General features: G+C 59.3%; 4 gene segments (V, D, J or C); all 4 read right to left on the bottom strand.

The window, feature by feature from the left end:
- Positions 1-8,110: 8,110 nt before the first annotated feature.
- Positions 8,111-60,070, bottom strand: LOC105079990 (immunoglobulin alpha-2 heavy chain-like). The segment is given in 4 exon segments: positions 8,111-8,553; positions 8,719-9,045; positions 9,253-9,558; positions 60,040-60,070. Coding segments are annotated over 4 exon segments (1,044 nt in total).
- LOC105080037 (immunoglobulin heavy constant epsilon-like) lies at positions 18,611-22,628 on the bottom strand. The segment is given in 5 exon segments: positions 18,611-19,058; positions 19,129-19,449; positions 19,542-19,865; positions 20,046-20,342; positions 22,523-22,628. Coding segments are annotated over 5 exon segments (1,374 nt in total).
- LOC141578044 (immunoglobulin heavy constant gamma 1-like) lies at positions 34,014-35,631 on the bottom strand (the record flags this gene model as incomplete). The annotated part of the segment is given in 2 exon segments: positions 34,014-35,111; positions 35,491-35,631. Coding segments are annotated over 2 exon segments (225 nt in total), but the record flags the coding sequence as incomplete, so codon positions are not given.
- On the bottom strand, positions 36,918-42,197 carry LOC141577838 (Ig gamma chain C region-like). The segment is given in 7 exon segments: positions 36,918-37,385; positions 37,469-37,798; positions 37,928-37,998; positions 38,240-38,582; positions 40,536-40,651; positions 40,956-41,105; positions 42,112-42,197. Coding segments are annotated over 7 exon segments (1,425 nt in total).
- Positions 60,071-60,476: the final 406 nt, after the last annotated feature.

The following is a 60,476-nucleotide window of genomic DNA, read 5'->3' as shown; positions in this document are numbered from 1 at the left end:
GTGCCCTCCAGGGCCAAGTCTGCCCCGAATGAGTAACCTGGAGAGAAACAGGCCAGCGCCCTCACACCTGCTGGGGGGCGGGGGGTGGTGGGTGAGGCCCTGGGTCACAGCCTGGCCTCGGGCCCAGAGACCCCAGCGATGCAGCCCCCGCCCGCCGTCAACCCTGCCAGCTCAGGTGCGCTTGCTGTCCGGGAAAATAATCAAGAAACGGTCAATAAGCAGAGTAGAAAAGAGTTTTATTTGAGCCAAACTGAGGGCGAACCCGGAGCTCACTTCCCGGTGACTCTGAGGAACTGCTCCAGAGCAGCAGCGTTTCCAGCTCGGCTGTAAGTCTTGTCACAACACAGAACATCAAGGTCAGGGACGCCGTCCTCCAAGGTCCCAGGAAAACCAGACCAGCACGTGCACGCACAGCACGAACAGCCCGGCCCGGCCCCCGGGAGGGGGTCGTCACGGAAGGAGGGCCGGCGCGGGCGTCCCAGGGCGGGAGGCGCTTCCGCTCGGACGTTCTCTGCTTCTGGTCAGTGTGCCCTTTTCAATAATTAAAGTATATGGACAAGGTATGTTTGGGCCACACACAGGCTGTTCTAGCATCAAATTCAAGTTCACCCCTGTGTAAGCCAGAGCGACGCCCCAGACCTCCATGGGTGGGCATCTCTATTCTTAGCACACAGGCTGGACCCCCGGGGAAAGCCCCCAGCAGCCCCCGGCAGGTCCCACCCCCAGATGAGTGCGTGAGACTCAGGCCGGCTCGGGCCCCCTGGTGCCCTCGGCCAGCTTGGATGTGGCACCCAGGGGCCCAGGGCAGAGGGGGAGCAGCAGTGAGGCCACACCGGCCAGGGGCCCAGGACTGGTGTCTGAGGGACACCGACCTGGGCCAGTGCCTGGGTGGTGGCGGCGTCACAGGCCAGTTGGAGGGAGGTGCCTGTGCAGAGCCGGCGCTGGGGGAGGCCTGGGTTTCCGCCGGCCTCAACGAGGGGAACGGGAAAGCGGGAAGCCCTCTGGGCCCCTCGGCTCCAGCCGGCCTTCCCATGGCGGTAGCACAGGCTGCATGGCCGGGAGGAGCCTGGGGCAAGCAGGGGCGCCAGGACTTCCACAGCATCCCTGTGACTCTGAGGACTGACCTGTTATTCTCAACACTGGAGAATAACGGGGTGGCGGTCCTTGTGCCCCGCAAAACCAGGCAGTAGCCAAGGGCGCTGCTCCTTCCAGAAGGTTCCCAGCTGACATGTGAAAGGATGAAAGATGTGGGAGCCAACTTTGAACCCTGAATGAAACGATGGCCCTCACGTCACGTGCCTGCCTCTGCCTGGACGCCAGGTCCCTTCCTCACGTGGCAGCCAGGGACACAAGGTCATAGCAGGCCACACCTCATGTCTGGGCTCAGTCAGAGCAAACCCATCGTCCCCCCAGGCCCCTACCCGGCCCTGTCACCCCCACGTCCCTGCTCCTCCGCCCCCACTCCCCACCTCCCACTGGCTGGGCCACTCTGAGCTGCCCCTGGGCCAGGCCAGGACGAGCCTCAGCCAGACCTCTCCCACGACCTTCGGCCCCACACAGGCCCCGCCAGGGCCCTCCCCACCATCTGGAGGTCAGCCCAGCCCCCCTGTGCTGCTGACCTGGTGGCACCCACCACCATCCTCAGGCTGAGCTGTGCTGGTTCTCCTGCTCTGCTTGTCCCTGGGCACCGGCTCCAGGGGCAGCAGGCCCAGAGCCCCCAGCTGTCGGCCCTTTGAGGGGCACCCCACACCAGCCCTGGGAGGGGCTGGGGTCCCAGTGCCCCAGGGTCCCCTCACCTCCTGCCTCCCTTGACAGTGTCACCCCCCTGGCAGCCCCGGGCTCAGGGCCCAGGCAGGCCTGTGGGTGTCTCCCCGAGGCCTGGAGGCCTGTCCCAGCCAGCACGAGGCGCGAGCCAGTGGGAATCCCAGAGACCTGGGGTGGGTCCCCGAGCTGCTCTGCCCCCACGTGCACACGGCCCCCCGGCTCTGGCCCAGGCCTCACTCGGCCACTCCCTTGTTCCCCTGCACCATCAGTGCAGGGCTGTCTCCAAGCAGAGAGCCCAAGCCACCCCCTCCCCAGGGGGCCCTGAGGCAGAGCAGGGGCTCAGGGCTAGTGAGTGGTGGGGTCGGCGGGCACAGACGCCCGGGCACGTGCTCGGCCCCATAGCCAGGGACCAGGCCGGAGTGGACTCCTTGAGCCCGAGGGCCTGGAGGGAGGAGTGCGTGGGGTGGGGATGGGGCTTGAACCAAAGCCTTGTCCCTTCTCACTACCTCTTTCTGTCTCTTTCTCTGTGCCTCTCTCCCCATCCCCATCTCTCTCCTGCCCCTGTCTCTCGTGTCTTCCCACCTGCTCCCTTGTCTCACCCTGCTTCATCCCTGCCTCTCTGTCTCTGTCCGTCTCTGTCTCTCCCCATCCCTGTGTCTCTTGCCAACCCTGGTGTGGCCTTCCCTTCCTGAGCCCTCGTTGTCCCTGCATGTGGGATGTAGGTCCTGCTATGAGGCCTGTTGGCTTTTCCTGCCCTGGCCCATGGCCCATGGCCCATGGGGGCTGGCTGCTGGGGTCCCAGGGCTGTGCCTGGATCTGGCCCTTGGCTGTGGGACCTGGCACAGGAGAAGAGGAGGAGGGGTAGGCGGGGTGTGGGGCCTGGGGAGTCAATGCCAGACCCTGTAACGCCAGCCTCGCTCCTGGGCCTCGCTCAGCTGGTGTGCTGGCAGCACCCCGATCATCCTGTGGCTGCCGTGTCCCGGTGCCCTGGCCCGAGCTGCGTGGATGTCAGAAAACCCTCTGCAGACCCTGGTGGAACCTGGGCTGACCCTGGGCTGACCCTTGGCTGTGACTGTGAGCTGACTGCGGGCTGACCCTGGATGACCTTGGTTTGACCCTGGCAGACTCAGGCTGACCTTTGCTTAGTCCTGGCTGGCCTTGGGCTCTCTAAGGCCTGACCCTGGTTGACCCTGGCTGGTCCTAGCTGACACTGGCTTATCCGGGTGATCGCAGCTGACCTTGGGAAGATCCTGGCTAACCGCATGCTGATGGGGGCTAGTGTGGGGTGAGGGGCTACAGGGCCTTCTGCAGGCCTCGGGGAATTCATTCGTAACAAAGGGCTCTCTGGGGCTCCGGCCCCCCTTGCCCAGGCCCCAGGCCCATCTGGCCAGCTCTCGGTTTTGGAGCGTGATTCTCAGAACAGCAGTCTGGCTGGGACACCTGTGCTAGGCTATGTTTGCAATGACTCAGCCTCCCCTTAGGGCTATTTTGGGTGTGTCAGCAGGTGATGAGGCTTGTGAAGAAAGAGAAAAACAAGAGAACAAAACACCATTGCCTCTCCTCAACCCTGCCCCCACTCCTGCACTCAAGCCCTCTCCCCCTGGTCGCCCTGTGCCTGGTGACCCTTGTGGATGGGGGTCTGGGGCCGTTTTCTTCCCATGAAGTCAACCTGGCATCTGCAAAGCACTCTGGGTCCTGGAAGGGATTAAGCAGGGTGAGATGACATCCAGTGCCAGACCAAGAGGGTCCCAGGGCCCCTGGGAGGCTCCCTTCCTCCACGTGAGTCAGACTCAGGACCTCTGGGGCGGAAACAGGACTCAGGCTCGAAGATGAAGCAGTGCAGCCAAAGAGCAAGCGCTCGGACTTCAGATAATGGAGAGAACCAGGAGCTGGCCAAGGGAGGGGCGGGGCGGGGTGGCCAGGCCCGGGCCCAGGCCCAGGCCCAGGGCTCAGGCCCAGGACCCGGTGGTCATCAGGCCCAGGGCCCAGGGGTCAGGCCCAGGGCTCAGTGATCAGGCCCAGGGCCCAGGGTTCAGGCCCAGGGCTCAGTGATCAGGCCCAAACTCAGTGATCAGGCCCAGGGCCCAGGGATCAGGCCCAGGGCTCAGTGATCAGGCCCAAGGCCCAGGGATCAGGCCCAGGGCTCAGTGATCAGGCCCAGGGCCCAGGGATCAGGACCAGGGCTCAGTGATCAGGCCCAGGACTCAGTGACCAGGACCAAACTCAGTGATCAGGCCCAGGGCCAAGGGATCAGGACCAGGGCTCAGTGATCAGGCCCAGGGCCCAGGGTTCAGGCCCAGGGCTCAGTGATCAGGCCCAGGACTCAGTGACCAGGACCAAACTCAGTGATCAGGCCCAGGGCCAAGGGATCAGGACCAGGGCTCAGTGATCAGGCCCAGGGCCCAGGGATCAGGCCCAGGACCCGGTGATCAGGCCCAGGGCCCAGGGATCAGGCCCAGGACCCGGTGATCAGGCCCAGGGCCCAGGGGTCAGGACCAGGGCTCAGTGATCAGACCCAGGACTCAGTGACCAGGACCAGGACTCAGTGATTAGACCCAGGACTCAGTGACCCGGACTAGGACTCCGTGATCAGACCCAGGACTCCGTGATCAGGCCCAGGACTCAGTGATCAGACCCAGGACTCAGTGACCAGGACCAGGACTCAGTGATCAGACCCAGGACTCAGTGATCAGAACCAGGTCTCAGTGACCAGGACCAGGACTCAGTGATCAGGCCCAGGACTCAGTGATCAGACCCAGGACTCAGTGATCAGAACCAGGTCTCAGTGACCAGGACCAGGACTCAGTGATCAGGCCCAGGACTCAGTGACCAGGACCAGGACTCAGTGATCAGACCCAGGACTCAGTGACCAGGACCAGGACTCAGTGATCAGACCCAGGACTCAGTGACTAGGTCCAGGACTCAGTGATCAGACCCAGGACTCAGTGATCAGAACCATGTCTCAGTGACCAGGACCAGGACTCAGTGATCAGGCCCAGGACTCAGTGATCAGGCCCAGGACTCAGTGACCAGGACCAGGACTCAGTGATCAGACCCAGGACTCAGTGACCAGGACCAGGACTCCGTGATCAGACCCAGGACTCAGTGATCAGACCCAGGACTCAGTGATCAGGCTCACGGCTCAGTGATCAAGACCAGGGAAGATTGATCAGGATCAGGGCCCAGGGGTCAGGACAGAGACTTTGGTGTCTCTGAAAGGTCGGCATCATAATCTTGTTGGTGAGGTCCAGCTCTTGCTTTGTCCTTCTATTTTTCAGGACCCGCTGGTGGGTTCTAGGCACGTGGGACTGCATCCATGCCTCTTGAGGCCCTGCCTTGGGCCATGAGGTAGGTATCCCCCTCTCCAGAGCCTGCCCATCTCTTTTCCCCTCCCGCTCATTCAGAGTCTGAGAAGTTTTGCTTTTGGGATGGTTTATTGCACCAGGAAGGCCTCTGGGTGTGCAGCTTTTGAGCAGGGCTGAGCTCTGACATCCAGCTGGGCTCTCAGGAGGCGGCTCCAGGCTCCTCCCTGCAAATACAAGAGGGTCAGGGCCTGAGGGGGCTTCTGAGGTGGGTAGGGTCCTTGTCGTCACCCCATCCCCGCCATGGCCAGCTCCCAGGGGATTGAGTGGAGTCCAGCAGCAGGTGCACCCAGTGGGAGCAATGTCCTGGCCTGGCTGGGGCATATTCGTGCTCTGACCCCGGGCCTGCCCATGTCCTAGTGTCTTTGAGGGGACTGCCCCCCTCCAGACTGGGCCGCCAGGCTGGAAGGATAGGCTGTGCTCTGGTGGAGCCAGGCAGTCGCTCCCGTCAGCCCGCTGCTCTGTCCCCTGGCCCCCACCTGTGCCCGGCCGGCCCCGGCTCAGTACTGGGGGCCCTCTCTGCTGCCAGGCGGGCCCCGGACGCTCGTCACAGTCAGCGCCGTGCTGTAGAAGAGACTCAGAAGGAAGAGGGTGAGCAGGGTGATGGTGGTGGGCCACAGACTGGCCTCCGGGCCGTCCTCCTCTGGGCCCTCCTGGAGCAGGTCCAGCACCAGCCAGGGAAGTGGCTTCTGGTGATCTGTAAGACACCCAGGGCCTGTGTGGGTGGCGGCCGAGCCAGCGCCCTCCCCCGCCACCAGCTCTCAGGCTGGGGACACTGGCTGTAGGGGTGCCCGGTCTCAGCTCTGAGGCTGCCTCAGGGGGGACGGGGCAGCAGGTGCCCAGGGAAGGGGCTGGGATCCTTGCAGCTCTTGAGACGCCCACAGGTCTCCTGCTCTGGGGCCTCAGGGCCCCTGAGAGAGACTCGCAGGGCGGGACTGTGGGCACTGTCTTTGCTGCGCCGAGGAAAGCTGAAGCCCGAGGCCTCCAGCGTGCTCCGCAGGCCCTTGGCCTTGGGCTGGCCGAGGCCTGGGCCCTGGGTGGGGCCAGAGGAGACCAGACGTGCCCACCTCAGGGTGCTCCGGACTGAGACGCAGACTTCGGTCTGTGGTTCAGTGTGCCAAGGGCCAGGTGGAGGGACATGTTCGGGGGCCCCTGCTGCTCTCCCAGGAGGTGGCCAATAAGCTATAAGGAGCACCAGAAAGGCCCCAGTGAAGGCCACCAGCACAGGGAGCTCTGCGTTCTTCAGGGTCCCAGGGCATAGACTCCCACGTTAAATGGGATTTGAACCTGCTTGTTATATGCTGACACATCCATTCATTCACCCACCCATCCATCCACCTATCCATTCACTAATCCATCCATTCGTCCACCCATCTGTCCATCCTTCTGTCTATCTGTCCATCCATCTGCCTGTTTGACCATCTGTCCATCCATCTATTTATCCATCTGTCCATCCATCCAACTGTCTGTCCATCCACCCACCTGTCTTTCCATCCATCCATCCATCCACCTGTCTGTCCATCCTTCATCCATCCATCCAACTATCCATCCACCCATCTGTCCACCCGTCTGTCCATTCATCCATCCATCTACCTGTCTGTCCATCCTTTCACCCATTATATGTCCTGTGGTCCATCCACCTATCTCTGTGCTGTCTATCTGCTGGCTCCATCTTCATCTCCTGACTCTTCCTCCCTCCTCATCTCTTTAGAAAGCTCCTCCTTTGGGCTGGTCCTGGTCCCTTGGTGGCTGGACCACATTCTCTATCTCAGCACTTCCCCACTGAACTCATTGCTCCCTCTGTTGCCCTTTGGTGACTGGACCCTTAGAGAAGGGAGCTGTGGCCAGGGTGGGTAGGGGTCCGCACTCCACTTTGGTCCTGGGAGCAAAGAGAGGCAGCCAGAAGGTCAGGTTCCCTGGGGAGGCCCAGCAGGTGTCTGGGACAAGAACAGGGGCCCCTCTGCCCCCTTGTGGGAGCCCTTGTGCCGGGTGTCTCATGGTGGTCATGGGACTGCCCCTCCCTGGGCCTCCCCTTCGGCCAGGAACTCCAAGCAGAGGATGTGGAGGGGTGCTGGGTGGGAGCTGTTTCTTCTGACCCCTTCCCACCCCTGCCCTGACCATCTATGGTTTGGTCCATACTTGGGGGTCAGCAAGGGATGAGAGACTCAAATCCAGGGGCTGGGCAGGGAGTAGGTGCTGCCTGAGAGGGGTCTCTCACACTGACCCCCAGTCTGTACCCAGCCAGGCACATAGGGAGGCCTGCGGCCAGGAGGGGATACCCCCTGGGGCTTGGGCAGGGACTCCTCTTGCCTTCCTGGAGCTAGTCTGGGCTGTGAACTTCCTGCACCTGCAGGTTCTGGACATGTGCACGCATGCGTGCTTGTGAGCGTGAGCACATGTGAGCACACGTGTGCATGTGTGTGTGCACCTCTGTGCATGCGTGCAGAGCAGTGTGGCGCAGGGTGGGGCTGGTCCCCTTTCTGTGCGAGGCAGCGGGGCTGGCCTGCGTGTCTGTGCGTTGTGCCCACAGCGGATGGTCCGGGGGCCCTGGAACCCAGCCCCCCTCCCTCGCCGTTCCTCCCAGGATCCCCTGTGATGGCACCAGCCTCTTCCCCGTCACCAGGCTCCCCTCTTTCCCTCTTAGTGTCTCCAGCTGCCCCTAGAGGCAGTTTCCTGTATTACAAGTGACCAAGTCACCTGCCTGCTGGGAGGACCCACGGGGCTGTGCCTGCCTCTCGCCCCAGCAAGGGCCCGTGTCACCCCCAGCTCGGCCCTAATGGCCCTGCCACACACCCACACTCACGATCACACACTCGCACAAACTCACGGTGTGAAGGCACCTCGGGTGCCTGGTTGGGCGGGAACCCGGGGCCCCTCTCGGAGTTGGGGCAGGGGTGCTCCTTCCTTTCCGGGCCCCGCCCCTCCCCGAGTGCGCAGACCCCCAGGATGGACTGACGGGTGGCCGGAGGGAGGCTCGGGGCTGCTTCAGGCGAGCATGGAGTTTATTCAAAGGGCAGGCAGGTGGGGGCTGCTCAGTAGCAGACGCCTTCCGCCTCCGCCATGACAACGGACACGTTGACGTGGGTGGGTTTACCCGACAGGCGGTCGATGGTCTTCTGGGTGAAGGCCAGGGGCAGGGCCTCATGGCCCACCATGCAGGAGTAGTTGTCTCCCTGCTTCCAGGCCTCGGCCTCCACGCGCAGCAGGCTGGTCACGGCGTAGGTGGTGATGCTCTGTTCGGGCTCGGGCAGGGGCCTCCAGGTCAGGTACTTCTCGCGAGGCAGCTCCTGGTTCCCATGCAGCCATCGCACCAGCACGTCCTTGGGGCTGAAGCCGCGCACAACGCACGTCAGCGTCACCATCTCGTTGAGGGCCAGCTCCTCCGACGGCGGCGGTAGCAGGTGGACCTGGGGCCGGATGGCGTCCTCTGGAGGACGGAGAGCCGGATCAGGAGTTGGCATAGGGAGGAAAGAGCCCCCCCATCCCCTGGGCACCCCGTGCCTCAGTTTCCCCCTGTAAGGTGTGGGCAGGGGCAGCAGGGAAGAGCAGGCTCAGGAGAGCCCAGCTGTCCACTGGTGGGGTTTGGGCCCACCTGAGGATTTGGTGATGGTGGCATATAGCGTGTTCTCGGATTCTGGGTGGGTGGCACTGCAGGAGAAGGTCGTTTTGCTGTTCCACTGCTCGGCACAGCCCGGCAGGACACTGGACACGCTGAAGCAGCCACAAGGGTCACGCTTGGGTGACTGCTGGACAGCGACCTTTCCATCTGACGGAGTCCAGGTGAATTGGGCGCCCTCGGGGTTTCTAAGGCCACTCAGCGTGCACGTGAGGCTGGCATTGGAGCCCAGGAGCAGGTCCTCCAGAGCCGGCGGGTGCAGGGCCAGGCTGGGATTGCAGCACGGGGGCGGGGTTGGGGGAACTTAAAGGAGAGAGAAGCCAGAGCAGTCAGTGAGCTCCTCTGCCCGCCCTCCCCTGTCCTCAGATTCCAGCCCAAGACCCTCTTGGCCGCCCCCCAGGGAACTCTGCCCAGCAGCCCAGTCCTGTCTGAGCTGAGCTCCCACAGGGACACGGTCCAGCACTGGGTCAGTGTGGGATGATGGGAGCCTGCCCCAGCCCACCCTCTGACCTTTGCAGGGCACATTCACTGTCTTGCTGGAGCTGGAGAGGTGCTGCACTTGGCATGTCACAATCTCGCTGTCTGGGCACTGCTCAACTGGCGTGGTCAGCTGGCTGCTCATGGTGTACAGGACCCCGGAGGCAGGCTGCACGGCGGGGAAGTCCATGACGGACACGTTCTGGCCACTGAGGCCCCAGGTCACCTTCAGGGGCGCCGGTGGGAAGAAGCCGTGGACCAGGCAGGCAAGGGCCACCTGCCTAGATGCCTTGTCATAGCTGGGGCCCAGCGGGAAGACGCTGGGGCTGACTGCAGACTCTGAAACACAGGGTGCACTGTGAGGTGGCGGCCCTCGTGCTGACGGGACCCCTGAGACAGCCCTATGAGGACAGGACGATGCCTGCCTTTCCTTTACATTGGAGGAAACTGGCACAGAGAGGGTTAGTGAATGCCCCAAGGTCACACAGCTCGGACGTGGTGCAGCTGGGCTCAGGAGTGGCCACCTGAGTCCAGCTCCACCATTTCTAAATACACTCTTCAGGGCTCTTAGCATGTGGGTCCCCACGGGCGCCTCGGACAAGGCCTCTGGTGCAGGCTGTCCCCAGCTGGGAGTTATTAAACACAGCTCTCCCACTGAGCAGCTGAGCACCGTCAGAGCCTCAGCACCCCTCTGTGCAGTGGGCACAACCAGGCCCTCCTCCCCCAGGGAATGTGGCCAGGAGAGAGGGCAGCTACAAGACAGAGCCGTCTGGGCTTGAAGCTGGCTCTGCAGAGACCAGTTCGGCTGTCCTGGGGCTCACACTGGGGAGGAGAGGGAGCTTAGGCCTCTGGTGTCCCCTCTCCCACTTCCCGGGTCAGGGGCCCACTTCCTGGGCCCCCAGTCCTTGTCCCAGTCCAACCAACTCCCACTCTACTAATTCCACTCCCATCCTCCGAAACTAGCAGTTGACTCCCACGGGCTATGGGGGTCTCGAGGCCCGAAGCCCAGTTCCAATTCAGTCCTTCTGAGATGCCCCTCTGGATAGGCCGGGCTACAGAGGGCAGGGTCTGCCCACCGTCCTTTTGCAAATCCCCTCAGGGCAACTGGTGAAGGGAAGGGAAGCATCACAGATTCGCCCCGAGGCTGCATCGCCCTCATGTGCCTCCAAGAAATACAAGGGGCTGTCAGGCTGGAGACAGGGCTCTGGGGATGATCCACACTCCACACACCGCCTCCTGTTGGCCTCAGGCACCAGCCCAGCCCACCTCAGTTTCACTCGCCCAGCTCAGCTTAGCACAGCTCAGCCCAGCACAGCTCAGCTCAGCTCAGTTCAGCCCAGCGCAGCCCAGCTCAACCCAGTTCAGCCCAGCTCAGACCAGCTTAGCCCAGCTCTGCCCAGCTCAGCTCAGCTCAGCTCAGCCCAGCCCAGCTCAGCCCAGTTGAGCCCAGTTCAGTCCAGCTCAGCCCAGTTCAGCCCAGCTCAGCCCAGTTCAGCTCAGCTCAGCCCAGACCAGTTCAGTCCAGCTCAGCCCAGCTCAGCTCAGCTCAGCTCATCTCAGCACAGCCCAGCTCCACCCAGTTCAGCCCAGCTCAGACCAGCTTAGCCCAGCTCTGCCCAGCTTAGCCCCGCTGAGCCCAGTTCAGACCAGCTTAGCCCAGCTCAGCCCAGCTCAACCCAGCTCAACCCAGCTCAACCCAGTTCAGCCCAGCTCAGCCCATCTTAGCCCCATTGAGCCCAATTCAGACCAGCTCAGCCCCGTTCAGCCCAGTTCAGACCAGCTTATCCCAGCTCAACCCATTTCAGCCTACTTTAGCCCAGTTCTGCCTAGCTCAGCCCAGCTCAGCCCAGTTTAACCCAGTTCAGTCTGGCTCAGTTCAGCCCACTTCAGCCCAGTTCATTCCAGATCAGGCCACAGTAGCCCAGCTTGGCCCTGCTGGGCACAGCATCTCGCTCTGTGGTCTAGGGTCGGTGGTGGCCTGCCTCTCTCCCTCTCTTCTCTCTTTTGGTGCCTGCCCTCCACCCTCCCACCCCAGGAGAGCCCAATGTGGCCTGGCTGAGGAGGAGATGAGGCCTGAACAGCCTCTGGGACCCACCTGCTCAAGGCTGCCGGGGGTCCAACGTGGCTGGGAGAGGCCCAGGCCCCCCTTGGCCATGGGATCCCAGGCTGCAGGCCATCTGCCCACCGCCGCAGTGGAGCTGGAGTGTGGAGAGAGGCCCAGACCCCGGCCAGGCTCTGCCTGCTGGCCGTGGGGTCTCAGCAGGCCCCTGCCCCGCTCTGTGCCACTTGCGCTCTGTCGGGGGAGGCTGATGCTGTGAGGGGCCGGCTGGGGAGGGGCTGCGTGGCCGTGTTTGGCCCCCGGACAGGGTCACTCACTCACTTCCTGTCCCGCCGGTTGTGGCTGCTCGCCTCCACGTCATGTCTGGTCTGTGGTCTGGCTGTGGTGGGCCAGGTGTGTGTGGCCTGGGCTGTGTGACCTCTGGGAACCTGGACCTGGCCTGAGACCACCTGGGTGCAGGGCTGGGTGCCGTGAAGGGGTCGTGGCTCCATGTGACTGCCCACAGGGCTGGGTTGGGGGCTGAGGTACAGGGACACAGAGGCTGAAGTAGGCACCGTCAGGGGCTCAGGGTCCTCAAAGTAGAAACGGCCCCAGAGGTAGAGGTGGAGGGAAGGCAGAGGGGAGGCTGCAGGGGCTCTGAGGGGCAGGCTGGGCAGAGAGACCCCAGCAAGCAGGCCTTGTAGACCTTCAGGTGGGGAGCCTCTCCAGCCTGGCCTTGGCCAGCGGCTGCCCGTCCTCGGCCAGCCCCACGAGGAGCTGGCCCTCAACTGGAGCTGGAGTGGGGCGTGGGGCACCCCTGCTGGGAGCCTGTCTGCCCCCACTCTCTGCGCACGTGCACCCTGCCTGGCCCGCCCTGGTGCTGCTCAGGAGGTTGCTCTGCCTGGGCACACACGGGGCAGTCGGGCCTGATTTGTTCATTCATTTCTTCACACACACAAGGTCCTGGAGCCACACACAGGGATCAACCGTCCCTCCTGGGAAGGACACTGTCAGGGGGAGAGCTGCAGGCCAGCGGGGACACTGGGTGGTGGAGGAGGTTGGCAGTGTCCTGGGGATGGGGTGGGCTCCGGATGGGGGTTGGGGCAGGTGAGGTGGGAGTAGGGAGATGCATGGAGGTGGGAAGCCTGGGTGGTGCTGAGTGGTCAGACACACCCAGGCCTGGTCAAGTGGCCTCTGGGGTTTTCTCATGAACACTGGGATGCCCACAGCATCACCCACGAGTGACATCTCCCAGGTTGCGGGCTCTGGCCCACCCTACGCCCTCGTGAGCACCAGCAGTGCCTGCGTGGTGCATGCCTGGCCCTGAGGATCTGACTTCTTGCTGGCCAGAGAGTGCCTGGGCCCTGAACTCTCTGGGGATCTGAAACCCCAGTGTTCCCCAAAGCCGCCCCTGAGGGAACAGGAGGAACAGACTGGCCTGGTGTGGAGGAAACAGAGGAGGGTGGTGGGGGAGGTGGCGGAGTTGGGGGGCTGCCCTCCTCACAGCCTCCTGGTTCCCCTCAGCCGTCTGTCACCCCGGGCAGCACGGCCCCACCATGGGCACAGAGGCTGCGGAACTCAGGGCAGAAAGAAGAATGTCCCTGTGGACTTGGGGTGGCCTAGAAAATGTAGGTAATGACCATGAACTCTAAACAGAGTAGAGGTTGCTCATCTGATAACATCTTTTATTTCTAATTTTTCAGGGCTTTGTCTCCAATATTACTAATCACATTTTAGCTATGTAAAGACTTTCACTAGCAGATGTAAGTAACTCATGTAGGTTAATATTTAAGTGTGTCTGATAGATTACTTAATATAGTGCAATATTCTTGTCTTGGGGTTTTGCATGACCTGAGGGCCCCAGCAGCTGGGGGAAGGCCTGAGCCCGAGTGTGCTCTGTTGTCAAGACCGACTGGGCGCCTCCGTGCGTCAGGGACTTGCCAAGCGCAAGGGTCCAGTTGGGAGGGAAAGAGCCCAGATGAGTCCTCCCTGAGCTTCTCTGGAAGGAGGAGGGGCCCCGCTTGGCCAAGGCCTGCTGGCTGGATGCATGAGTGTCCTGGGGCTGCCCAACAGCGGATCACGACTGAGTGTGTTAGGACAACAGAAACTCAGTCTCATTCATCTTCTCATTTTTGGTCCAGTTGCCTGAAATCAAGGTGTGGCAGAGCTGAGCTCCCTCCGGGGGCCCCAGCTTCTCGGGCATCACCCCCGTCTCTGCCTCCGTCCTCACACGACCTCCTGCTCTGTGTCTGCGCCTCATAAGGACACTTCTCACTGGATGTCGGGCCCACCCGAACAATCTTGTCCTGAGATCCTTAATCTTGATCACGTCTGCAAAGACCCTTTGTTTGATAAGGCCACATTCACGGGTTGCAGGGCTGAGCACATGGACATAGCCTTTGGAAGGCGCCATTCAGCCCACTATTGGGGCTAATGGAGGAGGGAGAGAGGGCTGGGGGACCCTGAGACGGCAGCGTCTTGCTGCAGGGAGGGTGCGTGCAACGGGGTCGTTGGGTGGGGGGCCAGCTGGCGGGGTGTCACGGTCCTCCTGCCTTCCCTACGGCCCTGCTCTTGGGCCGGTGCCCCCACTTCTGCTGGCCCCTCCAGACGGGGCGGCTGCAGCCCTCCTCCTGGCTTGGGGGAGGTGCATGTCACCCGTGTGTAGCAGTGCCCAGCTCTTAGGGGCCCACGTGAGCCGAGCCCTTGTCATCCTCATTCTGGGTCCGTTTTGGGGGGTCTCCTGATCTGGGGGGCAAGTCAGAGAAGGAAGACCCTCAGCTTAGCCCTGGGGGGGCTCCCAGCTCAGGAGATGTGGAGGGCACCTGGGCCTCGGCTTGCGAGAGCGGTGCAGGCGGGGGAGGTGTAACAGAGGAGAACAAACCTGACTCCATATTGGATCTGTTCCTTTAGTTTTAACCACTGTGCTCTGTTTTCTAGGCTTACTCCCCCTGGCTCTGCACCTTTTGTAAAACAGTGTTGCCTTTAGCCTGAAATAGACAGGAGAGCCTATTCTCGGGGCTCTGACCTTGAAGGATGTTAGCCCTTCTGCACTTATGTAGAGATGGCAAGTTGCAAAATAGAGAATAACCTTTGTTTTGTTGGAGGTTTACAGGGGCACCATGGCCTGGCCCACGTGGACGGCTGCAAGGACAAAGAATTCCTGCAGCAAGAAGTTTGCACAACCAACCACACCCCCTCCCCTGTTTTTTTTTGTATAAAAGGAGCCTGTATTCTGACTGGAACAGGATGGTTCTCCAAGACATTAGCCTGCCACCCTCTCGGTCTGCCGGCTTTCTGAATAAAGTCGCTATTCCTTGCCACAGCACCTCGTCTCCCGTTTTGTCGGCCTGCCGCGTGGCGAGCAGAGCGAGTTTGGACTCCGTAACAGCTGGACTTGCGCCTGGTTTCCTGAGACCGCGTGTGAGTGTGTGCACGTGTGTGTCTACGGGAGTGTGAGTGTGAGTGTGAGTGCAGGGCAGGGCTGCGGCCTCAGCCTTGTCCTGAGGGGCCTGCCTACCGCTCTGATGTTCTATTTAAACCGAACCCTCAGTGTCTCTGGACAAGCCTCAGAGTTGCCCAGGCCCGGGTTTCCACTCCCAGGGCGGCCGGGTCCCCGCAGGCTGCAGAGTCTGTTCAGGGTCCGTGGAAGGCCAGGTCTCCCCGCGCAGATCACGGCTCTCAGAAGGCTCTTGGCCGTGAGTGGGACACCTGGTCGGAATGGTCTGGGCTTTGTGTGCTGGGAGCGAGGCCAAAGGGCCCTGAAGACTGGTCTTCACAGCTCACACAGCCTCGAAAGGGTCGAGGGTCACCAGCCCTCATTTCCTCCGTATTGTATCTTTTCTGGTTATTGAAAACCTTTCTTCCTGAGGCCGGTGTGGCCAGCCCCAGATAGCTCTTGCCTGTTCACGTGTCTCACTCTGTTCATCGGGACGTCTCAGCCGGCCGGCTGGCAGGACGGGGCCCAAGGATTGGCTCGTCTGCGTGAGCTCAGTGGACGGACAGACCGGGGCAGGGACTGGGGTGCCAGGAGGCTGGTGCGGAGCCCCGCCTTGGGGCCTGTGCAGCTGTGCTCCCGTGGCCTCCCACGCCGCTGCAGAGTGAGCGCCTGGGGTTTGCGCACCGTGGGTGGGGCCACTGCTTTCACGTTTGTTTGGGGGGGGCAGTGAGTCTGTGCTGGGGGCCAGGCGCGCAGGTGCGAAGAAGACTGAGCCGGGGGCCTCCGTGGTCACTGAAAGATGCCGAGGCAGGGTCTGGCTGGACCCTGGGGCCCTCAGGGCCCCAGAGCTGTACTCTGCCCCCTTCCCTCTGGCCCTTTGTTCACATCCTAGGGGTAGGGGCCCCCCCACCACATGGGACCACAGGCGGATTTCGCTCAGGTGGCATGGGATTTGTGAAACAGAACTTTACTAAGAAAAGTGATAAGAGAGAGGCCGGACGAGGCCACCGTGGTGGGGGTGGGGGCTGCTGGGCTGAGCTGATTGCTGTGTGGTTCCCGTGGGAAGGTCCTTCTGCTGTGGGGCCCCTCCTCCCACCCCAGGGGCCCTGCCCACAGCCCCAGACAGTCCCATGGCCTCTCCCCAGAAAGGCTTCTCTGCCTTCCTTCTTCTGCAGGCCTGTAGGTGGGGGTGGCCAGCAGGAAGGCTGAGCACAGGACGAAGGCTGGGCATGGGGCCAGGGCACGTGGGCATGGGCACGGGGCAGGTTGGACCGAGCCTGGGAAGTGAGGTCTGGATTGGCTTGGCTGGACTGGGACTCTGGGCTGGACTTGGACACTGGATTGGGCTGGACTGGGACTGAGTCCTAGGTTTGGCTGCGGCCTCTGAGCTTGGCCAGGCCCTCACTGTGTTTTGGGGGTTGTCCACTCAGAATGGGGGGGCCTGAGGAGCCCAGGATGGTCGGGACCATGCCCAGCCCAGCCCAGGTCTCTCTGTGGAGGGTATAGATGCTCCCTGGGACTTGTCCCAAAGTGGGTGGGCATGGGGCTGTGACGGGCCGGCCCCCTTGGCACCTTGGACCTTGGACCTTGGGGCTGAGCTAGAATGTCTGGACGCCCATGTGCTGTCTTCAGGTCCCTGGCTCCGGCCCCTTGGAGGTCTGTCTCTTTCTTCCTCCTGCTCAGTGCAGGTCACACCTGAGGGGGGAGAAACGGGACCGTGCGCCTGATCCCCAGGCCTAGGCTGCTGGCTGCACGATGTTCGTGTAGTCGTGGAAGGCCTGGGGCTTCTCCTGCAGGACGGTGGCCAAGACCCACTTCACCTGGGAGGAGGGCACATGTGAGAGGGGCTCTGCCCCGGGCGTGGAGCCCTCCCCGCTCTGGGCTGCCCCCCACCCTGGAAGAAGGCTTCTCTGCACCCACCTTGCAGAGGGTGACGGTGGCGCCGTAGCTCACGCTGAGCAGGAAGAGGGTGATGAAGATGGAGAGGCTGGTCCAGGTTGCAGCCAGCTCCTCGCTCCCCGCCTCCTCCGCACACATGTCCTCGAGGCCCAGCTCTGTGGGCACCGGCTGGTCAGCCCTCCCTGGCCTCGGGGTCCGATGGGGGAGGACAGGCCTAGCCACCCTTGGGAAGTGGAGAGAACTGGGGCCCTGCATCCTGGTTTCTGATGCCTAGGTCCTGGGCAGCCCCTCCTGTCCGGCCCAGAGCCACTGGCCAGCCCTGGAGGGCTGGGGGCTCAAAGCCCCCAAGTCAGCCAGTGGCTGTGTGGGGGTGGCACTGGTCCCACGTCCTCTCCTGTCCCCTGTCCCCAAGGTGGCTGGTGTTTTCACTCCCACTGTTTCTGATGGCTTTTCTTCTGACTGCTGATCACCCCCATTCAGCCCCCACAGGCCCCTCACCTCAGCTCTGACTCCCTGCCCCATGGCAGGCTGGGGCCCCCAGTCTGAGAGCTCCCCCTCCCAGCCCTTCGCATGGCCCGTGGCTGCCCAGCTCCACTCTCACCAGCCTGGGGACCCCCCCTAAGCACACACAGCTGGCTACCCTGCCTGGAGCCCTCAGGAGGGGGCTCTGAGCGTGGGCCTGGATGGACATTGGGTCATTGGGTCATCACAGTGGGTGCCCTGAGGGCTGGGTCCAGAAGTGTGGATCCTGCCCAGGCTGTGGGACCCCAGAGCTGCCCTCCAGCTCTACTCTGGCCCCACAGCTGCCTGGCCCCCTGGCACCTGCCCTGGAGTCAGGACCCTCCTCCTCCAGCCCGACCTCCGCTCTGGGCTCATCTTCAGGGTGTGGGCTGTGCATGCCCTGCTTCTGTGTGGATATGGGGATACTTGCGTGCTAGGGAATGCATGTGTGTCCGTGTGTGTCCATGTGCTCGTGTGTGTCTGTGTGTGTCTGTGTGCTCAGGTGTGTCTGTGTGTGTATGTCCATGTGTGACCATGTGTGTATCTGTCCATGTGTGTCTGTGTGCATGTCTGTGTGTATATCTGTCCGTGTGTGTCCGCGTGCTTGTGTGTGTCCATGTGTGTATCTGTGTATCTGCCTGTGTGTATGTATCCGTATCTCGTGTGTGTCTGCGTGTGTCTGTGTGTGTCCGTGTGCTTGTGTGTCTGTGTCCACACATATCCATATACATCCACTCACGTATGTCAGTGTGTCTGTCCATACATGTCTGTGTATATCCATCCATGTGTTTCAGTCCATGTGTCAGTGTGTGTCTGTGTGTCCCTCTGTGGGGTGCAGCTGACAAGGAGGGGTTAGCCAGGGGTTATTGAGGCCACCGGAGGAAACCATGTGTGGCCACTGGTGGGCCCAAGGGCCCAGGTGTGACAGGGAAGGGCTTGGGAGCGGCCTGGGTAGAGGGTGGGCCGTGGAAGGCCACTTGTGTGCGTGTGTGAGGTGCGGCACAGGGTGCTGTTGGAGTTGCTGCGTGACTTGGGCGGTGCGGAGCCCTGGCGCCAGTGGGTGTGAGGATGTGAGGGTGTGTGGAGGGCCGGGCAGTGTGCCGATCGATTCAGGGTGGAGTGAGTCTGAGCAGCAAGGTGAGGGCACTGGGTTCCAACCCTTGCCTGATGTGGGGTTCAGAGGGGTGTGAGCTTAGTGCTGTCCCCTTTGTGGGGTTGGCCCATCTGTGCCCAGGAGGTGAGAGTGAGGGACGAGCCCGTGCGGGGTTCTGACTTGGCCCATTTCTCTGCCCAAAGGGTCTGCGTGTGTGCAGCTGGACCTGGGAGTGTAGGGGCTGGGATCTCTGTGGTCCCTTCCCTCAGAGGACCCTTCTGAGCAGGCAAAACCCACAGTGGGGTGGTGGGGAGGGCCCAGATTCATGCCTCAGCCCTGCGCTGGCCCTGTGTTCCCCTTCCCCTGTGCCAAGATGCCCTGCCCCACAACCCCACCAACCCCCAAGAACGGGCACGCCCGGGGCTCTGAGCAGGCACTGGAGTGTTTATTGATGATGGACAGAAGGTCCATCTCAGGAGGAAGGAGCCCTGGGGGCTGGGGAGGGAGCAGGGGAGGGCAGGTGGGCAGGCGTCATTTACCAAGGTCACTGGACACGGATTTCTCGAGGGTCCTGGAGCCGGGCAGTGCCTCGTGGACCACTCGGCAGGTGAACTTGTTCTTCTGCTCCCAGTCAGCCTGGCTGACCACCAGGCGGCTGTAGACGAAGAAGGCGGGGGAAGGGCCGTTGGCCTTGTGGGGCTTTGTGGTGCTGTGCTGGTCCGTCTGAATCAGGGCCTTGTTCCTCAGCCACTGCACCGAGATGTCCTCAGGGAAGAAGTTCTGGGCCAGGCAGGTGAGGGTGAGCTTGTCCTTGGCTGCCCGCTCTTCCTTGCGTGGCGAGAGCACGTAGACCTCGGGGGCTAAACGCTTGCCTGCGGACAGGTGTGGGTCAGCCCAGGCTCCCCTGGGGAGTCCCCTGCCTCCCCTCAGCCCATGGCTCACCGGGGGCCTTGGAGATGGAGCGCAGGATTGACCTGGGCAGGTCTGGGTGGGTCACTTTGCAGTAGTAGGTCTCGCCCTCAATCCAGTCCTGGACGTCCACCAACAGGGTGGATGTGGCAGTGACTGTCTTGTTGAACTGGGTCTTGATGACGAGTGAGTCTGGCTGTGCAGGACCCCTGTTCTCCCTAAACCAGGTCAGATTCATGCCTTCCTTTCTGGCCAGGTCCACCACCAGGCAGGTGATCTTGGGCGACTTGTGGACGTACAGGTCGAGGGGAGTGGGCGGGATCAGGTAGGCGCTCACGCCGCGGGGGTCGGACTCTGCAGTGTGCAGGAGGGGGCTGTGTGAGGTGGAGCCCGCCCTCCGCTCTGAACCCCGAGTGTCTGGGTGTCGGCGTGCGTGAGGGCGGTACCTGTGCACTTGCGGGCATGGTCTTCATAGGTGAAGCCGTTATAGGTGACCTGGCAGGTGTAGGTTTTCTGGGACAGCCACTCCTCCTGCGTGATGTTGAGCTGGCTGTGGGTGGAGGCCAGCTTGCCTTCTGGTCTGTCATTGGCGGTCTGTGGGAACCTGTCTGTGACCGCCTGCCCGTCCTCCAGCCAGGCGACCTGGATTCTGCCTGGCGTGTAGCCGGAGATGAGGCACAGAAGCTGGATGGTGGTGTGGGTGTCACCGTCGGGGTTGCAGGAGGAGTGGAAGAGCTTCACGGAGGGCTCGGGGAAGTCCCTGAAGCACCCTGGGGGCAGAGGCCTCGCTGAGCCCTGTGCCCCGATATCCTGGCCCGGGCCGCGAGCAAGCTGGTGGGTGTTCCCAGAAGTGGAGGCATGGGAGCCCCATCCCCTCCTCCCTGCCCCTCCCACCCAGCCCTCCCCTCCTCCCTCCCGCTGTCTCAGGGGCCAGCCCAGCCCTGGCTCACCAGGGACAACCTTGGTGATGGTGATGTTGGAGTCAGGGTGAGCCACACTGCAGGTGAATTTCTGCTTGGACCACTTGCCCAAGATGGTCACCTGGCTGCTGGTGGTGTAGAGGCTGGACTCCAGGTTTTGGACAGCGGGGAAGGTCCTGGTGCTGCTGTTCAGGGACCCTGTGTCCCAGGTCACGGTCACTGGCCCCGGGAAATAGCCGGTGACCAGGCAGCCTAGTGCCACAGCGGTGACATCGGTGGTGTTTTTGCAACAGGTCAAGGGGAAGACGGCTGGTTTCTGGATGGAGGCTGTGGGGACAGGGCCAGGGTCGGCACTGGGCTCAGGACTGTCACCTGACACATGCCAGGCTCACTGCTGCCCTGGGGGCCTGGGAGTGAGGGCTGCAGGGGGCTGGGGGCTGTCTGGTGCAGGGAGCCCTGGGATTCCCGCTCCAGCCTTCGGGGACAGACGGCTCATTCTGGGCCCTTTCCTCATTTTCTGATTCTTGAGGGACGCCCCCCCCCCCCGAGTCAACTGCTGTGTCCCCACCACAAGCATTACGTCACTAGCCTCAGCCAGGACTCCTGCCCTCAGCCCAGAGTGGCAGGACGTGGGGCTCTTGAGTGGAGGCACCAATCTACTGCCTGAGGTTGAGGGTCAGAGCCCACAGCTCCCTGCCAGGGCCTGAGGACCCAGAGAGACTACCCAGCAGTGACCGGGCTATGCCTCCACCCCCACCTGTAGTGCTCCGCTGGGGATCAGGGGCCCTGCAATGCCCTGGAACCACCGGTCTGTGCCCTCTGCCCCCACCATTGCCCTGGGACACAGGCAGCCCCGGGGATTACCAGGCTGCCTATCCGCTCCACTCGTGGACCCGCACTGGGGATCAAGGACCCTGAGACCCCCCCAGGAGCCGTCAAGCTGTCCCTCTGCCTTCACCCATATACCACATAAGAGCCTGGGGATCCAGAGGCCCCCATTTCCCAGGAACCACCTCCAAAGCCCCTGTGGGAGGTCCCCCTGCCACCCACTGGGCCCCTGCTCCGTGTGGCCTTGGGTCAGCTCTTCGCTCCCTGAGCTGCTCTGCCCTGGCTCCCCCTTCACCCCAATCTTCGCCTGACCAGCCAGGCCCCCCTTGTTCTCTACCCTTCCTGCTAGCCTCCCAGGAGCCTGACACAGGCCCTGTGGCAGAGGACGAAGACCTTGGCCCCTCCCCTCTCTGGGGTGCATGCTTGTCTGTACCCTCCTTGGCCTCAGAGCTCCAGACTTTGGCCCTCCTGGCTCTGCTTCCCCACCCTGCTCTGTCCACCCTGCTCTGTTCTGCCTGTCTCGTCCAGCTGAGCACAGCCCAGGTGACCTCTGTCAGGACAGGTGAGACCAGCAAGACAAGGCAGCTCTGCACACCCAGCCCAGCCCAGCCCAGCCAGCTCTGCCCTTTTCGAGTCAGCTTAGCTAAGACAGCCCACCCTGATCCAGCCTGGCCCAGTCTGGCCCATGATACCCCACTTCAAGCAAAACAACTCATCTTAGCCCAGGCCACACGATGCAGTTCAATTCAGTTCAGTGTAGCTGACTGAGCTTGAAAAGCTGGCCTAGCACCCAAGTCCACCCAGCTGATCGAGCCCAGCCCAGCCCAGCCCAGCTCAGCCCAGCTCAGTCCAATTTTGCCCAACTTTCCCAGTTCAACCCAGCCCAGGTCAGCTCAGCCTGGTTCTGCTCAACCCAGTTCAATTTAGCCCAGCTCAACCCAGTTCAGCCCAGCTCAGCCTGGTTCAGCCCAGTTCAGCTCAACCCAGCCCAGCTCAGCCCATTTCAACACAGTTCAGCCGAGTTCAACTCAACTCAGCTCAGCTCAGCCCAGCTCAGCCCAGTTCATCCCAGTTCACCCCAGTTCAGTCCAGTTCAACTCAAGTCAGCTCAGCTAAGCCCAGTTCAGCCCAGTTCAACTCAACTCAGCTCAACCCGTACCAGCTCAGCTCAGCCCAGCTCAACCAGCCCAGTTTAGCCCAGCTGAACCTAGTTCAACTCATCCTAGCCAGCTCTGCCCAGACTAGCCCAGTGCAGCCCAGCCCAGCCCAGCCCCACCCTCCCACGTAGGCAAGCCCAGCCCAGCCCGGCTCAGCCTAGGAGGGCCCAGACTGCCTGTTTTGCCCTGCTGAGTGTCTGGTTTGGCCTCCTCAGTTGAGCCTGGTTTCTCCCGACAGCCCAGCCCAGTTCGGCTGCACCCAGTCAAGTCAGGTCAGCCTGGCTCAGGTCAGGCCAGCCCAGCCGAGCCGGCCCAGGGTGGGCGAGTTCCGAGCTCTGCTCAGTTGGACCTGCCTGATCACGCCCATCCATCTAAATTCGCCTGGTCCAGGACAGCCCAGCTCAGCCCCACCTGGCCCCGTGGAGGACGGCATTCTCTCTAAGCCCTCTTCACCCAGCCCGTCCAGCCCCTCAGCTCAGCCCAGCCCTGCTGGCTTAGTCTGCCCAGCTCGGCCCAGCTCACCTTGGCTCAGTCCACCAGCCTGGCACAGTCTCACACGGCTGAGGACAGCCCCTCTGAACAGCACGGCCCGGTGGAGGCCAGGACGGTTCATCTCCCTCCACCAGCTCCAACCATTCAAGCCACAGTTGGTCCAGCCTGGTCCTGCCTGGCCTGCCCTCATCAGGCCTGCTCAGGCCAGCTCAGCTCAGGCCACAGGCTGCAGGCTCAGGCCAGCCTGCCGTGTAGTCCCGCACAGGGACTAACCCCTGCTGTTCTCCCCCCAACCTGGGCTGGCGGCCACTGTCCCGGCCGGCTGCAGGCAGGTCCACGCCCAGAGCCCTGTCTGCACCCTGTGTGTGGGCCCTGCCCTGGCTGAGATTCCCAGCTGCTTGCTCTTCTCCAGGCTGGCTTCAGGCAGTGTCTTGCTTCCCTGTGTCCCCATGCAGGGAAGGGACAGCTGAGGGCCAAGCAGTGACCAAGAGGCCTGGTCCACACCAGGGGGCAGTTAAGGCAGCCTCACCTAGCAGGGGCCTGGGCAGCCCACCCTGGCTGCCACTTGGGCCAACCCCAGTGGCCGGGGTACCTGAGGTGCTGGGTTTTCCGTCAGGTGCCTGTGGCTGGCATGGCCCATCTGCAGGCTCCCTGGACAGGCTCCCAGATGAGCTGAGTCATTAGAAACATTGCTGTTATTTTTGCGTCTAGAAAATAGGGCCTGGGGGAGGGAGCTCTGCCCCAGTGCTCTCAGCTAAAAACGGGGTGGGAACCCCCAGGGGCCTTGGCAGCCCTGGAAGTTCCCTTTTCTCTCTCTGTTCTTGGGAAGATGATCGAGTGACAGCAGGGTCTCAGGCTCTGCTCCTCTCTGCCCGGCTCGTGGCCTCTCCCCCTCAGTGCCGTGGGCTGACTCGGAGGGCTGTCGGCATGCACTGTGGTCACACGATGGCCTGGGAAGGGAGGGGCGCAGGCACAGCCACCGCTGCTCCTGAGGCAGCTTCGCTGGGAAGCGGTCTTGGCTTTTTTGTGTGTGAGAAGCCGGGATGGAGGGCAGGGCTTCCTGACCACACACTGTCCTCATGCCTGTGTCCCACCACCCAGAGGAGTGGACCGGGGATGGCCCAGTGGGGGTGGCTCTGGGCGCGAGCGTGGGGGCTGTGGGCTCACCTGGGGACAGGCAGGCTCTGGTCCCCCCTGGCTCCTGGCACCCTGCTGCCTGCGTACTGGCTTCCCAGTCGGACAGTGTCCTGCAGTGACTGGGCCGTGTGGCCCTGAGGGCTGGCAGGGTCCTGTGAGGAGGCTGGATGTGGCTGTGAGCGTGGCCGGTGGCTCAGCAAGACCCATGTAGCTGCTGGAGCCTGGGCCATACATGTCATGTCAGGCTGCGATTGTTCCCTCAGGGGTGTGGGGACCACGGAGTGGCTTTCACAGAGGTGCCCACGACATTTGACGCTGGTCGGCTGGGGTGGCCGGTCTGCTGTGGACACTCCACTAACATGCACTGAGCAGGCGGCGGGCTGAGTCACTAACACGCACTGAGCAGGCGGCGGGCTGAGTCCCCGTGCTGTTGACGTGCCCTGCAGGCCTGTGTGTCCCCAGAACCCCCGACAGCCCAAGTGCACACAAAGGGGAGGCCATGGCCACTTGCCAGGCTCGCCATCAGCATGGGCTTCTGGGAGGGGACATGCGGTCTTTGAAGAGGGAGATACCAGGACCCCACCCCCTGGACACCCAGGACACCAGGACCCAGGACACCAGGGCCGGTTGTCCCCACGCAGGGAGGCTGTGCGGAGACAGGCTGGGTCAGGCTGCACCCTTGCAGGAATGTTTGGTCTCCCTTGGGAAGACCCCGGGGTTGCTGTGGGACGGCCAGGGCAGGCCCAGGGTGCAGAGCCAGGGCCCTGGGGGGAGCCAGGGCCCAGCCTGACTGCTCTGCCCCAGCACAGATTGTCCTGGTCCATCTGGCCCCACCCTCGGCCCCAGGCACAGATGCTGTGTGGGAGGGGGAGGGGGGAACTGCTGAGTTCCTTGGAAGGACCCAAGGTTGAGAAACCACAGAGCTGGCAGAGCCCCTTCGGGGAGCCTCCTGCCAGGTGGTGCCAGGCCGTGCAGCCTGCACTGTGTGAGTGTGTGGAGCTGAGGGCTTGGCCCCCTGGCAGCTCCCTGCTCATTCTTCCCAGGCTGTGGGCACTCGAGGCAGAGGCCTCAGTGCCCAGCCAGCCCCTCACCACCAGCACTCCCCAGGCTTCCCAGGAGGTGCTGGGCTGCAGGTGAGGGGCAGGGAGGGTGTGGGTCATGGGCTCAGGCCAGCAAGTTGTGTGGAGGGAAGGCCAAGCCACAGGTGTTTCTCAGACCCTTCCTGACCAGGACCCTGACTGGGTGGCAGCTCCAGCCCCTAGACCTCAGACTCAACCAGGGGCTCACTGCCCTTGGTACCCATGGTGGGGATCTGGCCCCAGCGTTCTCCTGGACAGTGAGACCAGCTGAGCCCTTTGTCTGTGGTTGTGGCCCCAAATGCAGGCCTGCAGATGCTCTCAGCCCCCTGTGTGGCTCCCTCCTCCCAGAGTGGGCCTGGTCTGGGGCTGGCCTACGGCATCCCAGGCCTCCTGGGAGGCCCTGCTTCTTGGCTGCCTTGGGCTTGGCCCCTGCCTCCAGCCCCAGGACTGCCTTCCCAGTGGGCATGCCGCTGTCATGATCTGTGGGAGCTTGCCATTCTGAAGGGTGCAGCACCAAACCCTCCTGTTGCTGACGAGCTGGAGCATATCTTTGGAAACTCAGGAACTGTTTGGACTTCTGTCTTTGATCGCATCATGCTTTCTAAGATTCTCTTGGCAATTCCTGGGAATTTGCACGGCAGTCACCTCTAGAAGCCAGCCCCTTGCAAGTTTTGCATTGTGATGACCTTCTCCTGGTTCATCCCCGGTCTGTTAACACTGCGTACTGAGCCCTCATTTGACGTAAGTTCTTGGTTTCCATGTGGCAGATTTGCTGGTTATCTACCCTGAATTTTGGAGGCTACTGTGTGCGTTCTCTGGGGCTTCTGTCACAAAGGACCACAAGTATGGTGGCTCTAAACCACAGGAATGGATTCTCACACTCTGGAAGCCAGAATACAGAAACCAAGGTGTTGACAGGGCTGAGCTCCCTGAGGGCTCCGGGCTGGGGTGGAGGGGGGGAGTGGTGGTGGTGGATCCCTCCTGCCTCATCCAGCCCCTTCCAGTGACCGGCTACTGGCCTCACTCCAATCTTCCCTCCATCTTCACATGGCCTTCTGCCCTGTGTCACCTCCACTTGCTACAAGTCATTGGACTTATAACCCTTCGGAAATCTAGTGTGATCCAATCTCAACATCCTTGACCTAATGACGTTAACAAAGACCCTGTGTCCAAACGAGGTCATGTTCACAAGTTCTGGGTGGACATACCTTCCACCAGGCAGAAGCCATCACCACGCACCACCAGCCTGGGCTGGTCTGCCTCCTTTCAGCTTCAGAGTTGGCCTTTCAGATGAGCCTGCTGGGTCCTAACAGGCTCAGCCACCAGCCCCCATGCAGAGGGCTGAAGCTCTCCATGTGAGAGTCTGGTCTCCCCCCAGCAGGCTTCCCCGTTGCCTGACGGCACCACTCACTGTGGTCTGAGCTCTGAGGGACAACTGGGCTGTCTCTGAGGCTCTCCTGTTCCTTGGGTCTAGTAGTTTGAGCATGAGTACCATCGTTTTTGGTGATGGTTTTGTGACCATGTCAACATTTAGGGGGAAAGTCTCCCTGAAAACCCTCATCCTTTGCTTTTATTTTTCGAAATTGTCTAAGCTGTAAATGGATCTCAAAGACAGACAGACAAACAAACAAAACCAACCCAGCTGGAATTTTGATGGAGAATACATTGTATTTCTTAGTCTGTGAGACAAATGGCACTTTGTCACGCCATCCTTGACCAGCGTGTCTCTCCAGCCAACCAGTTTTCTTTTATGTCTTTTAATGGAGTTTAACTTTGTTTCACAAAGGTCTTGGGCGCCCTTCGTCAGGATATCCCTTGTGTTGCTGTGAGCCGCGCCTCTCTTTCTGTCACGCTTTCTGGTAGGTTTGCTGACACAGAGGACCATGACTGCTTTTGGTAAATTGGTCTTACATTTGGAAATCGTGCTGCTTTTCTCGTTACTTCTAACAGTTTGTCCGCTGCTTTTGTTTGCTTTTCCTTAGACGTGATCATGTTGTCTGCAAATAATGCCTGTTACGTCTCCTCTTTCAATCTTAACAAACCTGTTTCTTTTTCTTGTCATATAGCTTTGGCTAGGATGGCCAATAATCTGTTAAATGAGCATTTTCCAAACCTTTTTGACAAAATCCTTATAAGAAAAACATTCTATATTGTCGTCCAATACACATTTGTATGTTACATATATGTATAAAACATATATATTGTGTATATTTATTTATGTTACCGAAACAAAATTTTCATGGAAAATACTTACTCTTGTTATGCACAATGCAGAAAATTTCTCCTTGTTGTTCTTTGTTTACTAAGAAAGTAAACTGGCTGTAACTCTTTGATTTGAGTTCACAGTCCACAGGTTAGCCAAGTCACGAAGCTGAAAACCCTGCAAAATACTATGACAGCTGTGTCCCTGACCCCATGTGAACACCCCTAAAGGTTGCCCAGTGAGGATGTTTGCTGCAGATTTATTCCTTCTTTCCTCCATCCTCTTGGGCTAATGAAGTACTTTTTGGTATTCCACTCTGATTTCTCTACTGACTTTTAAGATAAGCCTGTTTGCATTGTGATTTTTGTGACTATAATGTGCACCCTGCAGTTATCACAATGAACCTCATGTTGTCATTAGGGCCTTGAAAAAGTGCAGTTCCACTTATCAACTCATTCTTGGTGGCACTGTCTCGTATTTTGCATCTATACATGTTACACGCCCCGCAACATACAGTTACAGTTTTTACTTTCAACAATCAATTGTCTTTTTAAGAAAGCAAGAGGGAAAAGCACATTGTTTTGCACCTGCATGTTTACCACCCTGGTGCTCCACTTTCCATCCTGTGGACCTGACGTTCACTTTGGTGTCATTTCTTACAGCACAAAATCTCTCCGTTAACCTTTCCTTTACCTCAGGTCTCTTGGAAATGCACTCCCTCAGGTTTTGAGTGTCTGAAAATGTCTGTTACATATTCATTTTGGAAAGATCTTTTCTCTGGATGTAGACTTCTGGGTTGAAACTCCCTCTTCTATTATTCCCTGGTCACCACTTTTTTTCTGATGAGAAGCCGGTGTCATTTGTCCCTTGTGTGATGCATCATTTCCTGGCTGCCTGCAAGGCCTCCTCTTGCCTTTGCTTCTCCTCGCTTTCTCCAGGGCTTGCTGAATCAGAACTGCTTTCTCTGATGTGGTTTTCATTTCCCTTAAAACCGGTGTGGCTCCTTTCAAATGTTTCATGGCTATTTGGACAGCTTTCGTGAAACATCTGTTTGATTCTCCTGCCCTCTTCTCTACAGAATTGTTTGATTTTTCTAGTTGATTTGCAGGAGTTCTCTGTCTATCCTCAATCTATTTCTGTCAGTTATACATGTCGGCAGGTGAAATTGTGAAAGACGTTGAAATGGACCAAAAAATCACTCCTGGTGTCTTCAATGGAAAGCAAGGCATTGTCTTGTGTGCGCATCAAGGCCATCCTGTCCCGTGGGGGGTCTATGGTTTTCATTGTCTTTGAGCTATTTCTCGACTCTCTAAGCTGCAGAGGGTGGATGGCAACGCAAACCCCCTTCTTTGGAAGAAGGATCGAGACTTCTCTGACTCCCATTTAGAAACTGTAAACTCATTTCAGCACTCTTGATTCGACTGTATAAATGGAGTGCTTTGAATACTGCTTTGGCCGGGCTGTCACACCTTGATTAACGAGTTCAGTACAATTTGGAGATGTGTTCTTTATGTGTCTACAGGAGGGTCACCATCAGGCCGTTTTGAAGCCTAACCTTTAACACGTCACTAATGTCTTCTCCCACATGGATGAACGCACTTACCCTGGGTCTAGGAGGTTCTGTGGCTGGGAGGGCAGGAGACCAACTGTTGACCAGCAGACCCAAGGCAGCCACCTCGGTCCTCCAGGGCTCTGCTTCAGGGCACACCCAGGAAAGCTAGCCCTGACCCCACAGACCAGGCTGTTTCTTGCACTGAGCGGCCTCACGGCCCCACGCTGTGCATTCCCAGCTCTATCCCGATGGTCCTCACATAGCTGTGGGCTGATTTACTTAGTGTCTGCCCTTGCCCTGGTCTCTAACTTCCTTGAGGGCAGAGGCCCCGTCTGTCTCGGGCCCCACGTGTACTCAGTGTCCAGCGGTGATGGCGGAGTTGCCACCTGGTAAGCGGTTGTCTGGTAGATAAATGGGTGGCACCTTCGCAGAACTTCCAGGGCTTCTGTCTCTCCCAACACCCCAGGCTGCAGGGACGTGTCCGGCAGCCAGTCCCTGAGGGAAGGAGTGAGAGGAGAGGGCGCCCAGGAGCCTCTCAGAGGCAGCAAGGGCAGTGGGGCTGAAATCGTACACGCAAGTCCTGGCGCCCTCCACACAGGCAGGGGCTGCAGGCTGTCCGGTCCAGGGCCCTGGATTCCCCGGGGTGAGGCTGTGGCAAGGCCCCGCCTCTCGGGGAGCTGTGAGCACAAAGACATATGAGGTCCTTATGCCGTCGGTCTCACGTGTCCCCGCAGCTGGGCCACTCCGGCTGGCGCCAGTCAGGGTGCTGTGAAGGTGCAGTGTCCTGCGGCGGACGTCTGCCTCAGTGAGCGCCAAGTAAAGGCGGGGATGGCGGAATTGCATTCTTCTGCACGGCTGAGCATTATTCCGTCGTGCGTACACATCGTACCACCTGTATCCATTTTCTGCCGACAGACACTTGTGTTGCTTCCGTATGCTGACTCCTGTTCATACAGTTGCTATGTACCTTGGGGTGCATGTATCTTTTCAAATTCTTGTTTTTGTTTCCTTCGGATGTATAGGCAGGAGTGGAATTGCTGGAGCGTGTGATAGTTCTGTCTTTAGTTGTTTTGAGGATACTCCTTACTGTTTTCCCCAGACGCTGCACCAATTTGCACTCCTGCTAACAGCGACAAGGGTTCCGTTTACCCCATCTCTTCACCAATATTTCTTACTTGTAGTCTTTGTGGTGACATCTCATTTTGGTTTTGATTTACATTTCCCTAATGATTAGGAATGTGAGCAGCTTTTCACATGTGTGTTTTTTTTTTTTTAGTTCCCTCTGTGAGCCCCCCGTTTTTTTGATGTTATATTTTACTTCTTCCTGTGAACTGCTGTTTACTGCAGTCACAGTTAATTTTATGTATTTTATCTTTTAATCTTTTGCTTATTTAGTTGATGGCCCTCAGGCTTTAATTTGCCTTTTAGTGGGATTTGCCTTTGCTGTAAATTCTTGCATCTTGCAATAGCCTGTGTGTTCCCCTCCAGGAAGACCTTTGACGTGTCTCTGAGGGTTGATGAACTGCTCCAGTGTTTGCTTGCCTGGGAAGTTCTTGTCTCTCCTTCAGGTGTAAACGACAAATTTGCGGGGTGACACCTCCTAGGTTGTAGGTATTTTCCATTCAGCATTTGTTTAGATCATTCCTCTCCCGTGTGGTCTGCAGAGTTTCTGCAGAAAAATCAACTGCTAACTTTGTGGCAGTTCCTTGTCCGTGACAGTGTTGTTCTCTTTCTGTCTTCAGAATTCTCTCTTTATCCTTAACTTTTGCCAATTTAATTGTGACGTGTCCTGGTGTGGGTCTCTGTGGGTTCTGTTTGTTTGGGACTGTGTGATTCCTACGCCTGGAAATGTCTCTCTTTCTTCATGGTTGGTGAGTTTTTGCCATAATTTCATTAAGTACATTTTCAACTGTTTTCTCTCTCTCTTCTGCTTCTGGGAGCCCGATCATGCCAATGTTAGGACAGTGGATGTAGTTCCATAGATTCCTTAAACTGCTCTCAATTTTAAAAAAGTTGTTCTTCCTTTTGTAGTTCTGACTGGGTAATTCCCATGGTTCTGTCTTCCAGGTCGCGTGGGGTCTCCGGTGTCACCTAGTCCCCTGTTCGCCCCTTCCAGTGTTTTAAGTTTTAGCTATTGTACCCCTCTGGTGAGTGGTTCTCTTTTTATATTTTCCAGGTCCCTGTGAAGGTTCAAACTGTTTTCATCTGTTCTTTTCCCTAACTTGGTTAGCATTCATATTACTAATGCTCTCAAGCTGCCCTCTCCCCAGGGAAGACCTCCGGGCCCATGACGTGTCTCCCCGTCCCGGGTCCCCTCCTCGAGGCTGCGCTCCAAACCGAGTACCTCTCTTCCCTCCCTACGTGACTCCTCGTGGACCTTTCTTCAGCGCCTTGGCTGTACAGGAGTCTCTCTGCCCGTCTCCATTTTTCTCCAGTGAGACGTGGTCCTCATGTAGATGTAATGTGAATGTGCTCTGTGTCCTTCTGCTCCACCGTCTCCGTCTCCTTCTCTCATAACCAACCTGTACCGGCCGCCCCCACCCTCTTCCGTCTGACATAAGACGTGCTAGTGGTGATGCTACATACCTCAGCATATAAGCTGCAGGACACCCAAGACGGAGGTTATTCATCAACACGAGAAGTGAACATCAGCGTAAGATAGGCAATAGGAGTTCAAGCCTTTCCTGGAGGAGGGTTGGCAATTTTATATTACATGTGAGGTAATTTCCCTGCGTTAGGTGGAAACGCAAAGTGTATTGCTGCCTTTTAATCGGGAAACTTAACGTGGTCCACGGTGGCCGACACGCAGTGGGTAGTGCTGTCCTTGTTCTACGTCAGGTTAGCTAAGGCGTGAGCAGCTTTCTTAGCGTTCCCTTCCGTTTGTGTGTCTCTAGGTTAGGGTTGTTCAGAAGAGAAGTTTACACCTGTTGGAGAGCAAACTGTAGGAGCCGTCCTTTGGCTGGGGGGCTGTGCTGCAGCCGTGCACGTTGTCACTGCCCTGCACCCTCACGCCGTCAGCGTGGAGACGCTGCTCCCGCGGCGTCCGCCGGCCTCCGCAGGGGGTCAGCCCTGGGCCAGGCAGGTGTGCAGCTGCAACCTGCTGCAGCCGGTTTCTTCCACAGGGAGGGACACAGGCTCCAGGTCTTCCTGAAGGCGTTCAGATGTTATTGAATGGGTTAGATTTCTCCCGCTTAAAAGGTTTTTTTTATCGTGGTAAAAGAATAGGAGTTGCCCCTAAGGAAGTGTACCATGTTACACCTTTCTCCGGGTCTTGGGGACAGTGAGTACATTCATAAAGTGCAATCACGACCACCTGCGTCTCCATAACTCTCCCCGTCTTTACGTGTGAAACCCTATGCCCGTAAACAACACCCCCCGTTCTCCCCCGGCTGCAGCCACTTCTGTGTTTTGTCTTTCTGGGAATGCGGCCACTCGTAATCGCTCACACAAGTGGAATCGCACACGATTCACCGTCTTGCCCCTGGCTCACGGTACGCGTTCCGATGTCCTCCAGGTGCCCCCGTGCTGTCACACACGTCACACTGTTCCTCTTTCTTCAGGGGCAGTGCTGTTCCATTGTACGCTCAGCCCACATCGTGCTCATCTGTCCATCCACGGAAGGACACTCGCGTTCCCGCCTCGTGGTAGGTATTGTCAACGGAGCTGCTGGGAAGTGGGTGTTCAAGTGCCTCTTTAAGACTTGTTGCCTGTTCGCTCGGGTTTATTGTAAGCAGTGGGATTGCTGCAAGTGTGGTAGTTGTTTCTGAAATTTCTCTGAGGGGCTTCCAAACCGTTTTGCACAACGGTAATGCCATTTTATGTCCTCACCAACAGTGCACAAGGGTTTCTTTTCTCCACATCCACGGACACCACACACGGACAGCAATGCAGGTTTTCAAAGCTCAGAGTGGCAGACGTTCCCCTTGGAGTGCGGGAGGAGGGGGCACCTGGTGGGGGCCCAGAGGCGCAGTGGGGTGGCAGCCCAGGGGGTGTGTGTGTGTGTGTGTTTGTGTGTGTGTGTGTGTTTGTGTGTGTGTGTGTGTGTGTGTGTGTGTGTGTGTGTGTGTGAGATGGGGGTGCAGGCAGGAGAGGTGTGACGCTGACAGGAGTGTGTCGGTGGTCTTGCCCGGGGCAGGGCCCCGAGGGGACAGGAGCAGCAGGAGGCTGACTTCAGGCTCACACCGGTGCTGACCCAGGGGCTCAAGGGAAGGCGTCGGCCACTTGGCTTCCAGGGGCCCAGGAGGGGTTGTGCATGGGTTATGCGCTGTGGCCTGGTGTTGCCCCAGGGTCAGGACGGGGCCCTCAGGCCTGGTGGGGGGCAGCTGTTCTGGGACTGGTGCTCCTCGAGGACCCGTGGGGCCAGCCCGGTATCGACCGTCCTGCTGTCCCCATGGGAATGTGTGGCTGGAGGCAGATCCGTGGTCCAGGGGATGGGGGTGAGGGGCAGGGCCTGGGGCCGGGCAGGCCGCAGGGACCATAGGCATGTTCAGCTTGTTGGTTAGGTGTTCCGTGTGAGGGAGATTGCGAGTGGGGGAGACCCCCAGGATGGTTTCCGGAGCACCCTGGAGGCAGAGGGTGCCCAGTGTCCTCACGCCTGGCAGGGTCCCTGAGGGCCGGCCATGTTCCTGGACCCGGCTGCCCGCCCCATGGCCTCACCGTCTTTGGTGCGGAGCCCACTGGAGCGAGCAATCCCTGTACTGCATAAAATTCTCTGTCTTCCTCTGTCTCTCTGTTTGTCTGTCTGTTTGTCTTTCCGCCACAGGAAGCTGGAATGGCCCTTCCCAATGTCCCTGGGGTGCTGTGGCTTTACTGACAGACACTCAGTGCTGGTCCCAACTCCCCGCCAGGAGCCTGTCCTGCTGGCCTCCCCTGGGGCCGTGGAGCCACAGACTCGGCATATTGATTTCGCCCCCTCTGCCCTGACACACTGAAAGGCTCACACAGACACTTGGACAATGTCCAGCCGCCCATGGCCGTGTCCCGTGGATGACTGAGCTCTCCAGTAGTGCTGGCCTGGATCGCCCAGCAGAGCCAACCCTGACCAGGCGCTGGCCTCCGTTTCCTGGAGCATTTCCTGCGAAGGGCAGACAGCTGTGGCTCCTGTGTCTGCCCTCTGGGGAGTGCTGTGTCTCCTGCAACCCGGGACCTGAGACTGTTCCTTTGAGATGGAACCACCAGGAGGGACTGGAGCTCAGGGTCTGGCCTCCCAGGAGGACCGAGTCCTGACTCCGGCCCTGCAGCCTTGGCAGCCGGTGGGCACAGTGGCCCTCACGCTCCTCGACCTGGGACGTGCCGCTCCAGGACGGGAGACAATCATTTCTGTGGTTCCAACCCGACTGTGCTGCGTGTTACAGCAGCCATGCTGACCAGGCGTCCGACACCTGGGACTTGCTGCTGACTCCGCGCCCCCAGGGAACCCCAGGGATGGGTGTGGTGGGGGGAGAGCTGGGGCCTGGGGCTGGGAGGGTGTGGAGGGCGGACAGGCTGTGGAGGCACCAGGGGAGGGGCCGCAACACAGAGCGATTCCCAGACAGCTATGGAATGGTAAAGGATGCTTTATTGTCTGAACAACCCAAAACATGACAAGCCAGAGTCTCCCAACAAAAAACCCAACCAAAGTTAAACAGCGCAGAAAGTTCGTGGGCGCCAGACTTTTAGAAAGGATGCACAGCTTCCCAAGCGAGGCCTGGCGTGACCTCTGGCTGTAGCGCCCCCACTCCCCCGCCACCACCCGGCAGTGGGGCCTGCCCCTCCCCATCCAGGGAGAAGACAGGAGAGGCCCCGGGGTCTGGGGCCGGGACGCCAGGCTGTTGGGCTCCCTCCTCCCGGGGCTCGCCTCTCACCACACCGCCTAGTGCAGAGTGCTCCTGCTGAAGGTGTCTCAGGCCGCTGGCCACGGGATAGGGTGGCTGAGGCCAGTGCCCTTTTTGCCAGTGTCCCTCTTGCTCTGTCCAGCGAGGCTGCTTTCTGCCCGTGGGGGACCCGGTCACCAGGCCCGTCTCTGGGAAGCTGGAGTTGGGAGACCTCACCCCCTTCCTGGCAGGCCTGGCTCCTGTAGGGGCCATGGGCTCAGGCCCTTCTCAGAGCTGAGTACTCTGCTGACCATTGGTGGCACATCCAGAAGCTTCCCTGCTGAGTGAGGTCGGCCGGGGCAGCACTGTTCCAGCAGACATCTCACACAGTGTGCCTCCTTTTTGGAACCGTCCTTGGTCATCTGGCCTGATGGTGTCCAGAGAGCGCGGGCCGTGCCCACTGCCCCGGGATGCCAGCTTCCTGCTCTTCCAGAGGAACCCCAGGGTGCCCCGGGCACTCCCGGTGAGGACAGGTAGACCCCTCAGCTCAGGTTGGTGGTAGCACCTGCTGTGCACTTGGTCCCCTGAAGGTGGGCAGGGTGCAGGGTGTGGTCGGTGGTGGCCGTGAGGTCGGAGGATGGAGGTGCGGGTGAACATGGCCGAGAGTTCAGAGCTGGCAGGGCAGCGGGCGGAGTAGTGGCTGAGCAGCTCGGAGCGATGATCGGGGTACCTCTGGGGCCTGGGGTGGCCGTGGACACCCCCAGAGGACACGCTAGGCCCCCTGCCCGATCATGTTTCTGTAGTCTGGGACGATCGTCCGCTTCAGCTCCACCACCGAGGAGAAGATCCACTTCACCTGCAGGGACGGCGGGTGTGAGCACAGCCGGGGCCCCCATGCCAGCTTCCCCCAAGGACCTGGCCTCCCAGCCCGGGGACTGCCGGCCGCGAGTGTGCTCCGGTGGGGTGGCGCGAGGACTGCGTGGGCATAGCTACGTACAGCGAGGTCCCGACAGGGACAGAGAGGGACAGTGAGAGAACAGAATGGACTGGAGAGACAGAGAAGGACAGACAGTGGACAGAAAGGACAAGAGGGGAGAGTGAGGAGACAGTGACGGGACTGTGAGGGGACAGGAAGGGGACAGGGAGGGACAGGGAGGGACAGGGAGTGGACAGGGAAGGGGGACTGTGCGGGCACTGTGTGGGGACAGCAGGGACAGCTCGCCTGGCCCGCCCACCTTGAAGAGGGTCACTGTGGCGCTGTAGCACACGCTGAGCAGGAAGAGGGTGATGAAGATGGAGATGGTGGTCCACAGCCCGTCCAGCTCCCCGCTCTGGGCCTCGGCACAGCTCTCCTCCTCCAGGAGTGGCTCTGGACAGGGAGGTGGTGGTCAGCTCTGTGGCTGCCCGTGATGTGCCAGGGCAGGGTCAGTGGCGCCTGAGTGTGGGTCTCTCTGTGACCGGGCAGGTGGGGCACTAGGATCCCCCTGGGTGGCTGGATCAATGGTTCCCTGAGGTCAATCCCTGGGCACCGACCTCGTGTCCCCCGTTCCTCCAGCTTGGGCCTCAGTCTTGGCCGGACTCCTTGGGCCCAGATCTCGGCCTGGCCAGTGGGTGTCCCTCATCCTCTCCTCTGCGGTGCCTTTCATGGGGTCCTCTGGGGAGAGGGTGCCCTGACCCCTGCCTTCCCTCCCACTGGAGGCCAGGCCTAGACGGCAGGGGTCTGCAGAGCAGGTCTGTGGTGGGTACTACTGCAGGGAAGGGCGGAGGCAACCTTGGGGTGTCCCTCTGTGCCCGAGGGGGTGGGGTGGGCGTGCTAGGGACCAATGGGGTGTTGGGTCTCTGTGTGTTGAGGAGGGGGCGCAGGTGTCCTGGGGAGAGGAGGGGTGGGGGTCTGAGCTGGCCAGTGTGGTCAGAGTGTGGTCAGTGCTGCTGGGGCTTTGAGGAGTGGGGAACAAGCTGGTGTCCACAGAGGGTTCACGAGACCTGGCTCCAGGCTCTGTTCTGGCCCTGGGCGGGTACCCCATTGAGGACCCAGTGAGCAAGGCTGGCTTGTGTGCAGTTTTGTGGTTGTGCCCTTGTGTGCAGTTGCACAGGCACATGCGTGTGCGTGAGTTTGCAGGTGGACGAGGGGTGTGCAGGCTGGTGTGCTCCATGAGAGGGCTTTTTTCCTACGAGTCTGGGTGAGTGTCCCCTCGAGTGTACAGATCTGGCCCTGAGCACCTCGCCTGCGGGAGGGTGGGGCCTGATCTCCGTGTGTCCTGGGAGCAGGAGGCCTGTGCCCCCATCGCCGGCCAGGCGTGGCTCCCATGTTGACAGGGTGTCAGCACGTGGTTTCTCTAGGCCCCAGGGATAGGAACTGCGGGGACAAGGACCTGCCACTGTCCCACAGTTGGGCTTGGACAGAGGTGGGAAGAACCGTGCACTTATTTCCGTGAGGGTTCCTGCGAGGCTCTACCCGTCCCCTCTACACACTCCAGCCTGAGTAGGTGCTGGCCGGACGCTGGACCCTGGGGAGCTGCTGCCTCTGGCAGAGCCCCCTCTGTGGCCTCGGGCTGCTGCCTACCTCCGTTGACAAGAGGTTTGTCCTCAGAACGTGGCCTGCCCCCGCCTCCCGCAGGCCCGGCGAGCGCCGGAGCTCTGCACAGAAAGAACCATGACAGGGTTGCAGGGCCCCAGGGAGGCACTGGGTGTTTTATTTCATGCTGGCCCGGGAGGTATGTACACAGGGGTGGGGCTCAGGCATCCGTGCTGGACCCTGAGGGCCTCGGGGAGGGGTGTTCGCTGGGGTGCCGGGGTGAGGCTCATTTACCCGAAGACTGGGTGATGGATTTCTGGGTGGAGTGGTTGTGCAGGGCCTCGTGCATCACCACACAGGTGAAGGTTTCTCCCTGCTGCCACGTGTTCTTTCCCACCGAGAGCTTGCTGTAGAGGAAGTAGGTCCCGTCGTTGTCCTGCTGGGGCAGCGTGGTGGCGTAGGCGCCCTCTGACTCCGGCTGCCCATTCCTCTGCCACTCAACGTTGATGTCAGGTGGGTAGAAGCCTTTGACCAGGCAGGTTACGCTCACGGTGTCCTTGGCCAGCTCTTCCCTGTGTGGGGCCAGGGTGTACACCTGCGGCTCCCGGGTCTGCCCTGTGGGGACAGGCGTGTCTGTGAGCCCGACGGTCACTCCGAGCAGCCCCACAGGACCCTCCCGCGCCCGTTGTCCGTCCCACCTTTGGCCTTGGAGATGGTCCTCTCGATGGGGGCCGGGAGAGCTTTGTTGTTGACCTTGCACTTGAACTCCTCCCCCGTCAGCCAGTCCTGGTGCTTGATTGTCAGGATGCTGACCACGCGGTACGTGCTGTTGAACTGTTCCTCCTTTGGCTTTGTCTCAGCCGTGTGTACCTCTTTGTCACCCACGGACCAGCTGAACTCTATCTCAGGGTCTTCCTTACCCACGTCCACCACAACGCACGTGACCTTAGGTGTTAGGGTGATGGAGAGGACGTCCTTGGGTTTCGGGGGGAAGATGAAGACCGTGGGCCCTCCAAGGAGCTCAGGGGCTGGTGGGGGAAACAAGATGTGGGTCAGCACCTGGACAGGCCTCCTGTAGGGCACATGTTTCCCTCATCAGGCAGGGCCTGGTGTCTGGTCACTTCCCTGTGATGGAGGGTGTAGCCTCGCTCCCTTACCTGGGCATTTGGGACACTGGGAGCTGGGGTCTTCGGGGTGGTGCGCTGCAGAGAGAGCAGATGGGGGATTACTGTGGGCGGGAGATGGCCCTGGGTGGAGTTTAGGTCAGGGACAGGTTGTGGAAGGTGCGGATCGGCACCAGTTCTGTGGGTTAGAGTTGTCCAGCCTGTGCCCACCTTGAACCTGGTGGAAACACCCAGAGGACCCCTCACAGCCTGGGAGGCCTTCAGGTGAGGTGACCTCATCTCCTCTGATACCCTGGGCAGAGGTCGTCATCCTGGCATGTGGTTCGAGCCGGGAGGTGGGCTGACCTCGGTCCTGTCTGGGAGTGGACGCCCTCCCTGAGGCCTGTCCACTTATCCACACGCTTGTCCACCTTGGTGCTGCTGGCCGGGTGGGCTACGTCGCAGATGAAGGTCTTGCCGGACGAGGTGCTGGGGGGCAGGGTCACCAAGCTGCTGAGGGTGTAGAGCCCCGAGGACATGAGAATGGACGGGAAGGTGTGGAAGCCGCTGGACACGGCGCCCGAGTACCAGGTCACCGTCACCGGCTCAGGGATGTAGCCCCAGACCAGGCAGCCGAAGGCCACCGTGGAGCCAGGTGTGTCCCCACATCTAGCAGTCAGGGGATAGACCGATGGGACCTTGGTGGAGACTGCAAGAAAGCAGGCCGTGTGACCACCAGGGCTTCACCCCTGGGAGGGTCCAGGCAGGGTGTCACGAGCCCAGGTCTGGGCACCCCTGAGCCCAGCGCCCACGTGCTTCCAGAATGTCTGCAAAGCAGCTGGCCGGCAGGGCCCTCACCACCTGGCGCCTCGTGCCTCTGCAGCTGTGGGTCAGCGCTGGGTGATCACCTGGGTGACAGCCCCCCAGGTCCCTGACCTCCTGCAAGTGCCTGGCCTGACTGAGCCCTGTGTCTGAGTCCTGACCAGTGCTGCCTGCTCCCGGCCAGCGTCTGCTGGTCCCCTGAGCTCACCGTCCTGCTGCCCCAGCCCGGCCCTTCCCTGGGTGAGCGGGCCTCTGCTTGGCGTGGTGGGCCTCCACCACCCAGAAGCCTGCTCGTGGCCCCTCGCCTGGCCTGCTCTTTGCCCTCCGCGCCCGTGTCTTCTGGGTCAGCTCTGCAGCCAGAGCACCTGGGCCCTGGCCCCTGGCCCCCCTGGCCCCAGGCCCTGCAAGTCTCCTCCTTGGCCCCTCCCCTTTCATCCCTGTGGCCTCAGCCCGGCTGCCGAGTCTGTGCCTCGGGGAGCTCCTGTCCCTCTTCTGGACCTCCAGCTACAGCCCCTCAGCTCACTTACCCCTCCTACTGGGGCTCCTGACCCCACCCCAGGCTCGTGGCACCCAGGTCCCTGCTTTCCTTCTGCCCTTGTCTTTCCTCAGTCCAGCTCAGCCCTCAGCACAGTTTGGAGCCCCACACTGCCCCCACCTTCCTCTCCTGTTCGGTGCCAGCAGCCCGGGCCCATCCCTGGCCGGGCCTGTCTCCTCTCACCCTGACCCATCTGCTCTGCTCCGGCTGGCAGCGCAGCTCAGGCCCTGAACGAGCCCCGCGTTTTCCTTCCCTCTGCTCAGTCCAGGGTCTGTTTCACTCCACCAGGCTATGGCACGTCCACCCCTCCTTTCTCATCCCGCCACGGGCCCTTGAGCCCAAGGACTGGGGCCCATCGGGTCCCCTCATGGGTGTCCCCTCTCCTTCATTCCACAGAACTCCCTTGCCAGGGACCTCTCTCCACCCCAGCATGCCACCTGGCCAGCCCCTCAGGGGCTCAAGGGTCCTGCTGTCCCAGGAGCCCTCAGCTGGGCCTGCTCAGCTACTCAGACCTTGGCTCAAACTCTCTGCCATGTCCCCGGGCTCCTGCGGCCGCCCCCTGCCCTCCTGGTGCAGGCCCCTGCTCACCTACACCCTCTCTGACCCTTGTCCCTGGAGCTACAGGCCTTGAACCGCCCCAGCTCCTCTGGCCGGCCCCAGAGCCCTCAGCCTAGTTCAGATCCAGTCTGGGAATTTCTTTCCCAGGACTGGATTTGCTGTTTGGATTTCCTGGGTCAGCTCCTTGCCCTCCCAGCCCCTTGTCCACCTGCATAAACTCTGCCTGCTTCCTGAAATCCTGTGTTAGCCCTGTGCCCTTCAGCCCCCACCCACCTGCACAAGCCCTACCTGCTTCCTGGAGATGCTGGAGCGGCCGCCCTGCCCTCCCAGCGCCTGCTCACCCGCACATGCTCTACTTGCTTTGTCCATATTCCTGAGAAGCCCCCTGCCTTCCTGGTCTTCAGTCTGCTGCTCACCTGTGGCCTCCCTGAGCTTTGTCCCTGGGGAGCTGGCCCTTAGCAGCTCCTGCCTTCTGACCTGCCACAGGTCACCCCCCTCGTCTGCTCTGCTCCTGGGCCCTTCTCCCTGGAGCTGCTAGGTGCCCCTCCCTTTCTGGGCAGCTCTCCCCTGGCAGAGTCTCTGTCCCACCCTGGTCCCCTCCCAGCAGAGCTCCTGGCCCTTGGGTACCTTAAGCCTCTTCTTTGCTCCCTGAGCCCCCAGAAGTCTCCCCTGTTCCTTAGTTCCCTGCAGGTGCTGGTCTGCGTCTCTGCGCCCACCTGCTCCCAGCCCTCAGCTCCTAGTCCTGACCTTCTGCGCCCTGGCTCCCATCGCCCCTCCTGTAGCCAGTGGAGCTGGTGTGCAGCCCCTGTACTGCCAGCTCCGAGCTCTCGGGAACCCAGGCCAGCCCTGTGTCTCTGGCACAACTAGCCCAGTGCAGCCCGGGGCAGGCTTCTGCCCACTGATCATGACACGCTCCCTGAAGGCCTGGCAGCCCAGCTGAACTCAACTGGCCTCTGATGCACCAGCTCTGTTGTTGTGGGCGAGCCCCTGCCAGGGCTCCCTCTTCCTGGTGCTGAGTAGGCAGCGCGACCCCTGGGCAACTTGCCTTCAGCCGTGCTGGCTCAGGTGCTCCTGGACCCTCTGTGGGGTCCCATCCCTGAGGTGGGTTCTCCCCTTCATTGCCCCCCTGCACTCCGTCTGTCCCTGTCCCTCCTGGACCCCACTTACCGAAGGTGGAAGCTGTGGAGGTGGCTCCCGTGCAGCCTGGGTCTCCTGGGCACCCCTTCCCCTTCCCTGCTCTGTCCTAGGCACCTGTGCACCTCCAGGCTGGGCTCTTTGTCCGCAGCCCCACTTTCTAGGAAGTGGTAGCTGAACTTCCTAGGAATTCAGTTGTGGACCCGGGGTGTGAACCCCCTAACCACCACGCTGCGAACACTAAGAACGGGACTGAAACCGGTGGTACCGCCTGCTTCCTGAAGTTCCCGTTTCTCTGGGTGGGTGTTGTCTCAGATGACCTGGGGGAGTCCAGACGCAGCAGAGGTGCCTCATTGGGTGTGTGGGAGTGGGGCGACTGGTGCCAGGGACCCCAGGGAGACAGTGGGAGTCCTGGCGGTCACCTGTTCCCTGCCTCCCACAGGGATGATGCCCACATGGCCCACTGCAGACCAGGATACCAGGCCTTAACTTGAGCCCTCTGGTCCTCCTAGCCCTGGTGGGCACCTCTCCCTTCCCTGGTGAGGGTGTGGTGGGCACTCTAACAGGACAGGCAAAGGCTGGGTTCTCGGAGCTGCTGCAGCCAGGGAGTCTGCGCCTGTCCCCGGGCTCAGCAGGGCCTCCAGGCAGGGAGGGGCCGGGGGAGCTCGGTGATTGTATCCTGTGTGTGTGCTGCTGGGTGTTACTGCACACACATGCAGGTCTGCGACAGACACACGTAGTACATGTATGCATAGTACATGATGTATATGTTAATGTGTTAAAATGTTTTCTGTGTATGGAGAGCTTCTTTGTGGAAAAAGGGAGAGCTCAGGGGTGCCTGATGGGGGCTGTGAACCTGGAGAAACTGGACGAGGGGCGAGAAGGGGGCCCTATGACGGCTGGGGGCACGTCCGGCTTCCCCCTGTGGGTCCTAAGTCGGACGCAGGGACAAAATGATGGGCGTGGTCATCACTGGTCACCTCCTGGCTGGCGACAGGAGGGCTGTGCCGACTGTGCGGCTTTCTGAGCCGTTGCCGGTCACGGAGCCCGTGGCAGCTGGTGCCTGCCGAGGCCCTGTGCCCCCAAACCTCCAGCCCTTCGGCGCCTGCCTGCTCCTCCTCAGAAGATAAACTCCTGGCGGGTGTCTGCCTTGGCAGAATTGACAGCCCTGGGAAACGACCAGCCTCACCGCAGCTCAGGCCGACGTGGCTCAGCCCGTCTCCCCTGATCAGTCATGAGTCCCACGGCCTTGCTGGCGTCAGCCCACGTCTCCATCTTACGGGAGTCATAAATCCACTATCCCCCCAAGTACCAAAGCCCCTCACCTCACTTACAGACAGTCAGAAGGCTGTTCCCTAGTCCCTTTGTGTTCACAGCCCCTTCCTCTTCAAAGACCCTGCACGTTCCCACTCGGTGGACACGCGGGCACCTGTCGTCTGTGCGGCCCACTGTAGCAGCGTAACTGCTAAACTTTCCTTTGTTCTTGAACTCCTCCTGGCCTTTGATAAATTCTTTAACCACCCGTGATGCTGGCCCTCCATGTGTCCTCCGACAATAGAGGTCAGACTTTGTGGAAGTCTGATGTGTAGGGAGCAGGCGGCTTCCTGTACTGGTTCCTGTGGATGATTTCCAGTGCACCCTGGTCCTCCCAGGACAGATCTGCAGTGCATCCTCCATCACAGTTCTGCAGTGCATCCTTGTCCTCCCAGCACAGTTCTGCAGGGCACCGTGGTCCTCCCAGCACAGATGTGCAGTACCCCCTGGTCCCCTCTGCCCACCTCCGACTGGCTTCTGCAGGCCATTGGGTGCATGTGCGGATCCTGGGATGGGCAGTGGGGGCCATAAATTTGAAGTGACCACCAGGCGATGCGTCCAGTCTGAGGCCAGCTCGGTAACACTGGACAGAGGCCTGTGCTCATCAGCATAGAACTTGGGGCCTGCCTGGACGTGGTGGGGCTTAGGGGAATTTGATTAAGAATAGAAACCTTTTAATGTCCATCAACAGATGACTGGATAAAGAAGAGGTGGTATATTTATACAATGGAATACTAGTCAGCCATAAAAAACGACAACATAATGCCAGTCGCAGCAACATGGATGTTCCCAGAGAATGTTATTCTAAGTGAAGTAAGTCAGAGAGAGAAAAAAAAAATACCACATGGGATCGCTCATACATGGAATCTAAAAAAAAAAGAACATAAATACAAAACAGAAACAGACTCATAGACATAGAATACAAACTTGTGGTTGCCAGTGGGGAGGGGGTGGGAAGGGACAGAGTGTGATTTCAAAATCTGGAGACACTGACAGGCATATGTAGACTAGATAAACAAGACTATACTGTGTAGCACAGGGAAATACATACGAGATCTTGTGGTAGCTCACAGTGAAAAAAAAGTGTCAATGAATATATGCATGTTCGTGTACAACTGGAAAACTGTGCTGTACCCTGGAATTTGGCACAACATTGTTAAGTGACTATAACTCAATAAAAATGTTTTTTTTTTTAAAAGAACAGAAACCTTTTCAAAGGCTATCTTGTGCTAATAAAAATGAGTGCATTTGGCCATCCGACTCTGCCATTTCTGCATCCACAGATCCATCCATCTGTGAATTAAAAATATGTAACCCCCCCCTAAAATCCCAGAATATTCCCGAAAGCAACTGGAACTGGCCACACACTGGCAACTATTCACATCACACTGACGTTGCATTAGGGGTCATAAGTAGCCTAGGGAGGAGTAACGCTTACTGGAGAATGTGCCTGGAGAATGTACGTGCACACACTACACCGCTTGACAGAAGGGGCTTGAGCATCAGCGGGTTTTGGTGTCTGAGGGAGCCCTGGGTTCAATCTCCCACAAGCACAGAGGCCCAGCTGTCCCTAACTGACGGGCCCCTCGCGTAGCTTGAGACATTTCCTTGAACCAGATGCCACCCCTGCAGCTTTCTCCCCTAACCCCCTGGATGCCCTGGACAAGCATTACTGCTCTGAACCTCCCGTTTCTTTTGGCAACAGAAGAAACAGTGGTGCGTTCTGACCCAGGTTCCAGGCCTCAGTCACCACCCTTGGATCCCAGAACAGCCTCAGGCCGTCCTGGCCTTTAGGACAAGGATGCACTGCAGATCTGTCCTGGGAGGACCAGAGTGGGGGTGGCTGAGCCAGGTAGGTGGAATCCTTCAGGCTCCCAGCCCTGCACAGTCCCCCACAGGACGTGTCCCCCACAGGACATGTCCCCTCTGGGCTGGCTTCTCTCAGGAGCCTGGGACCAGTACCTTCCACATTCACCACAGTCATCCCTAGAGGTGTGGGCTGCACAGCAACCCAGGGGTCTTGTGACACTTCACCCCCAAGTCCACTTTGCAGCAACATGGGAACTCGGCTCCGTCTGACTCCACGTGACAGAATGTTCTAGAGGCACTGAAGAGGCTCAGGTGGGGGCAGCCTCTCCCTGCAGTGCCCACCCCAGTGGCTGGTGTGGGCTGTCTTCCAGAACGGGAGGCTTGGCATGGTCCGCTCAGATGATCCCGACAGCCCACGGCCTGTGGTTCCCTCTGGAATGAGCTCCGGCAGGCTGGCCCCAGCCTCTCTGCAGGTGGGGCGCTCTGTACCTCCCTCAGACTGCGGGAGCCACCCGCCTCACTGCTCCACCCTCGGGCAGCCTCTGACAGGCCTTTTTCCCGGGCACGTGTGGATCAGCCGGTCAGGAGCACCAATTGGAGGGATGATTTTGGCAGTGAGTTTGTAGGTACAATGAAAAAGCACACTTTGTGAAAAGGAAACATAGTTAGTGGAACTTAACTGAAGTGGAAAATGCCTGCCTGTGGAAGACACTGTCGAGAGAATGAAAGGCAGGCCAGAGACTGGGAGAATCACACATCTGCAAACCTCGTATCTGATAAAGGACTCGTGTCCGAAATATGCAGAGAACTGTTAAAAGTCAGCAACAAGGAAAGAAACAACCCAGTTAAAAATGACTAAAAGCCCTGGACAGACCTGTCACCTAGGAAGACTCACAGATGCAGAGAAGGAAGCGCAAGTTTCTTCCACGTCCTACGTCGCTGGAGCCTGTAAGTGAAAACAAGTAAGACCACCACGCAGCTGTTAGAACGGTGGACGTCCAGAAGCAACACCGAAACCCGGCACCTCCCAACGCTGGTGAGGGTGTGGGGCAGCAGGAGGCCTCCTCCGCTGCGGGTGGGTGCAAAACGGAAGAGCCCGTCTGCAGGAGAGCTCGGCAGGTTCTCCAAAATCTAAACCTAATCTTGCCATACAACCCAGCAACTGCATTCCTAGTTACTCACCTGTTCAAATGGGCTGAAAACTCATGTCCACCCCAAATCTGTGCAGCGATGTTTATGGTTTATAAATGTCTGCAGGTGCTTTGTTCGTAGCTTAACTCAAACTTGGATGCGCCCAGGATGTCCCTCAGTAGGTGAGTGGATGCATCCAGACAGTGGGATAGGATTTCAGAATAAAAAGGACGAAGCCGTCTGTGAAGAATTGAGTTTTTCATCATTGTATAGCGTCCTTCTGGGTGTCTTATGACTGTTTTTACCTTCAAGTCTATTTTGTCCAAGTGTACCCATCCTTGCTTCCTTTTGTTTGCCTTTCTCATGGAGTACGTTTTTCCATCCCTTCATGACCAGCCTACATGTGTCCTTAAACCTAAAGTGAGTCCCTTGTGATGGCACAGATTTGGACCTTGCTTGTTATCCACTCAGCTGCTCTGTGTCTTCTGCTCTGATAATTTAATCCGTTTACATTTAAGGTAATTGTGGCAGGGAAAGGCCTATTATCACTGTTGTTTTTAATAGTTCTCTGTCTGTCTTGTAGATAATTTGTTCCTCTATTCCTTCTGGCTTCTTTCTTTTGTGCTTCATTGATTTTCTGTGGTGATATTCTTTGATTCTGCTGTGATTCAATAGGTATAAATTTCCAGTTATGCAAAATGAGTTCTATTCCGAGGCTCTGTGTGTAACATTGTGCCTACGGTTTACAACACTGCATTGTGCACCCAGATATTTGTTAAGAGAGTAGATTTCGTGATAAATGTTCTTCACATACGTGTGCTCCTCCCCCCCATCCCAATAAACCCAAAGCACAAGGAAACTTCTAGAGGAATGGATATATCGACTACCTTGACAGTAATGATGGTTTCACAGGTGTCTGCGTATGTGCAAACTCAGGTGTACCTTGAATATATGCGTTTATTTTGTGTATCAATTGTATCTCAATAAAGCTGTTGAAAAAAGAAGTTAATAGGAGAAGAAATGGGGGGACGGTATTGATCAATGATAGAGCGTGTGCTTAGCATGCATGAGGTACTTGCTTCAATCCCCAGTATCTCCATTAAGAAAAATTAATTACCCTCCCATAGTCCCCCAAAGTAAGAAATGACCATTAAAAAAGAAGAAGAAATGAGCCATTGAGCCACAAAAGGACATGAGGAAATGAAAATGCACATTGCTAAGTGAGAGGAGCCAACCGGAGAAGGTTATACTCTCTGTGAGATTCCTACTAAACGGTATTTGAAGGAGCTCATCTATGGAGGCAATGAGAAGATGAGTGGCTGCCAGGAGTTTGTGTGGGAGGGGTGGGAAATGAGGAGGTGAGGTACAGGGGGTCTTAAGGCAGTGAAATTGTACTGTGTGTTGCTGAAATGGTGGACCGATGGGCAGCAGTCTGAACAGTGTACCTGATCAAGGCAGTTCCATGGACAGCAGCCTCGGGGCTTCTGGATGCAAATGACACCATGCGTTTGTCAAAACTCATAGAACTGTGCAGATGATAGTGAGCCATGGTGTTGCCTATGGGCTTCAGTTAATCATAATGTATTAAGTTGGCTCATCATTTCTGACAAGTGTAGCACACTGGAGATAGATGTTCATAATAGGTGAAACTGGGCGTACGTGTGGGGGCACTGGAAGTTATGGAACTCTGTGACTTTCTGCTCAACGTATCTGTTGGCCTAAAACTACCCTAAAAGGGCAAAGTGTGTTTAATCTAAAAATATCATTACCCCGTGCAGAGCAGCAGAAGCAGAACCATGGACAGTAGCTGAGAGAGCCTGCTAGTCCAAGTCAGGACCACGGACAGCGGCCTGGAAGGCCTTGGGCACACACATGGCTCAGTCACTGTCTGACGTGGAAAAGGCCTCATGGACAGCAAATGAGCCTCACGTAACGTAAGGTAGTTTCAGAGAAAGAACGCAGTCTGGACCAGCGTCCCAAGACCTCGTGTGTCTCGGGGCAGGAGCCATGTCCATTTTCGTAACCTGAGGCGTCTTCTCGGCCCAATGTCTTGGAGTCCCGCCCCACAGAGAAGCATGATTGATCCCCAGTGTGGTGGGTGGAATTTGAAGATGGTTCCTTAGTTTGATATGAATTTGTGTATGTACATATACTTAAGTTAAATACACTTCATTGACAACGTTACATTAGTTTCAGGTGGACAGCATACCAAATGGTGATTCAATTCTTTTAGAGACTACATTCCAGTTGAAGTTATTAGAAGCACTGACTCTACTCCCTGTGCTGTGCAATAGTCCTAGTAGCCTATGTATTTTATACATAGTAGTTGGTATTTGTTAATTCCCTGTCCTTACGTAGCCCCTTCCCCCTCTCCTCTCCACGCGGGTAACCACTAATTTGATCTGTCTATCTGTGTGTCTGTTTTCCTGTTGTTATATTTATTCACTTCTATTAATGTTTAGATTCCACATACAAGTGATATCGTAGAGCATTTGCCTTTGTCTGACTTACTTCACTAAGCCTCATAGTGCAGAGAACCACCAGTGTCACAAACGGCAGAAATCATTCTTCTGCACGGCTGAGCATTATTCCGTCGTGCGTACACATCGTACCACCTGTATCCATTTTCTGCCGACAGACACTTGTGTTGCTTCCGTATGCTGACTCCTGTTCATAAAGTTGCTATGTACCTTGGGGTGCATGTATCTTTTCAAATTCTTGTTTTTGTTTCCTTCGGATGTATAGGCAGGAGTGGAATTGCTGGAGCGTGTGATAGTTCTGTCTTTAGTTGTTTTGAGGATACTCCTTACTGTTTTCCCCCGAGGCTGCACCAATTTGCACTCCTGCTAACAGCGACAGGGTTCCGTTTACCCCATCTCTTCACCAATATTTCTTACTTGTAGTCTTTGTGGTGACATCTCATTTTGGTTTTGATTTACATTTCCCTAATGATTAGGAATGTGAGCAGCTTTTCACATGTTTGTTTGTTTTTTTTTTAGTTCCCTCTGTGAGCCCCCCGTTTTTTTGATGTTATATTTTACTTCTTCCTGTGAACTGGTGTTTACTGCAGTCACAGTTAATTTTATGTATTTTATCTTTTGATCTTTTGTTTATTTAGTTGATGATCCCCAGGCTTTAATTTGCCTTTTAGTGGGATTTGCCTTTGCTGTAAATTCTTGCATCTTGCAATAGCCTGTGTGTTCCCCTCCAGGAAGACCTTTGACGTGTCTCTGAGGGTTGATGAACTGCTCCAGTGTTTGCTTGCCTGAGAAGTTCTTGTCTCTCCTTCAGGTGTAAACGACAAATTTGCGGGGTGACACCTCCTAGGTTGTAGGTATTTTCCATTCAGCATTTGTTTAGATCATTCCTCTCCCATGTGGTCTGCAGAGTTTCTGCAGAAAAATCAACTGCTAACTTTGTGGCAGTTCCTTGTCCGTGACAGTGTTGTTCTCTTTCTGTCTTCAGAATTCTCTCTTTATCCTTAACTTTTGCCAATTTAATTGTGACGTGTCCTGGTGTGGGTCTCTGTGGGTTCTGTTTGTTTGGGACTGTGTGATTCCTACGCCTGGAAATGTCTCTCTTTCTTCATGGTTGGTGAGTTTTTGCCATAATTTCATTAAGTACATTTTCAACTGTTTTCTCTCTCTCTTCTGCTTCTGGGAGCCCGATCATGCCAATGTTAGGACAGTGGATGTAGTTCCATAGATTCCTTAAACTGCTCTCAATTTTAAAAAAGTTGTTCTTCCTTTTGTAGTTCTGACTGGGTAATTCCCATGGTTCTGTCTTCCAGGTCACGTGGGGTCTCCGGTGTCACCTAGTCCCCTGTTCGCCCCTTCCAGTGTTTTAAGTTTTAGCTATTGTAGCCCTCTGGTGAGTGGTTCTCTTTTTATATTTTCCAGGTCCCTGTGAAGGTTCAAACTGTTTTCATCTGTTCTTTTCCCTAACTTGGTTAGCATTCATATTACTAATGCTCTCAAGCTGCCCTCTCCCCAGGGAAGACCTCCGGGCCCATGACGTGTCTCCCCGTCCCGGGTCCCCTCCTCGAGGCTGCGCTCCAAACCGAGTACCTCTCTTCCCTCCCTACGTGACTCCTCGTGGACCTTTCTTCAGCGCCTTGGCTGTACAGGAGTCTCTCTGCCCGTCTCCATTTTTCTCCAGGGAGACGTGGTCCTCATGTAGATATAATGTGAATGTGCTCTGTGTCCTTCTGCTCCATCGTCTCCGTCTCCTTCTCTCATAACCAACCTGTACCGGCCGCCCCCACCCTCTTCCGTCTGACATAAGACGTGCTAGTGGTGATGCTACATACCTCAGCATATAAGCTGCAGGACACCCAAGACGGAGGTTATTCATCAACACGAGAAGTGAACATCAGCCGAAGATACGTAAGATGGGCAATGGGAGTTCAAGCCTTTCCTGGAGGAGGGTTGGCAATTTTATATTACATCTGAGGTAATTTCCCTGCATTAGGTGGAGACACAAAGTGTATTGCTGCCTTTTAATCGGGAAGCTTAACGTGGTCCACGGTGGCCGACACGCAGTGGGTAGTGCTGTCCTTGTTCTACGTCAGGTTAGCTAAGGCGTGAGCAGCTTTCCTAGCGTTCCCTTCCCTTTGTGTGTCTCTAGGTTAGGGTTGTTCAGAAGAGAAGTTTACACCTGTTGGAGAGCAAACTGTAGGAGCCGTCCTTTGGCTGGGGGGCTGTGCTGCAGCCGTGCACGTTGTCACCGCCCTGCCCCCTCACGCCGTCAGCGTGGAGACGCTGCTCCCGCGGCGTCCGCCGGCCTCCGCAGGGGGTCAGCCCTGGGCCAGGCAGGTGTGCAGCTCCATCCTGCTGCAGCCGGTTTCTTCCACAGGGAGGGACACAGGCTCCAGGTCTTCCTGAAGGCGTTCAGATGTTATTGAATGGGTTAGATTTCTCCCGCTTAAAAGGTTTTTTTTATCGTGGTAAAAGAATAGGAGTTGCCCCTAAGGAAGTGTACCATGTTACACCTTTCTCCGGGTCTTGGGGACAGTGAGTACATTCATAAAGTGCAATCACGACCACCTGCGTCTCCATAACTCTCCCCGTCTTTACGTGTGAAACCCTATGCCCGTAAACAACACCCCCCGTTCTCCCCCGGCTGCAGCCACTTCTGTGTTTTGTCTTTCTGGGAATGCGGCCACTCGTAATCGCTCACACAAGTGGAATCGCACACGATTCACCGTCTTGCCCCTGGCTCACGGTACGCGTTCCGATGTCCTCCAGGTGCCCCCGTGCTGTCACACACGTCACACTGTTCCTCTTTCTTCAGGGGCAGTGCTGTTCCATTGTACGCTCAGCCCACATCGTGCTCATCTGTCCATCCACGGAAGGACACTCGCGTTCCCGCCTCGTGGTAGGTATTGTCAACGGAGCTGCTGGGAAGTGGGTGTTCAAGTGCCTCTTTAAGACCTGTTGCCTGTTCGCTCGGGTTTATTGTAAGCAGTGGGATTGCTGCAAGTGTGGTAGTTGTTTCTGAAATTTCTCTGAGGGGCTTCCAAACCGTTTTGCACAACGGTAATGCCATTTTATGTCCTCACCAACAGTGCACAAGGGTTTCTTTTCTCCACATCCACGGACACCACACACGGACAGCAATGCAGGTTTTCAAAGCTCAGAGTGGCAGACGTTCCCCTTGGAGTGCGGGAGGAGGGGGCACCTGGTGGGGGCCCAGAGGCGCAGTGGGGTGGCAGCCCAGGGGGTGTGTGTGTGTGTGTGTTTGTGTGTGTGTGTGTGTGTGTGTGTGTGTGTGTGTGTGAGATGGGGGTGCAGGCAGGAGAGGTGTGACGCTGACAGGAGTGTGTCGGTGGTCTTGCCCGGGGCAGGGCCCCGAGGGGACAGGAGCAGCAGGAGGCTGACTTCAGGCTCACACCGGTGCTGACCCAGGGGCTCAAGGGAAGGCGTCGGCCACTTGGCTTCCAGGGGCCCAGGAGGGGTTGTGCATGGGTTATGCGCTGTGGCCTGGTGTTGCCCCAGGGTCAGGACGGGGCCCTCAGGCCTGGTGGGGGGCAGCTGTTCTGGGACTGGTGCTCCTCGAGGACCCGTGGGGCCAGCCCGGTATCGACCGTCCTGCTGTCCCCATGGGAATGAGTGGCTGGAGGCAGATCCGTGGTCCAGGGGATGGGGGTGAGGGGCAGGGCCTGGGGCCGGGCAGGCCGCAGGGACCATAGGCATGTTCAGCTTGTTGGTTAGGTGTTCCGTGTGAGGGAGATTGCGAGTGGGGGAGACCCCCAGGATGGTTTCCGGAGCACCCTGGAGGCAGAGGGTGCCCAGTGTCCTCACGCCTGGCAGGGTCCCTGAGGGCCGGCCATGTTCCTGGACCCGGCTGCCCGCCCCATGGCCTCACCGTCTTTGGTGCGGAGCCCACTGGAGCGAGCAATCCCTGTACTGCATAAAATTCTCTGTCTTCCTCTGTCTCTCTGTTTGTCTGTCTGTTTGTCTTTCCGCCACAGGAAGCTGGAATGGCCCTTCCCAATGTCCCTGGGGTGCTGTGGCTTTACTGACAGACACTCAGTGCTGGTCCCAACTCCCCGCCAGGAGCCTGTCCTGCTGGCCTCCCCTGGGGCCGTGGAGCCACAGACTCGGCACATTGATTTCGCCCCCTCTGCCCTGAGACACTGAAAGGCTCACACAGACACTTGGACAATGTCCAGCCGCCCAGGGCCGTGTCCCGTGGATGACTGAGCTCTCCAGTAGTGCTGGCCTGGATCGCCCAGCAGAGCCAACCCTGACCAGGCGCTGGCCTCCGTTTCCTGGAGCATTTCCTGCGAAGGGCAGACAGCTGTGGCTCCTGTGTCTGCCCTCTGGGGAGTGCTGTGTCTCCTACAACCCGGGACCTGAGACTGTTCCTTTGAGATGGAACCACCAGGAGGGACTGGAGCTCAGGGTCTGGCCTCCCGGGAGGACTGAGTCCTGACTCCGGCCCTGCAGCCTAGGCAGCCGGTGGGCACAGTGGCCCTCACGCTCCTCGACCTGGGACGTGCCGCTCCAGGACGGGAGACAATCATTTCTGTGGTTCCAACCCGACTGTGCTGCGTGTTACAGCAGCCGTGCTGACCAGGCGTCCGACACCTGGGACTTGCTGCTGACTCCGCACCCCCAGGGAACCCCAGGGATGGGTGTGGTGGGGGGAGAGCTGGGGCCTGGGGCTGGGAGGGTGTGGAGGGCAGCCAGGCTGTGGAGGCACCAGGGGAGGGGCCGCAACACAGAGCGATTCCCAGACAGCTATGGAATGGTAAAGGATGCTTTATTGTCTGAACAACCCAAAACATGACAAGCCAGAGTCTCCCAACAAAAAACCCAACCAAAGATAAACAGCGCAGAAAGTTCGTGGGTGCCAGACGTTTAGAAAGGATGCACAGCTTCCCAAGCGAGGCCTGGCGTGACCTCTGGCTGTAGCGCCCCCCCTCCCCCGCCACCATCCGGCAGTGGGGCCTGCCCCTCCCCATCCAGGGTCAAGACAGGAGAGGCCTAGGGGTCTCGGGCCGGGATTCCAGTCTGTCGGGCCCCCTCCTCCCGGGGCTCGCCTCTCACCCCACCGCCCAGTGCAGGGTGCTCCTGCTGAACGTGTCTCAGGCCGCTGGCCACGGGACAGGCTGGCTGCGGATACTGCCCTGTTTTGCCAGTGTCCCTCTTGGTCTGTCCAGCGAGGCTGCGTTCTGCCCGTGGGGGACCCTGTCTCCAGGCCCGTCTCTGGGAAGCTCTGGCGAGGAAACGTCACCCCCTTCCTGGCAGAGCTGTCTACTGTAGGGGCCATGGGCCCAGGCCCTTCTCAGAGCTGAGCACTTGGCTGAACGTTGGTGGCACATCCAGAGGCTTCCCTGCTGAGTGAGGTCGGCCGGGGCAGCACTGTTCCAGCAGACATCTCACACAGTGTGCCTCCTTTTTGGAACCGTCCTTTGTCACCAGGCCTGAGATTGTCCACAGAGAGCGGGCCGTGCCCACTGCCCCGGGATGCCAGCTTCCTGCTCTTCCAGAGGAACCCCAGGGTGCCCCGGGCACTCCCGGTGAGGACAGGCAGACCCCTCAGCTCAGGTTGGTGGTAGCACCTGCTGTCCACTTGGTCCTCTGATTGTTGGCAGGGTGCAGGGTGTGGTCGGTGGTGGCCGTGAGGTCGGAGGATGGAGGTGCGGGTGAGGACGGCCGAGAGGTCAGAGCTGGCAGGGCAGCGGGCGGAGTAGTGGCTGAGCAGCTTGGAGTGATGATTGGGGTACCTCTGAGGCCTGGGGTGGCCGTGGACACCCCCAGAAGACACGCTAGGCCCCCTGCCCGATCATGTTTCTGTAGTCTGGGACGATCGTCTGCTTCAGCTCCACCACCGAGGAGAAGATCCACTTCACCTGCAGGGACGGCGGGTGTGAGCAAAGCCGGGGCCCCCATGCCAGCTTCCCCCAAGGACCTGGCCTCCCAGCCCGGGGCCTGCCGGCCGCGAGTGTGCTCCGGTGGGGTGGCGCGAGGACTGCGTGGGCATAGCTACGGACAGCGACGTCCCGACAGGGACAGAGAGGGACAGTGAGAGAACAGAATGGACTGGAGAGACAGAGAAGGACAGGGAGGGACAGGGAATGGACAGTTAAGGGGGACTGTGCGGGCACTGTGTGGGGACAGCAGGGACAGCTGGCCTGGCCCGCCCACCTTGAAGAGGGTCACTGTGGCGCTGTAGCACACGCTGAGCAGGAAGAGGGTGATGAAGATGGAGATGGTGGTCCACAGCCCGTCCAGCTCCCCGCTCTGGGCCTCGGCACAGCTCTCCTCCTCCAGGAGTGGCTCTGGACAGGGAGGGGGTGGTCAGCTCTGTGGCTGCCCGTGACGTGCCAGGGCAGGGTCAGTGGCGCCTGAGTGTGGGTCTCTCTGTGACCGGGCAGGTGGGGCACTAGGATCCCCCTGGGTGGCTGGATCAATGGTTCCCTGAGGTCAATCCCTGGGCACCGACCTCGTGTCCCCCGTTCCTCCAGCTTGGGCCTCAGTCTTGGCCGGACTCCTTGGGCCCAGATCTCGGCGTGGCCAGTGTGTGTCCCTCATCCTCTCCTCTGCGGTGCCTTTCATGGGGTCCTCTGGGGAGAGGGTGCCCTGACCCCTGCCTTCCCTCCCACTGGAGGCCAGGCCTAGACGGCAGGGGTCTGCAGAGCAGGTCTGTGGTGGGTACTACTGCAGGGAAGGGCGGAGGCAACCTTGGGGTGTCCCTCTATGCCCGAGGGGGTGGGGTGGGCGTGCTAGGGACCAGTGGGGTGTTGGGTCTCTGTGTGTTGAGGAGGGGGCGCAGGTGTCCTGGGGAGAGGAGGGGTGGGGGTTTGAGCCGGGCAGTGTGGTCAGAGTGTGGTCAGTGCTGCTGGGGCTTTGAGGAGTGGGGACCAAGCTGGTGTCCACAGAGGGTTCACAAGACCCGGCTCCAGGCTCTGTTCTGGCCCTGGGCGGGTACCCCGTTGAGGACCCAGTGAGCAAGGCTGGCTTGTGTGCACTTGTGTGGTTGTGCCCTTGTGTGCAGTTGCACAGGCACATGCGTGTGCGTGAGTTTGCAGGTGGACGAGGGGTGTGCAGGCTGGTGTGCTCCATGAGAGGGCTTTTTTCCTACGAGTCTGGGTGAGTGTCCCCTCGAGTGTACAGATCTGGCCCTGAGCACCTCGCCTGCGGGAGGGTGGGGCCTGATCTCCGTGTGTCCTGGGAGCAGGAGGCCTGTGCCCCCATCGCCGGCCAGGCGTGGCTCCCATGTTGACAGGGTGTCAGCACGTGGACCCTCGAGGCCCCGGGGACGGGAACTGCGGGGACAAGGACCTGCCACTGTCCCACATGTGTGCTTGGACAGAGGTGGGATGAACCGTGCACTCATTTCCGTGAGGGTTCCTGCGAGGCTCTACCCGTCCCCTCTACATACTCCAGCCTGAGTAGGTGCTGGCCAGACGCTGGACCCTGGGGAGCTGCTGCCTCTGGCAGACCCCATCCCTTGCCTGGGGTCACCCCCAGTTCCCTGATGGCACGAAGTTTGTCCTGAGAGCCTGACCTGCCCCCGCCTCCCGCAGGCCCTGCGAGCGCCAGAGCTCTGCTCGGAAAGAACCATGACAGGGTTGCAGGGCCCCAGGGAGGCACTGGGTGTTTTATTTCATGCTGGCCCGGGAGGTATGTACACAGGGGTGGGGCTCAGGCATCCGTGCTGGACCCTGAGGGCCTCGGGGAGGGGTGTTCGCTGGGGTGCCGGGGTGAGGCTCATTTACCCGAAGACTGGGTGATGGATTTCTGGGTGTAGTGGTTGTGCAGGGCCTCGTGCATCACCACACAGGTGAAGGTTTCTCCCCGCTGCCACGTGTTCTTTCCCACCGAGAGCTTGCTGTAGAGGAAGTAGGTCCCGTCGTTGTCCAGCTGGGGCAGCGTGGTGGCGTAGGCGCCCTCTGACTCTGGCTGTCGGTTCCTCTGCCACTCAACGTTGATGTCAGGTGGGTAGAAGCCTTTGACCAGGCAGGTTACGCTCACGGTGTCCTTGGCCAGCTCTTCCCGGTGTGGGGCCAGGGTGTACACCTGCGGCTCCCGGGTCTGCCCTGTGGGGACAGGCGTGTCTGTGAGCCCGACGGTCACTCCGAGCAGCCCCACAGGACCCTCCCGCGCCCGTTGTCCGTCCCACCTTTGGCCTTGGAGATGGTCCTCTCGATGGGGGCCGGGAGAGCTTTGTTGTTGACCTTGCACTTGAACTCCTTCCCCGTCAGCCAGTCCTGGTGCTGGATGGTCAGGACGCTGACCACGCGGTACGTGCTGTTGAACTGTTCCTCCTTTGGCTTCGTGTTGGCCGTTCGCACCTCAACGCCATCAATGTACCAGTTGAAATTGACCTCGGGGTCTTCCTTACCCACGTCCACCACAACGCACGTGACCTCGGGCCTCCCAGAAATGGAGAGGACGTCCTTGGGTTTCGGGGGGAAGACGAAGACGGAGGGCCCTCCCGGGAGCTCAGGGGCTGGCAGGGAAGACAGGTGGGGGGTTAGCTCCTGGGCCAGCCTTCTCCAGGACACATGTATTCCCAGCACGCCAGGGCTGTGGCCACCATCTTGTTAAAGAGGGAGTGGCTTGTCTGACTCACCTGGACATTTGGGACACTTGCATCCTCCATTCGTTCCTGTAAAGAAAGCAGACAGGAGGTTTCTGGGTGAGGGCGACAGGTCTGTTGGGGCGGCATAAGTCAGGGACAGATTTTGGCAGGTCCAGCACCAGCTATGTGTGGTAGAGGTGTGCATCCTGTGCCCACCTTGGACCTGACAGAAACACCCAGAGGACCCGTCCTATAGCCTGGGAGGCCTCCAGGCGAGGAGACCGCTCCTCCTCTGATACTCTGGGCAGAGGTCGCCATCCTGGCATGTGGTTCGATCCGGGAGGAGGGCTGACCTTGGTCCTGTCTGGGTGTGGATGCCCGCCCTGAGGCCTGTCTACTTATCCACATGCTTGTCCACCTTGTTGTTGCTGGTCGGGTGGGCTACGTTGCAGATGAAAGTCTTGCTGGACGAGCTGCCGGTGGGCAGGGTCACCAAGCTGCTGAGGGAGTAGAGCCCCAAGGACATGAAAACAGATGGGAAGGTGTGGATGCCACAGCGCCTGAGTTCCAGGTCACCGTCACCGGCTCAGGGATGTAGCCCCAGACCAGGCAGCCGAAGGCCACCGTGGAGCCAGGCGTGTCCCCGCATCTAGCAGTCAGAGGATAGACCGATGGGGCCTTGGGGGAGGCTGCAAGAAAGCAGGCCGTGTGACCACCAGGGCTTCACCCCTGGGAGGGTCCAGGCAGGGTGTCACGAGCCCAGGTCAGGGCACCACTGAGCCCAGCGCCCACGTGCTTCCAGAATGTCTGCAAAGCAGCTGGCCGGCAGGGCCCTCACCACCCAGGGCCTCGTGCCTCTGTAGCTGTGGGTCAGCGCTGGGTGATCACCTGGGTGACAGCCCCCCAGGTCCCTGACCTCCTGCAAGTGCGTGGCCTGACTGAGCCCTGTGTCTGAGTCCTGACCAGTGCTGCCTGCTCCTGGCCAGCGTCCGCTGGTCCCCTGAGCTCACCGTCCTGCTGCCCCAGCCCGGCCCTGCCCTGGGTGAGCGGGCCTCTCCTTGGCGTGGTGGGCCTCCACCACCCAGAAGCCTGCTCGTGGCCCCTTGCCTGGCCTGCTCTTTGCCCTCCGCGCCCGTGTCTTCTGGGTCAGCTCTGCAGCCAGAGCACCTGGGCCCTGGCCCCTGGCCCCCTGGACCCTGGCCCCTGGCCCCCTGGCCCCTGGCCCTGCAGGCCTCCTCCTTGGCCCCTCCCCTTTCATCCCTGTTGCCTCAGCCAGGCTGCGGAGTCTGTGCCTCAGGGAGCTCCTGTCCCTCTTCTGGTCCTCCAGCTGGAGCCCCTCAGCTCACTTCCCCCTCACACCTGGGCCCCTGACGCCACCCCAGCTTGTAGCTCCCATGTCCCTGTCCTCTGACCTCAGCCCCCTGCTCACTGGCAGCCTCTGAGACCCTTGTCCCAGGAGACACTGGCCAGGAGCAGCCGTGGCCCCTCTGACCATCCCCACAGCCGTCAACCTGGCTCAGCTCCTCGTGTGGCTGTACTTTAGATCCGGGCTTTAATCCGCTAGCTACAGGGGAGCCCCGCTGTTGTGTTGACCCTTTGCTCATTCTCACAATTACAACTGGCTTCCTGGACCTCTGTAAGCTGCCTCCTGCCCTCCCATTCCCCTGTTCAGCAATACAAGCTCTACCAGCTCCTTGGAGTTCCTCAGGGCTCTCCTGTACCTGCCTGCCCCCAGCCTACAGGTCATAGCTCTGATTGTTCCTTGGAGACCCTGTGGCTGCTCTCTGGTCTCCCAACCCTCTGCTCCTCTGTAGAAGCTCAACCTGCTACCAGGAACCACTGGTGCTGCCCTCTGCCCACCCAGCCCTCTGCTCCCCTGCAGACGCTCAACCTGTGCCCTGGAGCCCCTTGGGGCTGCCCCCTGCCCTCGCAGCCCTCCGCTCACTTGCATAAGCTCAACCTGCTCCCTGGAACCCCTGGGACTGCTCCCTGCCTTCCCAGCCCTCTGCTCCCCTGCACATGCTCAACCTGCTCCCTGGAGCCTCTGGGGCTGCTCCCTGACCTCCCAGGCTTCTACTCTCCTGCAGAAGCTCAACCTGCTCTCTGGAACTCCTGGTGCTGCGCCCTGCCCTCCCTGCCCTCCGCACCCATGCAAAGCTCACCCTGTGCCCTGGAGCCCCTGGGGCTGCCCCCTGACCTCCCAGCCCTCCGCTCACCTGCACAAGCTCAAGCTGCTCCGTGGATTCCCTGGGGCTGCCTCCTGCCCTTGCAGCCCTCCGCTCACTTGCATAAGCTCAACCTGCTCCCTGGAACCCCTGGGGCTGCCCCCTGCGCTCCTTTCCCTCTGCTCCCCTGCACATGCACAACCTGCTCCCTGGAGCCTCTTGGGGCTGCCCCCTGCGCTCCTTTCCCTCTGCTCCCCTGCACATGCACAACCTGCTCCCTGGAGCCTCTTGGGGCTGCCCCCTGCGCTCCTTTCCCTCTGCTCCCCTGCACATGCACAACCTGTTCCCTGGAGCCCCTGGGGCTTCCCCCTGCACTCCCAGGCCTCTGCTGACCCTCATGAGCTCAACCTGCTCCCTTAGCCCCTCGGGCTGCTCCCTGCCTTCCCAGCCCTCTGCTACTTGCACAAGCTTTACCTTATACCTGGAGCCCCTTAGGCTGCCCCCTGCACTCCTAGCCCCCTGTTCACCAATACAAGCTCTACTAGCTCCTTGGAGCTCCTCAGGGCAGTCCTGTACCTGCCTGCCCCCAGCCTGCAGGCGGAAGCTCTGAATGCAACCTGGAGCCCCTGGGGCTTTCCTCTTGCCCTCCTAGACCTCTGCTGACCTGCACAAGCTCAACCTTCTCCCTGGAGCCCCTCACGGCTGCTCCCTGCCCTCCCAGCCGTCTGCTCCCCTGGAGAAGCTCAATCTGCTCCCAGGAGCTCCTTGGGGCTGCCCCCTGCCCTCGTAGACCTCCGTTCACCTGTGCAAGCTCAACCTGCTCCCTGGAAACCCTGGGGTTGCCCCCTGCCTTCCCAGCCCTCTGCTGCCCTGCAGAAGCACAACCTGCTCTGTGAAGTCCCTGGGGCTGCCTCTTGTCCTCCCAGCCTTCTAGTTCCCTGCAGAAGCTCAACCTGCTCCCTGAAGCCCTTCAGGTTGCCCCCTGCCCTTCAAGCCCCCCGCTCACCTGCACAAGCTCAACCAGCTCCCTTGAACCTCTGAGGCTGTCCCCCTGCCCTCCTGCCCTTCAGTGGCCTCTTACTTGCACAAGCTCCAAATTCTCTTGAACTCCATGTTAGCTTCTTGCCCCCGTCCACCCCCAGGCTTCTGCTCATGTGGACGAGCTCCATGTGATTTCAGAGCGCCTGGGGCTGCCCTCCTTGACCTCCAGGTGTTCTGCCACCTCTTACATTCAGCCTCCCTGACCTTTGTCCCTGGTGCTGGCCCTTGGCAGCCTCTGACCCTCTGGGTCAACGCAGAGCCCTCAGCCTAGTTCCGCTCCACTCCCTGAACCCTGTGTTATCCCCAGGACTGGATTCTCTCCCTAGAGTCCCACCCTGGTGCCCTTCCAGCAGGGCTGGCTTTCTCCCTGGAGCCCCACCCTGGTGCCATCCCAGCAGAGCTCCTCGTCCTTGGGTACCTTCACCCTCTTTTGTGTCCCCAGTGTCCCCAGAAGTCTCCCCTGGTCCCTGGACCTTCCAGGTGTTGGGCCGGCTGTCTGTGCCCACCAGCTCCCAGCCTTCTACTCAGATGCTCCTGGAGCCTTGTGCGGTCCCTGAGGTGGGGCCTCCCCTCCAATGCCCCCTGCGCTCCCTCTGCCCCTGCTCCTCTTGGGCTGCACTCACCGAAGGTGGAAGCCATGGAGGTGGCTCCCCTGCAGCCTGGGTCTCCGTGCTGCCGCCACCCCTTCCCTCCTCTGGCCCCAGGCACCTGCGCTCCTCCAGGCTGATCTCTGTGCCTGCAGCCCCAGTTCCTAGGATTTCTTGGCTGGATTCCCGTAGATGTGAGCTGACTGCCCGCAACCCTGCGAACACTAAGAACAGGACTGAAACCGGTGGCACTGCCTGCTTCCTGAAGTTCCCTTTTCTCTGGGTGGTTTCTGTCTCAGATGACCTGGGGGAGTCCAGACGCAGCAGAGGCGCCTCACATAGATGCCTGGGGGTGGGGCGAGTGGTGTCCTGGGACCTTGGGCTGAGAGTGGGAGTCTCGGCGGTCACCTGTTCCCTACCTCCCACAGGGGTGCTGCCCGCTTGGCTGGCTGTTGCCTGGGGTGCCCGGCCTC

Source organism: Camelus bactrianus, chromosome 6, assembly GCF_048773025.1.
Source record: "Camelus bactrianus isolate YW-2024 breed Bactrian camel chromosome 6, ASM4877302v1, whole genome shotgun sequence".
Taxonomy (NCBI): Eukaryota; Metazoa; Chordata; class Mammalia; order Artiodactyla; family Camelidae; genus Camelus; species Camelus bactrianus.
The sequence above is the reverse complement of the archived record's forward strand: the minus strand, read 5'-3'. Positions and strand labels throughout refer to the sequence as shown.